This window comes from Lutjanus erythropterus, chromosome 10 (genome assembly GCF_056507025.1).
Source record: "Lutjanus erythropterus isolate fLutEry1 chromosome 10, fLutEry1.hap2, whole genome shotgun sequence".
Classification (NCBI taxonomy): domain Eukaryota; kingdom Metazoa; phylum Chordata; class Actinopteri; order Lutjaniformes; family Lutjanidae; genus Lutjanus; species Lutjanus erythropterus.
This window is the reverse complement of record NC_139326.1, coordinates 34,263,291-34,335,379: the sequence shown is the minus strand read 5'-3', so window position 1 is coordinate 34,335,379 and position 72,089 is coordinate 34,263,291. Positions and strand designations below refer to the sequence as shown.

Here is a 72,089-nt window from a genome sequence, read left to right as displayed (position 1 = left end):
CAAAATAGCATTTAATCATTGTAGTGATATATTACCACCATGCAAAGTCCAGCAGACATGGAGCTGTGTGTCTTTGGCCACCCAACAAATCACTGTGTCTGGTGTTTGGCTAGCAGGTAGCCCAATTTTCTAGCTGAAAAATGTTGCCTGCTACATCAGGGAACAAGGCTGTTGACAACGAACCAAAACCATAAAGTTGCAGGCTGTAAAACTTAACACAACGAGCTAAAAGGCAGTAAAGCTCCGTAACTCAGGGCAGAGGGGAACTGCTGGGTGCCAAATGATAATTCTCCATGGGTCTGATATTAGGAGCAATCCCTCACATTACACACAGTAATTTGAACCTTTGTTAAGAAAATATTGATTAGTGCATCTTCAGTTAAGTAACACTGCATTCTCTGAGGTGAACAGTAGTGGTATCTGATTTATTTTCTGTGCTAGCTGCATGGCTCTCTGGATGCCAGTATTGTTCAGGAACTTGTCCACTAGACAGTCCACTGGGCCTGACTAACATAAATGTTCACCACATCCAGTACTTTGGTTTTTATGACTAAAAACCTGCAAAACTTCAGATGTTCCCACCAGCACTAGCTGCTCGTTGTGTTCAAGGTTACTTATAGTGGCATTCCAACAGGCTAAACTAAAACAAAAACATGCTGTCTGTTTATGTCCCCTAAAATATTGATCTTGACAGATTTGCATGTAGTTTTTCACTAGACAGTGTTTTCACATTCCTCTACTGATGCAGAGTTGATGTCTGTGCACTCCCTAAACTTTAAGATTCAAACATACCCCAGGCAAGATAGATTTGGCATGTAAGTGGAAGCCAGCTGCTATTGTGCAGACAAAGAAACCTGACACCTCCAGCACAGAGCAGACTGTGCAGGAGGTTTCAGTATAGAGAGTGAGAGTTAGCATTAGCTGTCACTAGCAGCCACTGCCAGTTACAAGCTAACAAACAAATGAACAGTGCTGACTTCACTTACCGTTAGGATACCTCTACTAGTCACAGATTTAGGTCTTGGTCTGACTGAGGCTAAAACATGTATGACTGAATGTTTCTGATGTTTCCTGTAACACTAACCATCTTGACACGTTCTGCTTTTTCACCAGTCAACCTAGTTCCTGTTTGAACTGTACCATGAATTACACATCACGCTTGTCAATTTCCAAAGATCATTTTACAAGTCAAGAAAGCCGCCGCTTCTCATAAAACTGTCGAAGTATCAGACTGCGAGGATACACAATTAGAAAGGCAACACAGCAAGCACAGCACTGCAAATCGCATCATGGCTTTATCCCTCCAAAAGCTAACATTAGCCACTGAAGCTATGATGCCTGTGTGTTTTTCATACTGGGAGATCAGTCACATAAGTAACACCTCTTGATTATTCTTTCGCTTTGTGCTTTGCTGAAAACTGAATCAGCAATTGCTGATAAAAAAAAACACTTCAGTTCACCTCAAATATATAATGACATACATCATCATGTAATTCATGGCACAGTTCAAATGTGATCTTGATCCCATGGGGCAGCCTGGAAGGGGAGGGAATTCACCTCTCTATGAGGGAGAAAGAGTAGATGTGCTTCCAGACACATTTTTTCTTACTTTTATGTGGGAAAACTATTTTAAAGAAAATATAACTCATACCAAAGTACATACTTTAAAACATATCTGGAGGGAAACTTTAAACCTGCAATAACATTAATAACATTATTTTGGCCACTTAGGGGCAGCATTCTCTGATGTGAAGAATAGTGATATCAGATTTATTTTTTTTTCCATGCTAGTGGTATGGCTCTCTGGGTGGCAAAAAATATACATTTATCACATGAATGTGATTTAACACCTGTTAAAAATGCTGATGTTCCCATAACCCAAGCAACACTTGGATGCTAACTCGCTAAAGTAAGATGGTTAACATTACATTTCTAAAACATCATTTCATGTTCGCTTGCTGACGTTTACATGTAGCTCAAATCACTGCTGTGTCTATGCACAGCTTCACAGAGCTGTATGGCTGTAAAGTTGTATATAAAGGCTAAAGATGTATCAGCTTAACCCTGCCAGCAATTTTACCATCATGTACAATATCCACTGCTTTCAGGCTTGTTTTTTTTTTTTAATTCATGTTCCTGGCAGGATACTGTGTCATGTGTCTTCAGGAGAAATCAATTCATTTGTTTCTGAAAGGCAGTCACCACTGGTTTTCAGTAATGATATACTGATGTGTTAGTGTGTTAGTATTGTAAATATGTAGTGTAAGATTATTTCATGCATCAACAAGTTAACTTTGATATGTGCTACTTTATTAATTTAAAAATGAAATGAAACCTTTACTCCACATGTGCCACAGTATTTCTACTGTCCACCATTAACATTATTCAGTCGACCCTTGTTCGGAGGGTCTTTTCCTGTAGAGCAGCCACAGATGACGGCAGTTCATATACAGAGACATCCCTCCTGCAGCGAGGACAAACAGACATGTTTGAAGTCTTTAATGTGAACAGTGAGATTAAAGTCTGTTTAGATCTCTCAACTTTCCTCACAGGCACAAACAAATGAGCCAATAATTTATCTTGAGGACCAAACAGAGCTCAAATGGAAACAATCAAATGTCCCACTAGAGGCCGACAGTATTTCAGCTGGTGTAAAATTAGCTCTGTTGTTTTTGACAAAGTCATAGATCCATATACTAGTGAGCCTGAAAATGACTCTTAGGTGGGAGTTTGTTGCTGAGTGGAGAGGAACTGCTGAATGTCTCTCTGCAGTACCTCGTTGCGTCTTTGGGCCTCTTCCTGGCTGCGTTCAGCATTTCTCAGGCAGATCTCCAGCGCGGCCACACGGCGGTGCTCTGCCTCCAGAGCCGACTGGAGCTCTGCCACCAAGGCCCTCAGCTCCTTGTTCTCCTTCTGCAGGCTGCAAGAGACATGAGAGACACAGGAGGTTGAGACAAAGTCCAGACAATGCTTCAGTCTACTCGGTGTCCATCAGTGGTCATCATTGCAAAAACAAATGAATTGAGTCCAGATATCAGATCGATTCTGGAAGTAATATTGAGTCCAAAAATGACATTTCCTTTAAAAACACAAAAAAAATCCCCGTGGAGTGAGATTACAACACCTGTTTTCAATTTAAGTAAGTGATTTCTTTGACTCTAGTCCAGTTTTCTTCCTTACGCTGTCAAGATACTGGCTCTCATTTCTACAATATTCCCAAAACAAGAAATTCTGGACTTGGAACAAACTCATTACCTCACACCAGTGCCATTTTCACATGTGACTTAATGTGAAACAAAACTAGCTGTCAAAACACACACTTTTTTGCGGTGTAAATTTAAAGGTGACACATGCCCTCAGGAAAATGTCATTTTCCTTTAAAATTTAGTGTGTTTTCCTGTAGTCTTGGTTATTTTCACATTTTAATTGAATAACAGTATGCTCACCCTTGGATTGTAAATATTCATATGCATTTGACCTGTCCCAAGTCCCACCCCTTTTGGAACATCAGTCATTTTTCCCCATTTCCTAGCCTCGTCTATGTCGAAACCACCCCAAATCTTAACCAAGATAATGTTAGCAAAATGTTGGCTAACCAGTTACCTAATTTACATCAATTGTTAGTCAGCATTTTGCGAACATTAGCTAATTTAAGATATGACCATATGTTGCTTTTACATGTCTCACAGGTGATACTTATTTTCCAAGATGGTGAAGGCATGACCAGCCTTACTCTGCCACTGATTGGCTTACCATAATAGTCTTACACTAATGCTGACCAATTTCTCTCCACGTTAGAGGGCGACACAGGAGTGGATTTACACTCCTCCCATTCCCACAAAAATACTCCCTGTCCCATCCCTATCCTGAAAGAATGACTCCCGTCCCATCCCGCTCCCGTCATGTCCCGTTTACACACTTTTTTCTATATAAAAAAGTGGCTTATTGTTATTATGATTCCTGTCCCATCCCAGTCCAATGATGAATACTCAAATTGACTCCCATCCCGCAGGATTCTCACAGGAATCCCGTGTCCGGAAAAAATGTCAGACTTTACTAGTCACAACTAAATGAGGGATGTGCGTAATTGGTCTACTATATAATTACACATCAGCACTCTTGCTAGGTAGGTCCAGGATTACTAATATACTAATATTAATACTATACTGATATTTATCAATGTTTTATTCACATACAAAGCCAATTATCTGTTGCCTCTTAAGATGTTATGCAGCCACCCACCACTAGTTGGGGCTGCAGCCCCAGCAGATGGCAGCCCTTCTTTCCTAATCGACAAGAAAATTTGTAGCCAGGAACACCCTTAACCCTGACCTAAACATACCCAACCCAAATGACCCAACCAATGAAGGCAACGAGCATTAGCCAATCAGAGTGAGAGTGGGGTGGGTGCTCTTCTGAGAAAAAAAAATTGTGTACAGGAAAGCAGAAAGGTTCTTCCAGCTACCAGGCTTGTATAGAGTGAAAGGGGGCTTAAAAAGGGTCAGTTACAAAAAAAAAATATTCTTACATACATTCATATATCAAGAATACTAAAATAAAGATAATTTTTGGATTTTTGCACATTGCAGTAACAACTATTTTTTCAACCTAAAAATGTATATCAGAAATTGTGCACCACGTTAATGAGGGTCTGTCTGGTGTGTAGTTAGTTGTGAGGTAGACTCTGTGATTCCTCACCTGTCCACCAGCTGCTTGCTGTCTTTCTGCAGCTCAGAGCTGCTGTTGACCTGTTGAACTGAAGTGCTCACTCTCAGGCTCCCTTCACTCTTCTGATGGGTTAGCACCGGGACAGGCCGCAAGTCACTGTTAGGTTTTTGGGAGGCAGCAGTAGAAGAACCTGTGTTGTCACTTCCTCTGCGGGCTGTCAACCTATCCTCCCCCTCCTTGTTACCCGTCTGAGACCCCCCGAAAAATGAACCTGAACTCCGCAGGTCCAGGATCTTAAAGATATCCTCTGAAAAAGTCCCGCTCTTTTCCTCCACGTTCTCCTGAATGCGACTCCACCGGTTGAGGGCGTCGGCTTTGGCCGCCATTCCGGTGAGGGGGCAGTTGAAGGTGGGCAGGGTTTGGGTGCGTTTGCGGGGATTCCCGAGCCAGTCGTCTGTGGTAGGTGAAAGCGGCTCCTGAAGTGTGTGTTGGGGGCTGCAGTTCCCTCTGTCTGGACCTGGACTGTCATTGTCCTCCTCCTCTTCTGGAGACTCGGACAGAGATGCATCACCCATCTGAGACAAACACATAACTTAAGATCACTTACAGAAGACTAATATATTCAGTACAGTTTATATTACTGGAAAATGATTTAGTAATTCATATTTCAGTGGGTTTTAGGGTGTGAATTTCCTTTGGTTTGATGTAGCCATAAAGCCATTATCCATCCATGCTTTCACCACTTAACCAACAGTGTGTTGGCGAGCAAGTAGCAGAGAAAATGCATCAGAAAACTTTTCAATTAATCCATCAGTAAGACAAAAGATGTGTCTTTCAGAGATGTTGAGACTGAATGAAAATAAATGCAAAAGCACCAAAACACAAGGATTTAACTACAGTATATTCATACAAATCATAATTTCATGTCACTTGGGTCCTATTAGTGTTAATAGGCCTGCCAGCTATCTTGCTGAAAGTTTGCTGCGAAGATCAATGCCACTGTCATGTCTATTTTATATAAAACTATGCAAAGTTAGCATAGCTCATAGCGTAACAATTAAATAAAAATAAAGTGTTACACAGTAGGGATATCAGTTTTAGTTAATTTTGCTTCCAATCACCTGATAGCCATTAACTGGTAACTATGCATGTTTCCACTGCACTAGACAGGTTCTCATCAAGGCTGTTAGACGGAGAGGCTGAACTACCCAGCATCCATTGTGTCCGCGGCTGTCTGTGTGCACATCTGTTTGGAAGTATAGCCGGGCTTTGATGGAGAGAGGCTTTGTGTGAGGAGCACACTGGACTGCATCTCCCAGTCATCCCTGGCTAGCTTGACTTCTGGCTCATCCTTCTTCTCCTCAAAGTGAATTTCTGTGTGTTGAGTCACAGAAGTTCTTGATGGCGTAACATCCTGAGGCTCAGGGTACCAAACTAATGTTAGCTATTTGACTCCTTAACCCTCCACCACACTCATTGGCAGCATAACATGGGAACTAATGCACACTTTTTGGCTTTTGGGTGTGAGCCATCTTTAGACCTGACAGTCAGATGATTGTTCTTAATGTGGTCCAGCATAGTGCAAACACTGATGTGTAGCATCACACAATTTACATTTGACTTTGACATTGTTTAGTCGGCAGATTGTGTCAAAAAATCAACACAGCTGATGGGATTAGCACTGTTTGCCACGACTATCATGTTAGATACTTCTTCCTCCAAACTAATTATGTTGTTCTGATATGTGATCTTCTTTCCATTGGCCGTTACCTCATCCTGTTTCCATGTGTAGCACCAAAACACGCCCTAAAAACATGACTTTTCAAACATGACAGAGGCTTAATGTGTAGTCAGCTGCTCGTACCTCTGCAGACTCCCAGCCCACGAAGCTTCGGGGAGTGTTCTTCTGGCTCTCGGCCTTGTTTGATGGAGGGGAGGGAAGCACGTCTTTGGAGAGAGGAAACAGAGTCTCGTGCTGTCTGATCATCACTGTCATCAGCTTCTGGATCTGAGGAGTCGCTGCGAAGAAAAACAAACACTAATGTGAAAAGATTGTCATCAAAACGTCTTATCTTTTCTTCATGATTCACTTTCCTCAATCTTTTAACTCAATTAAAGTCAGTTTTTCAGATATTTTTTGGTTCTTTTTATGTTATTTGTTATATAATTTTTAGCTGCAGCACTACTGAGATAAACTTTATGGAATCGATGGAAGCAGCACATCTTTTTTGCTGCATCATCTGTACCACAAGGATATTGTGTGGTCTTTTTTTGTAAAAGGCTGTTTTTTTCACTAAATATAGTGTCTAAAAAAGAGAAGGATGTAGTCATGTCGCAGTACTGAGACATCATGTTATCATTTCTTCATAAAAGTGGTAATTACACATCAGTTGAATTCAGGGTGTTTTACAAATGTGAACAACACAGTTTCTGTCAAAGCCATAAGAAAACACAGATGTACCCACATGTTGGTTTGTGACACACCGGTTACGCATCAGCTCTTACCCTTCATGACGGTGATAGGATCTTCTATCTGAGGTTTGAGCAGATTGATCCCCATCACTGTGGCCAAGTTCTCCACGTTCATCTTATTCACCTTTGACTGCAGCTGCACCTCAAACAGAAACCTGATAAACAAAAAAGACGAGACAGATGTTGATATACAGATTGACGATACAGATATACAGATGCATGTCAAACTGAAGTCTGGGTTTTTAACCAGAAGGACATCCGGTAGCTGTACAGTGAAGCATCTTGCTCAAGGACATGTCTGTATCTTTCCAGTGCAGCGGTGTCCTCTGTAACCACAAAGCCATCATGATTTTTCTCTGGAGTATCCCATAATGCTTTGCGCTCCAGCCTCTTACTCACCGGCAGACATAACTCAGAAGGTTGTAGTTGATTCTGGGAAGGAGAGCGATTTGTTTCTCCAGCTTTTCCCAACCCTGAGAGGACACATGAGCGAGAGATTAAAGGACACGTACGCTCAAAATATCAGTATATCAATACAACATGCACTCAGATATGCAGACGGAGTTTAGCCTTTTTTAAATAAAATAAAATGAAGCGTACCTCTGAGCTGCTGGAGTCTAGCAGGTTGGTGCAGTCCAGGAAGTCTTGGTACTGAGTCCAGGGCACCACGGGTTCAGGCAGCTCACGCAGGTACAGCTTGAGGAGTGACGCCACCGTGTGGACATCTGTGTCACTGCAGACAACAAGTGTTAGTTTAATGAGTAGAAAATGTAACCTGCTCACTATATCATAGATGTCCAGTTTGCTTGCTTACATGCTGTACATTAAATTTAATACAATATGTTCATCAAATTCTACACATGCATGCAAACTATCCCTTTAATATCTTCTTTTTTTAGTAACTATGGGCTCTCACTGTTTACTCAAAGTATCCAAGAACTTCAAGTGTCATCATAATTTTTTGTAAATATTTAAATTGACTGGATAAAAAACATTTGTATGGCTGGGTGTAGTATAAACAAGGTTATTTTTTGAAAAAAATCCTGTTCCTGGACATTTTGGGCCTTTTTGTATATTTAAATGGCGCAACTTTGTTGTTTGGACTCTGCCAACAATACAATTCTTCAGAAAAACACTAAAGCTGACATAAAGCATATTTCAATGGCTGCTCCTTGACTGGATTACAGACAAACAAGTCCGATTAAATGGATGTTTTAATCAACAGTGTTCTGTCAGAGGAGCTTGTGATGTTGAGTAATACAGGCTTCCTCCTGATTGCCTGCCAGAACAGGATGTGGTGTCTTGTTCAGCTCTCTGAGGCAGACAGAAATCTATCAGCCGCTCTGTATCTCTCTCATCTCTCCTGGTTTCTCAGAAGAAAAAAAAGAGCTGATGATGCAGGTGATTGATTGAAGTCAGGACTTTTTTCTCCTTATATAGCAGTGACCGCATTCAGCTCATACTTTAAAAAAAAAAAAAAAAAAAGAAAAAAGAAAAGGGCTGATTTCTAAGGATAATTTTGGTAGTTATGATTTATCTTGTACGTCTCTGCTGATGTAATGAATAAATCATGATATAACCACATTGTACTCTGTACTGTATTTCCTGTGTATTTCATTTATCCACAAAAACACTGTATCACATACAATATAAAAGATATACATTGATTTTGCTAAATGTTCACATCTACAAAAAATCCTTAGTAAATTTTTGTAATACTGAGCTTAATTTGGGTTCAATTTAATGACAGTCATTCTACATACTATATTCTTTGTAGATGTCATATATATGCATGGAAGCCCATTTCCACCAAAAGATTAAAAAGTCAAAATAATGAGATTTAAAAAGTCAGAATTATGAGATTTAAAAAGTCAGAATTATGAGATTTAAAAAGTCAGAATTATTCTTATTATATTACGAATGATTATTCATTTCTTAATTTTGACTTTTTATCTCATAATTATAACTTTTTTTCCCATTATTTTGCCTTTTTTTTATCTCATAATTATGACTTACCATGGCGATATCTTCAACATATGTAAGACATGCACATAAAAAACATTTTCATTTTCATTTCAAGTGTTTCACATGTCTCAGTCAATGTTTCACATGATGAGAAAAATACAAAAGTGTCCACTTTCATAAAACATAATTTTACTATTTAATTTACCATTGCCTCCAATTCATTACTGGAGGCAAAGGGAAATTAGTTTTCTCTACCTGCACATACTTGTGTGGAATCAGATCAAAATGTTATTCCAGTTATTCCAGGTAGAGAATATTGAAGTTGAGACATTTTTATTAAATGGTTAACACCAGGATTGGGAATCTCTTGGCACTGCACAAACTGATTTGATTATGATTCAGATGTGATTATAACACAATTATTGATGCATCAAGAGGAATCAGAATATCAAGCTTTTAAGCCACGATGCTCATGTTTACATCCACCACATTTCACCATCTGGTTGGTTGGTAAAAAACGTACAGCCCGAATAACAAAATCGTTACAGGTGATGATAATTCCAATTATTGACTTTTCTGCTTGCAAGAGAGAATCACAATTCAATCACACATGTTTCTATAGCTATAATGTGTAATTTTTACAATGTGTTAAAAGTACAGACATCTGTGAAAGGGAACCATGAATGCATCACCTGGGGAAGGAGGGCCTCTCTCCTGCATCGAAGGCGTCCCTGAACTGTTTGACAGCGTTGTCTTGACCCGGCAGACGGAAGATGCCCTCCTCTTCCAGGCCGTGTTCTTTGATGAACTCCACGCACTTCTGCACCAGGATCGGCACCATGTGAGGCCCAAACCGCTGCTCATATGTTACCGTGTCCATGAGAGCCTTTCCAAACACTGCAGAGAGGCAGAGAGAGGGAAGACATGACAGCTTGGACCAGTCCACACGGTATAATCAGAAATCACTTTTACACACTCAAATGAACACCATTATTGTCATTTTAATATGGTATTTTTAATAGAAATTGTATAGTAATTATTTCTATTTATTTTATAAGACAGTCTGAGAACTTTTTCACACTTTTTCATTGGCTGAAAGTTCAGTGAGAACATTGATATCATTCTTGCTTATACACAAAATTTGAAACTACAGCCAGCAGCTGGTTAGCTTGCAGTAAGTTAACAGACTTGAAAAAGGGAAACTGCAGGCTTGGCTCTGTCAAAACTAGGTAACAAAGCTCACTGATTTAGAAGTTATATCTCTTGTTTAATATGTACAAAAACACATTTTAACAACATGTTGTGGTGAGCTAAGCTAACCAGCAGCTGGCACATGACTTGGACTCGAGTCACAAATGTGATGACCTTAGACTTGACTTGATAAAATAACAGAAAACCTGCAACGCACCAATAACCTATGACTTTGCTTGAGCCTTTGGACTTGAAAATACTTGGTACCTCACCGAGCCCAAAGTTATCAAAAGTGTGCCACCAATCAATTCATTTCCCTTCATTTCCCAAATCAAATGACATTCATGCTGTTGATTCCCAACAAACTGACACTTTATTCCTCAGTTCCGCTTTGTTTTGCACCAGTCCGATGAAGTTGCGGGAGAGAACCATGAAGAACCAACATTATGTTACTGAGCTCCAGGTGAAAAAAAGAAAGGAATCAAATGCAGTTTTGTGCAAAAACTATACAGCAGTCAACAAAAGCCAGATTGCAGCATGTAAAACATGCAGGTCAAAGACAAACAATTTTTAGCTTTTAACAACATTTGAAGTTGTACAAAGAACAGTTAGTTGAGGCTAATATTAAGATAGCTTAACAGCTAAGTAACTTTGTTAATCAGGCTGGAAAAACTTTTATGACTTGTTTAGAACTTGTGACTTGACTTGGAACATATCAGTCTTTATATGTGAGTGAAAAGACCTGAGACTTATTTGTGACTTGTGAAACAATGACTAAAACCTGGTCTCACTTCTGCAATCCTTTAATCTAACTAAACAACAAGAAGAATACATTTACTCCTGAAAATGTCCAATTATTATTTTCATTTCTGCAGTGTCATACAGAACAATATAAGGTTTTACTCAACCTCCACTTGTTGGCACTCCAATGACCCTGCGCAGAGTGCGGACCCACTCCTCCATGTCACTCTGGGAGTTTGCCATGAACACATAGGGACATCGCTCTCTGTCTCCAGTGGAACCTATGAAATGATGGGTGTTGGAGGGAAGATGCGTTTTAGAAAAGCGAAACCTTTAGTAGGACAGAGATGTGTGTCAGAAACTGAAATCTACACAGAGATTTCCAGAGTAGATTCAGATTGCTATCAGTTCTTGGTAGTTTTTTACTTCCCACTTCCCACAAGTGCTGTTTTACACACATGTCAGCCAACTTGGAATAGACCCAAAATTTAAAAACCCTGGCATAGGGAAAATCTTGACACAAAGCAATGAAGGGAGGCCATCAAAGACAGCACTAATAAATCACTGTTGCACACAAAACCATCTTAAATTAAATACGCCACACAACAGCTAAAGTCAGTTTTGCCCTCTTAAAAAGGTTGATTGCGTGCTTACGTGGAATGATCTCAAAGAGGTACTTCCCAGGGTCATCTGAGTTCGGGGGGAGCTCATTAACTTTACTGAAGCGCAGCTGGATGACTCCCTGGAGAGAAAAAATAGGAGCACAAACACAGAAAAATGTACATTAGTGTAATGTTCAAAGTCAAGAACCAAATGCTAATAGTTAGACTGATGTTCACATTCACTCATAGACCAGAATATAGAGATTTTATGAGAAAAAATACTGACTGCTGATCTATCGTCATTTGATTTAGGGTCTGCTCACAGTTTATGTGTTCACAGTTTACATTATCCAGCACATTGTATTTTCAAGTTCACCATGTTTGCAGCCCGCTTCCTCTATGTCCCACCCACTCTACCACTTGTTTATTTCTAATTTAACGGCAAAAGTGAAAGTGACATGACTCCTGAACTTTTAGACCTGGTTGCACTAACAAAGACTGATTTAATCTAAGACTAGTTCTAATCAGAGTTTAGTCAAACTAGGCTTAAAATAAGTAAATCCGGGTTTAAACTAAAGCAAAGCTCTGTTGCACAGTAAAAAAGTCATCTCAGTTTAGTAAATCCAAGTTTAGTGATGTAAACCAAAACTAATATGTTGCTTGCTTAGGCAAATGAAAATAAATAAATTAAATACATCTGAGTGATGCTGAGACTTAAGTGTTCCTTAAAAAGTGTTGCATTGTTGGTTAGTTAGCTAAAAGGAAAAACCATATCATTTACTAGCTAGCTAAAAAGTTAACTAAGGATTATATTGTTTGCTAGCTGGCTAAAAAGTTAGCAAAACCTTGCACTGTTTGCTAGCTATGTAGGCTTAGTTTGCCCACTCATGATGCCTGGTAGAGAAGCTCTAATTTCTCCTCCTTTGAGATAAATTTGTTGGTTGAATTGTCAACTGGAGTGAAAGAAAAAAGAGACACAGCATAAAAATCAACTATGTTGAGTCTGTTCCTTAACGCTTTCTTTGAATAACTTTATTATTTTTGCTTAATCCATCTCAAAAAGGCAGCTATTTTAAAAGTAAAACCTCCTCAAGTGTAAGTTTAAAGTTAATACTAGGTCACAGTTTAAATTGGAGTTTAAAGTTTTGGTGCAACAGAATAATCTTGGTTAAAGCTAAAGTGAGGTTTAAATTTGCTGAGTCAACTTAATTTAAAGTTAAACCATGATTTAATCTAGTTTTTTGTTGGTGCAACTCAGTCTTGGAGTAATTCCTTATGATTCTGGAACTTTTTAAGCCACATGCTTGCCCCTGTTCAGTGTCCCTGAATAGATAATATAGCTATTTCTTTTTCAAATTTTCATGAATGCTCCTCTCCCTTCATGTGTCACTACCACAATTCTAAACAGGAAATAAATAGGAAGGAAGAGAATAAAACAAATACATGTGTGAGAAAGAGACCAACAGAAGCCAAGCGAGTGATCTTATCACATTTCATGACTGAGGAAATAAAGGCCAGAGTTTGTTTTTGATGTTTTACACATTAATTTAAATGCACTTGTAACTTATAATAAAGTGTAATTATAGTCATAAGCACCCATAAAAAATCATAATACTTAATAACAATAATCATAACAAATTATAGAGCATAATGACTTATAAGGTCAAGTATCATCATGCTACAAAATTGTTGGTTGCTCGTCATTTCTTTGACAAGCATCATAGTGTATTATTATCATAGTTGCAATGCATTATAACCATTTTATAATGCATTATAATTACTTTTAAAATGAGTTATAATGTGATCATAAGTACTGCAGTTTAGGTTTACTGAGGTCTATGATGCACATATAACACATTATAAACAAACTTATAATACACTATACTGTGCCTGTATAATAATGGATGCAAGCACTGATGAATATTCATAATGCTTTATAACATTAATCATAGCACATTATAAAGCATTTTTAATGACATGTATGGTCAAGTAACATAATCCTTCATAATTGCTGGTCACTCACTGACGTTTCTGGTTGTATTTTAATGCTCATAGTTATAATACATTATAACCATTTTTATAAAGCATTGGATGCTGTAAGAAGAAGTGAAAAAAGTAAATCCATGCCAAAACATACGACACAAAAAACATTGTAAAATTAATCAATTTGTTTAAAGGACCAGTGTGTAGGATTTAGTGGCATCCAGCTTGCAGATTGCAAACACCTTGTCTCACTCTAAACTTCCAAGCGTGTAGGAGAACCTACGGTGGCTGTGAAAATCATGCATTCTGGGCTACTGTAGAAATATGGCAGACATGGTAGACTCTGTGGAAGATGACCTGCGCCCTCTGTAGATATAAATGGCTCATTCTTAGGTAACAAAAACACATAATTTCAAGTGATAATGAAAACAACAATATGTTCATATTCTGCCAATAAATGCCCCTAAATCTTTACACACTGTGCTTTTAACTGGTCACAACAGAAACTGAGTACTACAATTTGACACAACTATTTGATGATGAGCACCTGAATGATGGACATTCACATTTAACTAATGCAATATCTCTAAAACCAACCAACCAAACAAACAAGCAAACAAAACATAGTTGTAATATGCAATAATTTTATAATGCATTATAATTATTACAACTATGCTGTATACTTGACCATATGCGTCATTACAAAATGCTTTGTAATGTGTTATGATTGTTTTTTTTATAGCATTATTAATTAATTATGAGTATGTTTATAATGCATTATCAAATATGCTGAACATGGGCATCATAGAAAGTTATCATAATGACACTATTGGAATATAATACTATTTTTTGGAGGTTTGCGCACACTCTGCACACTTTGTATTTGTCCTACAGAGACAGAACTACAGCATGGAATCAAATACTAAAGACTCAGCTGGACGTTTGGTCAGTGTTACAGACATGAGCATAAACCAGTGGATTATAAAACAGACATACAGCTGGAACAAAGGGGACTTTCAATGGCAGAAGGTCTCTTTTGTGAGGCGTCAAGCATCATTTGTTTTGTTTACAGGAAGTGTGCAGAGTTAGCCACACAGCAAAGTGTTTGTGGTGTTGATTGGAAATGATAATGGCCACTTTTCTTATTCACCCATCAATCAATCTATGAATACAGAGAACATTTAATACAAAAGATGCTAACTTTAGATTACCGAATGTTGTTGTTACAAGCAAGTTTGCTTCTATTACTCAACATCAGTGACTGTAAAAGAATGTCAACCTATAATCGAGACAATTACATGACAGTCCTTTACTGATATACGTACCTGTATGAACCAAATTTCATTAATCACTGCCTTTTACATAGGAATATTTGATATTTGTCTGAACTACTTTGGAAATAATGTGCACATGTGGTTTATAGCAACAAAAAATAGGACAAAAATGTGTTATAATTAAATAATAGCATTAGTAAGGGTTAAAATAAATTAATTTCAAAGTTTCTCACCTGGACTGTGGTCTCTTTGTCATCTTTGTGATAGGTCAGAGTGCTTCCTCTGAGCACAAAATACCGCTGCTGCCAGTTCTTCACCAGAGACCTCTGCTGTTTCTTGAGCCAGCCGGCCTTCAGCGGCCTCTCCATGGACCTGGAGGAGCGCGGCGAGCCCGGCCCGGGGCCTCCCTCTCCAGGTATCACGCTCTTGGATCGTGCTGCCAAACACCACGAGAAAGCGGCTGGTAAAATTGTCATGAACGACCCCAAAGCTGCTGTGTCACAGCCGGAGCTGCAAAACATTACGAAAAGACCAGCTCTGTACTCAACTGCAGCCGAGCACTTCCTCTTTTTTTATATGAATATGCATCAGCCTATCAGGATGAAGGGACCTGCTCAGTGTAGACTATTTTTGGTGCTCACCTATACAAACAGGAAACCGCTGGCCTGTGCTGACCAGTTTCCTGTGGAAGGTGAATGAATGTAGCTGTGATTGTTCAACACAAATAACACAGTGGTCTGCAGGAGACTGATCAAACAATCAGACAGAAAGGTCAAAGATTGACTTTTATGTAGACTTAAGCTGAACTGAAACTGACACGTTTCTATTTTGAATTTTTTGAAGAATGTCACCCTTGACTGATACTTGTCAGCCTAGAGTTCAGTGCCTGGGAGAGTCCATGGTGGAAATAGTTCAGAATATTGAAAGTGTGGCTGTATGAACCACTTATCCATAGTCAGTGTATAACCTACAGCAGATGGCCATCGACACACTCCCAGAAGCTAATCATTCAGCTATGTTAGCTACTTAAAAAAAGGTCGATATATTTAGATTATTTTCACCCCTTTACTTTGCTGTCAACAGCCTTGTCTGGTGCTATATAAGCCAGATATTGGGTTATATAATGATGGTTTCCTGTCAGAAAGGTCATACTGTTTGACTGCAGAAGCAATGCATCTGCTTTCTTGGGGGGATAATGGGAGTCTTGACTACCCTAATTAACTTAAATTCTGTTTATTTATTCATGTAATTTATTTAGATTAATTTTCAGATTTTTTTTCTTTATTGGATAGCAACAGCTGAAGAGCAGACAGGAAAGAAAGTAGAGTAAGGGATGATATGCAGCAAAGGGCCACAGCGGCTGCTGCAGAGGACTGATAGCATCAGTACACAGGGCGCAAGCAGCTGGTCAACTTTTGAAACCCCCCGTACACACCTAAACTGCTAATGATCTTTTTGTGGACCTTTTGAAGTGGCTGAAATACATTTTGCTTGCCAACCCTGTCCACAGCAGTTCATTGATGGTTCATTGCTTCTCCAAACTGGGGGCGTGACATCCATCCACTGTAGCTAATACACTGGCACTGATTATCCTCATACAACCCCGCTTTAAATAATCCGATCTATCCCTTAAAAACATGACATCATGGCCTCTCACAGATACTGAACTCAAGGGTGACAATAATTAGTCAAGGGTGACATTCTTCAAAGTAGGACGTGTCAGTTTCAGTTCAAATTACACCAACACACACGTTAATCTCTGACCTTTCTGCCACCTTGTTTGATCGCGCTCATGCAGACCAGTGTGTTATTTGTATCAAACCATCAGAAAAGGCTGCCTGACAACATGGTGAAGTGGTGAGAATATTCTAATTAGGACATATTTTTAGCTCTGTACTCAACTGCAGCCGAGCACATTTTTAGGTTGACCTTTTTTAAGTGGCTTAAACACATTTTGCTGCTGACCCTGTCCACAACAGTAAATTACTTAATGTCCATGCTAGTGCTCCTGCTGCTTCTCCAAACTGGAGGCAAGCCCACAGCCATCGACTGTAGGTAATACACTGATTATGGATAAGTACCTCATGCAACCACTTCAAATAATCAGAACTATCCCTTTAATGGAATGATGAAAGAACAGAGGCAGGGGTCTTCGTGGCCCAGGGAAGACAGAGTCAGATGGAGACAGTCTGAGAGACACGCGGGTTGGTGGGACCGCAGAGATAGCTGGATAGCTCGCTCAGTTGTTATTAAATTCACCGTGTCCTGTTAAGCAAGATGATAGAGGAGAAGAGAAGAAGAAGAAGGGCCGCCCTTTGGTAAACAGGAAGCAGCCGCATCAGCGCCAGAGGGCCGGCAACACTTTGAAGGTCTCCACCTAGAGCTTTGACAGTCCTTTGGTCTAATTTTAATAGCGTCACCCTCCCTTGATAAGTTGAAAGTTAAAGTGCTGTTGAGAAACAGTGAGCCCACACACAGAGGCAGATGTCGCACCACACCCTCAGCTGACAAACACACAGCTCCTTTAAACTGGCCTCAGTTCGTCCCACTGCACCACAAAGATGTGTTCAGTGCCCACGATCAGAGGCAGTTTACGTCAAGTGCAACATTTACGTCTTAACTCGTGTCAAGGTGAACAGGAGAGAATGATATTCAGGGTTTCACACTGACCGTGTACTGTTTTTATAGAGTACAGCTGAAGACATTTTTAATTTCAGCATATTTTATGATTAAAGATTTGCCTGAAGTGATTTGATATTGGACATGGAGGGCTTTCCGTGATCATGCAGAATATGAGATGCCTGTCCATTAAACAGGCTATGAAGCAACAGCTGACAGCCACTTAACTTAAAGACATAATTTGGATTATATGAACAAATTGCATGAGGTTCTTATCATTAGGCCTTTTTATCCTCAAACTATTTGCTTTGTTTGTGTTACTTGGTATTTTACTTGATACTTTACTTTTGTGAATCCAAACTAAAAACAACATAGCACACAATAACAAACTAACTACCAGATCAGATCAAGGCAGTGGTTGACCTGGAGCTCCTGAAAAAAATGAATTGTAAAATCAACATACTGAGGTTTTACAGGCTGTTTTTGTGCTGGACTGTATTTTAAAATGTAGTAATTAGCTTTTGAGGTGTTATTTCTTTTTGTCGTTGATCAGGCTACCTCTTCTCTGTTTGCACAATTCAGTGTTTAGCATCCCTTTTAGCTGTACACCCTTTACTTCCTGTAAACGCCACAGTAACATTACTTTTGCCTGCAAACTTAATGATTTAAATTTTACATCACTTTTCACAGTTAGCTTGATATAAATTATTTTTATTCATTGTATTCACCGTTCATGTCATAGATATGAGTGGAGTTTTTGAGCACCTTACTCTCTTACTTAACCGTTAGCAACATTAGCTTGCTAGCCTCATCATCTTCAAACTCGACAGACAAAAAAATAAACTCGCCAAAAACACCTTGGCTCATCTTTCCACTGCCCCAACCATCCAACAGTAAACCTTTAATTCACAGTATGATGTGAATGGGATGTGAAAATATTCTAGCCTTTTCTCCGCTAATATTTTCGTGCCTTAAGTGATGAATTAAGGGTTTATTTGGTGGTGAGTTGGAAAAGAGGGAAGACAAACAAAGACTATAAATGTTGTTTCTGTCAAGTTTGAGTGAAGTCGAGAAGTCGAGAATATTCTTCTGTTTCTTATCTTCATGCTAAGCTAAGCTAACTGGGTGCTTGCTGTGGCTTCATATTTAATAGACATGACACCTCTAATGTTAATGCTAATTAACACATCATACGAAATAGAAAGAAAAAAAAAAAACACAACTTGCCATTTTTACACTGGTTTTGCACAGATTTAACAAACAAAAAGAGTTAATTAGTGAGCTTTGGAGTTGCTACGGAGTCAGGCCTGCTGTAACTCATGGTTTCCTCTTCCTTCTATGCTAAGCTAAGCTAACCAGCTGTTAGATGTAACCTCATTTGAGAGTTTAGAGTTGTATTGATCTTCTCATCTAGACCCAATTCTTAAAAAGAAAGCAGATTAGTATATTTCCCTAAACTAAGAACAACTAGGCCTATTCCTAATCTGTTTATCAAAATATTCCTTTAATCCCACGTCAGTCAGCAGATGGATGGAGTTTAACTGCATCAGGAGGAGTCAGGGTCAGCTGACAGCGTTGTGGTTGTCCTTTTAGATGTTTATGAAAGGACATATGATTCATGACTGTGCACATAGATGCATTGCACAGACGTCATATAGAAACGCACTCATGATGTAGGCTTTATGGGTGCAGTTATATGGAAACACCAGAGCTCTGCAGAAACTGCGCTCTTGCATCAGTTTCCTGCTGAAAGCCTCCCTCACTGCAGTCCCACAGTATGAAGTCTGTCATTTGGCATGATCCTCAGCACATCTCTGGGTAAAAGTATCATGAACTTGTCATCTCATTAGCTTTCAGGAAGTTAGCTTTCATAGGCCAATAAAGAAAGAGCGTGATAATAAAGTTGATATCCAGTCAACATGAAGCAGATATATATAATTGCAATGACAGGCAGCAACTTCCTTTCACAGTGCTGAACATCCAGCACCACTGATTGTAAAACCGATTAGAGCCAAAGAAATGTGATGCATGGTATATAGAACAATAGCATGGCTGTATATTGTGGAAAATCAACCAGTCACAGCTTGTGTGCAAACTTCTTTGACATTAGTGTTGCAACTGTTGTGCCATCCGAGATGAAACCAGGCACATTATTGCACTGATTCCACCCTATGCAAAGCACAGTGGTGAGCACGGAATTAGTAAGTCTAGACCACTGCATATGGTAACTTTAAAATACATGACTGCACATAGCTTTGCATGCACAGACACTGGTTAGTCAATGTCCTGTTGCAACCACTGGGAGTTACTTTTGAGTAACTTAAGAAATGCACTTTAGTCTAGTAATTTATTGTTTAGCTTAGTAAAGTTTTAATTCAGGAGAGTTTTACATGCCAGGATATGTTATAATATAGAAACAGGTCATTCTATCTTAGTGATGACAGTGATTTGTTTGAAAAAAAAGGTTTAAACAACTCTGGTTACCATCAGCACGTAGCAAACAGCCACAAAAATCCCCAAAACCCCAACTTTTAAGCTGCAGAATCAGTCACTAGTTATTATACTAGACATTTTTTTCTACAGTAAAACACACATTTTCATGACACCGATAAGCTGGTATATCAGTTATACTGTACATACCATTAATATGTGTGCAAAAGAATATTGTTGAAGATAAAGAGAAATATGGACACATTTTTTTACTCCATACCATCCCTGGTTGCATTGAAAATATGGAATTGTATCTCTTTGCTGTTAGTTTAAAAGCCTTTATAAGACAACATCAGCTCATTATCCAAACTTTAAAGAGCCTAAAATGTGAATAGTGAAAGCACTGCATCTACACTGCTGTCAGTGAACGCAGCACGGCCACCAGCTTACCTATCCGAGCTGTCTCAGCCTTGAAGGTGCTGAAGTCCCAGTTGCGAGGTAGTTTCAGAGACATAATTGTCCTTAATTCACAGCACAGGTCAGCGTCTCATTTCTCACATTCGCCTCACACACACACACACACACACACACACACATACACACACACACACACACATAAACTGATACACACTCAAATACACACACACAGACTGGTGATATCGCAGATCACACTTCCTACTTCCTGTGTGTTGATCTGTCTTCTTCTTTTTTTAAGCCATTAACAACGCGTCCCCTCATGTTGCCTTCACTTCCATGTTCATACTTGTTCTGAGTGTGAGAGAGTAGAGTGCAGCTGTATAAGTGGCTGATTCCAGGCTGATTCATGCAGAGGTGCACAGCTTCGTGTAGTGGGGAGTTTTCGAATGACTAACGTTGACGGGTGTCTAGAAAAACCACGGGTGTCTTCAGAAAGGAAATGGTTTTCACCTCCTGGTTTGAGCCTGTCAGTGAGCATGCTGCTTCACTGCTGCAGCACACAGTCAGCAACTGAGGTGTTCCTTAAGGTACTACGTGCTGACCATTAAATACAGTAACTGCAATGCTTCCTCATTCTGTAAGAAATAAACTATTGCAAAATCAGGCCATAGTTGTAACACAATCAACTGAAAATCTATTTCAAAATGGGGAAGAAGCCCAAGAGGGAAGAAACCAGGTCACACGCACACAAAACACCACATGATGTTTTTTTTTATACCTTTAATTTTCTTAGAACCAAGGCAAAGCACATTTCAGCATCAAAGAGTACAACTTTTCTCTGGACAAAACTCAACACAAACCATTGCACAGTTTAAGAATAATATACTGAAATCATACAGCTTTAGAAGAGAAATCTATAACCACAAAATAAAATGTCCACAAAAGGGGGAGCCTACAATATGTGGGGACAGTCACAACAACTCCCATAGTACATTCCTTACAGAGGGTCCTGGCTGGGCAGGAGACACCAACGCAAAGTGGCACTGTGTTGATTGAAAAATGGCACAGAGGTGTTTCCTGGGTGCCATGAAACGAGAAAAACAACAACAAAAAACAACCAGCCAGGCTTCTTTTTTAATCGAACACTGTAAAACCTCAGAATTCGAAGTTTTGAGTCAAACTTTTGAAATAAACTAAAACTTTACCGACCTATACTGGACGAGATCAACCCATCTGGGTACTTTGTCAATACAAATTCCGAGGTCTTTTTTTAAACACACAGAATAAGAAAATTGAATCACTTTTGAGATATTAGGGGCCCAAATCTTACGGCCATCCAGGTTAGCAATAAGCTATGTCTTTGCCGATCAGCGAGCTGTGTTGTTACATAGAAAAAATAAATAAAGAAATAGTGGTTGATGCGTTCAAAATGGAGGAGCGCCATTGATGAGTGGCATATCATGACATTTACTGAGCCTCTGGGTCATGTAGTTCATCTGTCACTTTTTTATGACACAATTTTGCTGTTTTAGTAGCCTGTCCACTGTGGTGTTATGCTTAACTAACTTTATCACGAACATTAACATTCAGTGATGCTAGTCGTTTCAATTTTGGCGTTGGCACTTCAACAGTACTTGTTTTCACCGGAAAGGGTGTGTGGTCGAGGGAAGTGACATATAGCTGCTCTCATCCATCTCTTGGTAAGATAATTTACTTTTCTTCTTCAAATAAACCTGCACTTTTGAGTTTTAGAACCCAAAACAATTCTGGAATTCATAAATTGTTCACAGTGAGCTGTGAACCTGGTTTGTCATTATTTGATGCCATTAAGGTTGCAAATTTTGTGCAGTTTCCTTAACTGATAGTTGAAAACACTAGCGATCAATTAATCAATTGATCATTAACAATTCATAAGATGCAAAAATCAGATTGTTTATAATGTTAAATTAAAGTTCAAGTCTCTTTATTTCTTTTTTTTTTTTCTCATTTTCGTTTCCTTATTCAACAAATGGCTCCATCAGAGAAAACAATTGCAAATGAGGGAATATTTACTGCCATTTTTGGACTATCAATTAATTATCATTATAAACATTTTAATCAGGTAAATGTTTAATTAATGACTAGTCATTAACATCCCTAGTTGCAATGGAAAATATATATTAGCCATTTCTCACTTTCATTTTAATGAATTTACTCAATTTCTGAAACAGACTTTTTTTGTTTTCTAAAAATCAAAGATTGAAGTTTATCTTAAGAAGAAAAGAAAGTTGTCTCAACAGAAGATTATAGGTTGGGAAACTTTTTCTTAGTTTTTTTTGTTTGTTTGTTTGTTTTAATTTAAAGTTTGAGTTTAATTCCAAACTCAAAACATAGTTAAAACAGTTGAAATTATGAGTTTTCTTTTTTTTCTTTCTTTTTTTTCTTTTTTTTTTTTTACAGTGTTAATCCCTTGTATTCTGCCCCCCTGTGAGCAAATCTGAACTTCAGGGAAAGTGGAATGTCTCGGACAGCAGTAACAAAGGGTCAGACCTTCCTGCTCAGATGCAGCATCAGTGTTACACTCGACAGGCCGACCACAGGAGCTCCAGCTCGCTCTAGTGGCCGTCTGTAACACCAGACAGAGAAATGGCAGTACTAGAGCTGCTGCGGGGGCTTAAAAGCCTCAAACGTCGAACCACCACAGAGGCAGTGAGGAAATATAAGACTGTCTTCACGTTACGTTCTGGAAACTTCCTGTATACTCGAAGGGAGACGATGCAACGCAGTGCTACGAGTGTCTGCGCTGCTTCAGCTTGCACTGCGACACACATGACAGCTACCGGGGAAGAGCCAAGAAAACACCCAACTGCACTACAGTCACAGCAAGAACAGACAGAGGAAACACTCCTCTGTTACCTCAACAATCTCTCTCCTATATGGCAATAATAATAATAATAATAACACTTTAAATATTCCTCTAACCAAAAATACTAAAGAACACTCAACATGTTTTCTAAATCTTAAATGTACAATATAGTAACTTTGAAAAGATTTGCTTACAGTAAATAAAATAAATACTTTAAGAAAGATACAGTTAAGACAGATTGGGTATCACACAAGTCGAACCAAAGACATGATTGAAATGACATCAATGAAAATATGAATGAGTGACATTCGAACATGGGGTAAACACATGTAAAGTCATGTTGGTTTGTACAGTGGTTCATTCCATCTGAAAACACACCAAAGTCAACTGAATGAAGCCGGAGTGAAGCAAAAACAAATACTAAGTTGAGTCTTTTGCTTAAAAATGTTCATTTTTGAGGACAGATCGATGACATTAAATTTATCTATTTCCAAAATGAGCCTGATTAATAACATGATTATAAGCTGTTTCATGTGATTACCATACAGACACCCAGATACTGACCTTCACATCCCTGCTACACTGACTACTGTATTAATGTTCGTATTGCTTTTTTTGTCAGACAACACTGGGTACAGAAATGCCTGGGTTACACTTACTTAGTGTATATTAACACCTATAGAACTTCAATTCATTTATTTGGCTTCCACCAACAAGGATAAATTAATCGACTTCTCTGATTGGATAGAAACAAAATGATGAATGTGAACAAGCATGGACAGCCTGAGGTGATTGGTTGATTAATGAGTATGGCTGGCAACCTTACACATCCTTTAAACGCAAGTAGATTTGCTGTCCACCAGCTGTATACTGTGAGTTATAAACAGATTAGTCTTGATCTTAAACCAGTGACTCATTCTTAAAATAAAAATATTATCAATAAAAAAAAAAACAAGAGAACAGAACAGACTGTGTTGGCTGGCCAAGCAATTCCATAAACTTGTAAAAGGCAGATTAAAATGATAATCGGCAAAATTGATGCATCATAAGCCGAGATATCCCGACTTCTAGTCTCTAGTATCACTTAAGCCTACGTTTCCCATTATGCATTAGTCACATCTTTCATTAAATCCTTTTTCGTAATGCTGGCTTTTAAGTCTCCATGCTTACGTTCACTCACATCACACTGACAACTGAGTTATTTTCCCAGACTTAGAGCTCCCTCCATTGCCACAGAAGACATTAAACAACTGTTTTCACAAGCTGAGGAGCACTGACTCATCCTCCTGTGTCAAACTGGTGCCCCTTTAATGGGTGGCAACATAACTTACAGAAATAAAGTCAACACTGTCTTCAGCTTTTATATTTTTCCCACCAAATAAAACAAACATTTACCAGTGGCATAAAAATCACAGACTCCTACAGTAAACCCTCCTGAACAATGATGGCTGTGTGCAGCAGATGATTGTGTAGGTGAACTCCAACCTGACCAGTGATTGTTATACATTTTTGGGTTCCTGCTGCGAAGCAGTGAACAGGGCGAGGTTATAACACACAGACACCATCACTGTGTCTCATCCCAACAATGTCTCAAATAGAATCCCCGATCCCATCACCTTATTAACATGTAAAACTGCTAACAGCTCCTTGTTAGAGACTTTGAAAAAAAAAAGTATGAACAGTATAATATTTCTGCTTTTGAAATGAAATAGCAACCAGGTGAGGGCAGACTTTGACTATTATGCTGAAAGAGGTGCTGGTGTGTGTCGCACTGGCCTTCAGAGATATCTTTTGATTCACAGTCAAACACAACTATGTATGAAACGCTGCAAACTGCTCTACAGCACAAAACCGACCAACTCACAGACTGGATTCTTCAATTTATAAAACGCATCAATCCTGACGAACACTTCAGGGTAACTTTTCATCTTGCTGCGTGATAAGACATGATATTATGATGTCAGTGATTTGGCTTTGAAATGATGAATGGCAGTGAAAACACAGGAAAAAGACATAAATGCATGTGGCTGATGGCAAAGGTGAATTCAGTCTGAATAAAACAGACACGACATTAAGATATAATAGAACATAGCAAATATAAAAACCATCTATGTATAAATAGAAACAATCACATTAAAGAAAATTAAAACTTAAATTTGGCGAGGGGGGTGTAGCTGAGGGAACAATACAGTGAGTAACTGGGTTGAGAGCAGTGCATTAAAACAAAAACACAAAAGTACAATAAAATATTAACACACATTAATAGGTATTATAGAGGTTATCCTGTATACAGGTAGAAATGTACAGCTGACCAACGGTTTGTTCAACAGTGTGAATAGATACAATGGAAATGTGTAACAGTACAGTAACTCACTAACTCAACCTGAAAACACTTTCAGAAACATGATTCACACACTGAATGGACACACACACATGCTCCACTCTCACACCCTAAAATGAAACGGAATGACCCAAGGCCGTGGTTTTTTCTTGTTCGTTTTGTTTTTTTTTTTTTCTTCGATGCGTTCTCGCTCACACGAAGCACTGTGACTCTCCCAGAACTCCGTGACTGCGCAGTGCCCTCGCGTGCTCCCCTCCTCTCTCTCTCTCTCTCTCTCTCTCTCTCTCTCTCTCTCTCTCTCTGGTCTCCCTCTCTGTCAGGGCGAGCTGGTATTGGTGGTGGGGGGGGGGGGCTCTAGGCGGCGGCCTCCTCCAGGGCTGGCAGCAGGCCCTTCTCTGTGAGGTGAGCCTTCAGGGAGTTGAAAATGTGGAGCTGCTGATCGGCACGGAGAGCCAGGAGCTGCTGGATCACCTTGGTGGGGTTGGGGCCCCTGAGAGGAGGGAGAAGACGATGAAACAAGCGTAAATCCTTTATCCACAATAAACTCAGAATTGACCTTTTTACTAAATCCTTCTTTGGAGCGGTGACTGTCCAATTATAGCAACCGTAACTAGGCTTATAAGGGATAGATTAAACTGTGCATTTGTCAGCGCTAATGCAGGAGCACAAGGCGTGAATTTAAAATGTATCTGAAATATATTTATTTGATTATAAAATACATCACAGCAATTTCTCATCATGTCATAAACGCTAGAAGGCTTTTAATCTGAAATTAATACAGGAAGAAGGGCTGTGTATTCACATCACAATACGCTGGTACATGGTTATAGAGCATTTTGCCTCAGAATTCAAATGAAACACTTTGACATAATCTGTCAAATCAGACATTAGTATGGCTGAATGACATCTAACTCATGTTTCTAGAGTGCTGGGAATTTGAACAAAGAGGAGTCTTGGTGGACAGGAAGAACCGGTCCAAAGTGTGGGTTCATTTCATGAAGTAAAATGACAACAGTGCCTGTTGTAATGTTTGCAAAATGAATATTTCAAGTAAGGGTGGAAACACCACATGCTTAAACAGCTTTTTACGCAACACAGAATGGCGAGGGTTTGACAGTCTACGCCTGAGTGCGACTGCTTCCCAACAGAGCAGCACGTCTGTTCCTGAGGGTAAATATCATGTTACAATAATATTCGCGCCACTCAGGCAGGCTGAGCAGATTTTTTTCTTTGACTAAGAAAAACTACATGAAAACAAACACTGAACAAATATTCTTTCATTTTAATCCATTTTTTGATGATGTCAGGCTGTTGCTGCAGCTAGCTCATCTAAAACTGATCAGGAATCAGTGATGTGACTGATAATAAATAGCCAAGCAGAATCGATAATGGCATTGTTATCAATAAAATATTTTCAAGTCCCGTACATAATCACATTTTAGTTAGTCCTCGTTGTCTAATCCATTTCTCTTGTGAAGTGAAACATGTTGCTTGTAAATAGAAACAAATAAGGATTATGTAAGAACAAATTAGAGCCTGATTGTACATTTTTCCACTAAATGAAGTACTCCAATACTACGATAAACTATGTAGTTAGCCTGTAATAACTGAGACCTGTAGCTTTCAACCAGCTCATTGGGATAATGGTAATTAGAAAGCTTGCCAGCTACTGCTGATAACATGTGCCACTGACAGCTGCCAAAAACAACAGTTAAGGGGAACGAAAAGAGGCTGCTTTGGTCTGTATGTCTGAAATCAAGGGCCCATTCAAAAAATACCCACTAATTCAACAGTAAAATCTCACACTGTTATTATGGAGACAATACCTGATAATTAATGTAGTCAAGTATCCTTCTATCATGTGTAAATGTGTGTTTACCTGATGAAGCTGGCAATGTAGACATTGACAAATGTAGCCATGAGGTACTGACAGTCGAATCTGTCCATAATGCCACCATGACCCGGGATAGTGTTGGCAAAATCCTGAAAGGACAAAAGACAGAACATGTGTTTGGACCGCTCCTCTAAAGGCTGACAGACACTGACAGATATCAAGTACACAGAATATTCTGTAGGAATCTAAGACTGTCTACAGCTGACAAACACTATGCAGCAGACTGACAGTACAAATGAAGCTGTCCTTCGTCCCTACCTTGATCTTGAAGGCTCTCTTGAAGCCGCTGGCAAAGAAGCCGCCGAACGGTCCCACGATGGAGGCGAAGCTAGAGAGGGCAATGCTGTGGATCTGGAATGGATAGAGACGCACTGTGGACTGTGGAGACAAGAGGAGAAGATCAGAGACGTGTGCTTCATTGGAGGACTGCCTAATAAAAGATTCCACCACATTAATTTTTACCCATTTCCCATTGTTTAGTTCTGCATTTCTTAACTGGATTTGGAAATTTCATCGTCGCTTTATATGAGCTAAAACTACGAACTCATTCACTGTATAAATAAAAATGATTATTTACCAAAAAACTGGCATATTACATTATACTTTCCTACACTTTTACAAAGGTATTGTATTTTATCAGTAGGCATTGTGCCAACATGTTACAGAAGATGCTGCACAAACACAATATACCATGAATATCTTGGATCCAACTAACATTTTGGCACACCGGCACAAAATACTAGCTTTCACATTTAGGGGTGCAACTAACAATTATTTTCATACTTGATTAATCTGTCAATTTTTTTCTCAATATTATATCTCTCAATATTTTTTCATTTAATCTTGTTTGGTCCATTAAATGTCAGAAAATTGTGAAAAATTAAGTTTAAAAACGTTTAAAAACTCAGTTTACTGTTAGAGAGGAGCAAAGAACATATTTAAGAAGCTGGAATCAGAGAATTCCTAAAAATTGACACAAATCCATTAATAAATAAATAGTGGGTATGTAATTCAATAATTGATTATTCAATTAACTTGTTGCAGCTCTGATTTCATTCTTAACATATTCACACTAGTTTGAATGTGACTTGTGGGATCATAAGGCAAAGAGACACAGTGAGGATTGTAGGTGAGTCTTACCCATCCTGTGACAGACTCCAGGATGGAGGGCAGGGCGTAGTCCTGGAGCTGGAAGAGCTCCGATGGCTCACAGTCCACCTGGAAACTGTTGGAATCGTTGTTGAATTCCACAGGACACACAAAGTAGCGGCAGCCCGCCATCACATAGGAGAGCTGCGGGGAGAACAGGTGTCAGTTTACTCTGAGGTCACATCATCTCTTTCCTGTGAGTCTTTTTTAGGGAGCAGAGTACGTTCCCTGTCAAATGATGACAGACTAAAGAGGGAAAAAAGCTGCAACGCTGCTTTAAACTGATAGTGTTTTAGCCCTCGTTTGTTATAGTTCAGAAATCAAATGGATGCTTTATCTATATGTTACACACCTCAACGACCCAGAGGAAAATGAACACATCACAACAACTAAGGAGACAGCTCTGAATGGTAACACAGACTTGTGTTTACATCACAGCATGTTTCTTCATCTTGTTGTAACATTTGTGCAACTGTGGCCAGAATATATGGCTGCACCAACTGGGAACTAACAACAAGTAAGAAACATTTAAAGATGTGTGGCTCCAGATGCAGCTAACTTCTCAGTGTTAAGAGCCGATAAAATCAACTTTCAAAGCCTGATGTTTATTAAAAACTACAGCCCAATGTATTACATTAAGTCTTTCAAACAAATCTTCAGCAAGTCTTAATGAAAATATACAGTCATTAAATGTGCCAAATATTATCAAAACGTGGGAAAATGTAGACAAAATATAGAATTCTTTATAAAGATAATCCCCTCTTACCAAGATGCCAAACACGATGGTGGAGAAGAATCCACCGATGAATCCCTCCCACGTCTTCTTAGGTGACAGCTGCAGAGGACACAGTCAAGATGTGGGTACCAGCTTAAATTGTAATTCCTGTATTTTTAAACCTGGACCTTTTTTTGTAAACACTGTGGTGTCTAAATGAGGTGCGAAAAGTTTTGGAATTGGTCTAGTTGATCAGCTCAGCTGCAAGGTAATCCTTCGGTCAAAAAAAAGAGCTTGTTTTTGCCACTGACAGGCTCAGATTGTTATTCGAAGTGTCTGAGAAAATGAGGGAAAAGATCCCTACAGAGACAGACCTTTTCTGACAGCCCTTTCTGACGGGGAAATGAAGCCTTTGTAAGCTCCTTCAAAGCCACCAGACTCCTGTACTTTTACAAAAGTAGTTAGTTTACATCACAGAACACGGGAGATGATGGTCTACTGCTGCTCAGTTGGTTTGTGTGTTTGTGTGATTGTGACCTTGGTGTTTTACAGGTTGAGTTCAGATCTGAACTAACACTGTAAAATGCCACACATTAAAACATCCAGAAAGGCCGCAGACTCTTTGAAATCCAGCTCATCTGAAATAGACTGACTATGGTTTGATGACAAAGCCAGCATCTGTGATGGTATGGGGCTGTGTTAGTGCCCATGGCATCATGGGTAACTTGCACATCTGTGAAGGCTCCATTAATGCTCAAAGGTACATACAGGTTCTGAAGGAACATATGCTGCCTCCAGACACACGTGTTTTTCAGAGACGGCCCTGCTTATTTCAGCAAGACCATGACAAGACACTTGTTACACCAGTGTGGCTTTGTAGTAAAAGAGTGAAAATGTGTGGTGCATCATGAAAATACCACAACAGAGACCTTGGACTGCTGAGCAACTGAAGTCGTATATCAAGAAAGAATAGTAAAGAATGAAGAAAGAAAGGAATGTTTACTTTCAAAACTTCAATAATTAGTGTCTCAGCTCCCAAACATTTACTGAGTGTGATAAAAGAAAAGGTGATTTATCAAAGTGATAAACATGCCCCAATCTTAATTTTTTGGACCATGTTGTAGGCATTAAATTCAGAATGAGTGTGTATTTGCAAAAAACAATGAAGTTTATCAGTCTGAACATTAAATATTTGGTCTTTGTGTTGTATTCAATTGAATAAAGGTCAAAAAGGATTTTCAAATCACTGCATTGTCTTATTTATTTTCATTTTTTGGAACCAGGGTTGTATGATTGCTATGCAGTACTGACTGACTTACACTAGCATTACAACCAAAACTGGAGAGGAGAATAATCTTCAAACACTGGGTACTAATACATTATAAACACGTGAGAATGACTGATGAGAAACAAACACGGTGCTTGCGTTAATGATTTACAAAGCTAAGATTAACAGTGAGACAACCAACCTTGATGAGAGGGGTGCGGCCGAAGAAGAAACCAAACATGTAGGCCATGATGTCATTACAGATCACACAGGAAATTGGCACAATGAACCTATTCAGACAAACAAAGAGTTTGCACAAGAGTCATATTTCAGACTAAATGAAAAAGTAATTACTAGCTTATCATCTGTACATACTTGAGGCCTACAAATGAACAGAATTAGATTTCAACATAATTAGATTTGATTTGTGGAGGAGAGAAGAAGCCATTTTACAGCTGAATTAGTTTAACTGTATAGCATCAATGTAGATAAAGGACAGCTCACTTACCAGATCATGCCCTCAAACAGGTTGTGAATGATAAGGTGAGACTGAGTCACCACGATCAGCAGAGTCACATGGGTCCAACCGAACTGTGGAGACAATATGACAAGATTAAGCAAGTATGTTTACACTTAAGATAAGTTTACATCAGCTCGCAATTCAAACTTTATTTTACATGATTGTTTCTTTCTTGTAAACAATTCTTAGACTGGACACATACTGTAAAAGCTAAAATGTGAACAAACCAAATATGAATCAATATATGAAGGATATTTAAACAGTCTGTTAATGTGAAACTGACTTGGCAAGGAGACCTTGGGAAGAAATTGTAGGTGATAAATGGTGATAAACAGTGTGAGGTATGAGGATATAAGTGTAACATGTTTTCTCACTATTGTTTTTTTTTTTTTTTTGTCTTTTCTCTCATGGACTTATTTGTTTATTTTTCCTTATGTACTGGAGTCTACCTCCATAATATAAAAATATGCCTTGTGTTCCTGTACCCTGAAAATAACAATATATGTATGTAAGTCTTTCAAAAACTAAAATAAAATTGAATTAAAAAAAGGGTCTATCAATGTGTTGCTACATAAAAGCTAACATATATTACCAAAGACAAGCTAGGAGATTTTGAACATAGAGACAGTCTCATGGAGTTTTTGAAACAAAAGCAATGATCAATAAAGCCAAGGACTGGAGTAGAGCGACTGAAATAAGATTCCTAAGTGTGGGTTAGGGTTCGTACATTGTGAGCACTGTAACAGAGACAGTTCACCCAGAAATCAAAAACACATATTATTTCTCATGGCCTGTAGTGCTTTTTATCCATCTTGATAGTTCTGGTGTGAGTTGCAGAGTTTCAGAGATATGGGCTGTACAGATGTCTGCCTTCTCTCCAATATAACAGGACTAAATAGCTCTCTGCTCGTGGTGCTCAAAGCAAAAATGATCAAAGATAATCTACAGACCTCGTTGTGAGCAGTTTCATGTAGGAACTACTTTCTTTCTACAGTACAATCTACCAGAACTACTTTCTTTTCTACTTGAAATAAAGTAGTTCCTATGTGAAACTGCAGAGTGTGTGGATTATCTTTATAGAAGGCAGACACTCCAGGTGAAAAATATGTATTTTTGATTTTGGGATGAATTGTGCCTTTAATTATGTTTTTTTAAAATGTGTCTATTCATTTGATGGTTTTCTTTGGCATCTGCTGCAAAGACTGACCATTTTATTCATATGTAATGTCTGTACAGAACTGGAGTAAAAACACTGCATGCATACTCAACTGATAGGTGGGAATGTCTGTGTGTATGAAGCTGTAAAACTGTGTATGAACAAAGACACTTTCTCTCTGTCTGGATCTGCTTGACCTTACCCATATAATGGATGTTTTGTTACATGATTGGATGCTCTTTAAGTTACCAAGCAACAGTTTTACTGGACCGAATGACTGTGTGCCAGACATTTCTATTAGAGCAATCCTCTGGCCCACTTCTCCACACACATGCCTCATCAATAACCCAATGGTCTTGAGGCTGGAGGCCAGGAGGAGGCAGGGGGCCACTTACCATGTAGAACTGAAGGCGGTAGTGTTTCTTCACCAAGCTCAGCACAAACATGCAGAAACCTGCAACAAAATGATGACAAACACCGTGAAATACTTAATAGAGGACATAATCAGGAGGACAGAGGTGTTCATGACAGGAGGGAGATGAGTTAAGTCAGAATCCTGGTCATCTTTGGTCTAGCAACTAAATTTAGCTTGACCTATTTCAGACAAAGCCCAGAATTACTGTGCAGGGAGCAGCTCAAGATCCTTTTGTTTCACAGGTGAGGAGAGGATGTTGCAAAGCCAAAAATATGTCAAAAATATGTCAAAAATATGTCAGACTTTTTTTCTGAGAGAAAGGAGCTCAGAACAGACATAATGTAGTGTAGACCTTCAGAGAATGGTCGCTTAAAGGTATTGGATTGATTTTTTTCTCTGTTTCAGGTTAATATGTCATGCTAAAACGCTGCACATTAGAGCTTTTTTTTGCATTTCAAGGTATGAGACCTTTATCAGTTTCACCTTGAATCTAGAAGGCAAAAGGCAGAAGCAGTCAGGGTGCTTCCTTCCTCTTCACATCCTGTTTGGCGCCAGCCAGCAGCTTGAGTAGCAGTGAGATACTAACTGACAACCTGCAGCACAGGAAGTGGGACTCCTCCACTTAATACAGTACCTAAAATAACTAACTGTCTAAGCTAAAAAAGTACACTGACCTATTGTGGATTAGGCCACAAATAGAACTTGGACTCACTTTCTAGTAGAAAATATTCATTCAAAATGACTTAAGTGTTAAGGTTGTTACTGCTTTGTGTTTCCTCACATGTTGTCTGACTCAGCGGATGTAGACTGTGGGTATAAGCCCTCCACTGGCCTATTTCAGGCGGCATTCTACTCTACTTCTGCCATCTGCATGTTACCATTTTCAAAATCTTCTTCACTATCAAGCCCCCAGGAGGTGCACTGAGCTATGAAGTAAATTACATAGTTACCAAACAGTTTATTTATGTCATACACATAAAAAAAAATACTTTTTCTCCATAAGCTTATATTATGAAAGAAGCAGCTGTAAAGTGGTGGATACATTTTTTTGGACTGTCACAACTAACACACAGTGACTTATTTCAGTATCAGGATTTGATCCATTCAGTCTGATAACATCTGTTAAGTCTAGAAGAGCCACAGGATAAAATAATTTTATCCTAGGAATGTTATAATTTCAATATCGACTCTCAATCAAAATGAGCATTCAATTTCAAGATCCATATCGAGAATATGTGACTCTCCTAGCAGTTGTTTTTCTCTCCACCTCCTCATACTTGCGGTATCTGTTGCATGTAAAAAAAAAAAAAAAAAACATTTTTTTTTAATTTTGTTTTTTTTGTTTGTTTGTTTTAACAGGCATAAAATCAATGATCTGTTGATTTTTACAAATCAAGACTCGATAGATAATGGCACAGATAACAGTACCAAAACTGTATAAATCAAAGAATCCTATCAAATCGAATCAAATTAAAACCAAAAGTCACATTAAATAATGTATTTAGAGAATCATTACTCCCCTATTTTATCCCAATTCAAGTTAGCGAAGGGCTAAACCAGAAGTTAGCTGCGGGAAGTGTCTGGTGCACTTGTTCCATGGGCCACATAGTAAGATCCAGGTAATTTTATACCAAGAAAATAAATGGGCTCGCCTACAGCACTGTATCCAGTTCTCCTTAATACATCTATGAGCACTACAGAAAACAACAAGCTTCAAGCTAACAACCTACACACTGAAAATTAGAAAAGTTACCCTAACCTGGTCACTAATGATACAAATGTAAATAACCTAACGGCTATGACCTATTCTTTAGCAGAGATTTAGCCAGGGTTCACCTCCCCACGTGCAAATGTTGAAGAAGAATGATAAAGAAATTCAGTGCGTCAGAGTGTGGAGCCAGACCTTTCCCCACCTCCGAGACACCACTGTGGAGATATAACCCATAAAACTGTTGGTGCAATTGAGTGTACCATACAAGAACAAACTGTGTCTTGACATGTGGCTATACTGCATGACCTGAATCAAGGTTTTTGCGGCCCACTGGCATGATGACATGACACATTTACAAAGCCAAAAGATAAATAGAAAACTCAGTATAGACAGCTGTAACAAGCTGTAACAATTAGTCAACTGAAATAAAAATTAATTGGCAACAATTCTGACAACTAATAAATCATTTTGATCATTTTTCAAGCAAAAATGTTAAACTTTTACTAATTCCAGCTTCTTAAATGTGAGGATTTGCTGCTTTTCTTTGTCATTTATAATAGTAAATGAAGAGTCTTTGGGTTTTGAACTGTTGGTTGGACAAAAGAAACAATGTGAAGATATCACTTAGGGCTCTGGGAAAAAGTTATGAGCATTTTTCACTTTTTTGACATTTTATAGACGACATGAAAAACTGATAAATCACGAAAATTACTGTCAGATAATTGCTAAAGAAAATAAGTTATCCCCACTCTGTTAACCCCCTACATATTGACATGAGGACTTTTAGGTTTTATTCTCAGTGGGCGGCTCAGTGTTTGTACCTGTGAGGTAGAGGGCGAAGGAGATAAAGCGGTGGTATTTGCTGAGAATGCGGAGCGGCTCCTCCCTTTGTACCAGTGTGAAGAAGTAATCTGTCACCGTCTCACCATAGAAGAAGTAGTTCACACACAGCAGGAAGTACCTGTGGGGTGGAGCGGTGGAACAAATGTATATATCTCACAGCTTAATGACAGGATCGGCTAAGGAGACATTCAGTATGCCTGCAGAAAATAAAAAACAGTGAGGCTGAGACATTCAGTCTATCATGAGGACAAATTTTGCTCACAGACTCACTTCTCTACATGAAAAGTGTTGATGACCAGAATTGTTTTGCCAGTTCAAAATGACTGGGTGTACATGGGATACAGCTTGGATTTTGCAGGCTCATGGCATAATGAATGTCAGGACTCTGCTATCTAACACTATAATGTACATCACTACTGCTACAATCAAACAGCACTGACGAGTCACGGAATTTGTTATGGATTGGCTTAATAATCTAAAATCTAATTAAAACCGGTCAGAAAACAAACCTCAGGAAGTCTGCAACAAAATAAAACATGAGACAAAACAATAAGAAAGAAGCAAGCCAGGATATGTGCTGCGTGCATGACATCTCTATAAAATGTGTGATATTGTGTACGTGATTGTGGGGGCGTGTGTGTTTGTGTGTGTGTGTGTGTGTGTGTGTGTGTGTGTGTGTGTGTGTGTGTGTGTGTGTGTGTGTGTGTGTCCTTACCAGCTCAACGTCCTGAACCAGGGCAGGTGGTAAGAGTGGTACACACTGTATCCGATAGTGATAATTTCATGGAAGCACTTGATCTGAACACAGAGGACCTGCAAAGAAACAGTGAGTCACCAGGGACCTAACTACTGGAGCATCACCACTATGTGTGTGTGTGTGTGTGTGTGTGTGTGTGTGGGTGTGTGTGTGTGTGTGTAAGAGAGTGTGTGTAAGAGAGTGTGTGTCAGTGAGAGAGAATATGTCCTGCTGTCCTAGTGACACAAAATGGCTGAAAGGCCTATTTTCAGGGAATTCCCAAGTGAAAGGAGCAGAAATCCTGCCTGTTCTTAGACAGCCTGGATCCCATTAAACCACAAGATGACGTTTTTCATTTGTGTGCTGAAGTTCAACTAAACGTGTGGCAGAGAGCAACTATGAACCTCGATACACACCGTACAACTCACTTTGAAAATGAAACCATATTAATATGCAAATAAGTTCAAACGTTACATTTTTAAAGCACTGTTTTTTTCTCTCTTATGCATCTACATCTATTTACTGGCACAGTATCAAAAGAGCTATTGAGCAAATTTTTTTAATACTAGTATTATACTGAAGTTTACATTTCTGGTATATTGACAACTCTAATTGAGGAGGAAATGTGGTCATTGGTGTTTTATGCCACTGAAGCTAGAAAAAAAACACGTGATTTCACATTTTCTGTAGGATAAAAGGTGTTGTACTCACAATCATCATAAGCACCATGGGGCCCAGGTAGATGATGAAGAAGAAGAAGGAGATCATGGCTAGTGTGAGGATTCCTCGTACCCACCAGTTCTTCCATCTGAGGGAAACACATAGATGTGCTTCAGTTTAAATTCCTTTCACAACAGGAACATACACAGGTTAATAAACATAACCAACCACTTCAGGAAATTAAGTGATATTTAGAGCTGCCAAGGAAAATCAGTGACTTGAATTAACAGTGGAGAAGGCCCAGAGTGGACTCACATTTTGTCCGTCTTCACTTTTTAACAAGGTCACTGTACACAGAGCAATGTAGGAGCTGCCGCAGTGCTAAAACAAAGCGTGTAGATATGGCTATGCGAGACTAATACAGGGGAAACAGCATTGGAGGCTGTAAACATTACAGTGATGTAATGGAGGTGGAGAAAGTTATTGGAAATGGACGGCCTCGTGACGCCAGACAGCGTGAGACAGGGCAGCACTACTCCAGTCTTTTGGCTGCGGCGAGGCTCTCTGCTCTGGTAATGACTGTCAGTGAAGTCAATTAAACCACTTAAGAAGCAGACAGTGGTACAACCTCCTCTACTGCCGTCCACTCTGATTGACTCTTTGGCTGTCAGTAGCCTGCAGAAGATATCCTTCGTGGTGCACTGAGATTACGCTTTTAGTTTCTCTGACTGCATAGAAATCTGCTGTTTTCACATCACAGATGACGAAGAAAGGCATTAAAATATGAGACTAAAACGTGGGACTCATGTAGGCTGATACAGGAGCTTAGTGTGGCGCTAAACTGACAAAAAAAAGAGGAACAAACAGTCAGATCTGCATATTGAACAGCCAAATCTGACAAAGTCCTAAGCCAGGTACAGCCCTCATGACATTCAGTGGCAGGTGTACTTTGATATTTGCATAGCAGGATACCTCAAGCATAGTGTCAGCGCTTCCTCTGCAGAGTTTGTCTTGTTCGTCCTTCAGGACACCTTGATGCGTAGTACTGCTTATATGTGAGGTGATAATTAATAATAATCCATAATTCACAGTGTTAAAACTGTAACTGTGTCTCATCGAGGGGCATCCTGGATTTGATACTAATAATATGCCTGCCTGGGATGCATATTTAACAGTTCAACAGTGATTCATCTCTGGTGTTCAAAGAATGTGTGAAGAGGGATTCCTTTGTATGAATCATGACACCTCCACATGTGTAGCTGTGCCGTAAAGTGCAGGAAAGACAGGGCCTCTTGTTAAGGTTGGTAGCTCTATATACAGAACAGTGTAGTGACTCACAGAACAACTCAGAATAAAGTTACTATTTAAGTTTCCTTAAATAGTAAAAACTTCCAGAATTATTTTTATATTCTCTGCTGGCCATTGTCTTTGTTGGGAAAGAAACTTCAACTTCATGACTATACCATCAAAATTATTAAAGATATACTGGAAAAAGGCCAATGGATTTTAAGTCCTAGAAAACAGTTATTTACCAAATACTTTCATTTAGTAGCTCATAATAATACTCAATCTCATACTGGCTGGAATAGGCCTAACCTACTTGTGTTTTGGATTCTGTCATGACTTTAAGATAGCTCTTTTAGGTTATTTTTCATTATTAAATAAGTGCTTTTTAAAAAACATTATTTTCAAAAAGAATAAATTCAGAACAGGATTAGAACTGAATGTTTTCAGTATAACTAAAGGTTGTTTCTGGAGCAGCAACAGTAATGATTATGACAACAAAGTCTCTATATAAACTGTGAAAACGTAAACATAGATAAAATGTTATATTTCTGACATAAAAATACTGAGAAGTTAATAATGAATGAAGAATGCAGACATGAGTCAGTATCGTAATCCTGTCCTCTGTCCTCCTCTGATGTGACTCACTGCCTGCAGGTACTGCTGGCAGAGAGAGGAGGGGCTGCTCTGTCTCATCCAGCAGCAAGTTTACAAGAATCTGACACATTTTAAGGTTTGTGGCAAACTAAGCTGAACAGTCAGAGAGAGAGAGACAGAGAGAGCTTTCATTGCTGCAGACAAAACTCAGCAGTCTGGTGTTCCCTTCAACAGCGGCGGTACCTTGAGGAGAGTCCGGACAGGGCCTTGTTCAGAACCACGGGGGTGTCATCAGCAGGGACTGGCACCTCTGGGACTCCTGAGTCCACCTTAGACTCGCTGTCTGACACTCCATCTTTTTCCACCTTCAGCTCACCATCTGAACCCTGACAAGCAAACAGACAGGAGACATGAGACACTGACATTTAGCAGAGACAGCTTGCTAACAGGCGATAGGACAACAGGTGCAACCACAGAATGACAAGGTACATAAGCTGCTCTTCAAACTTTGCATTTAAAACATATTTAGATTTTAGCTGATTACATCTTAGATTCTGGGTGAATGTAGCAGTTTCAGAAGAGCTCTTACTCATAATTTACTTTTTTCTTTTTTCAACTATTCAAAAATATGACATATGACTGTATTTACTTTTCTTAAACAAAGAGCCTGTGTAGCTAAAGGAATGTAAACGCAGCACTTTCTTTATGTCGACATGTAAACAATCAAACTAGAATACTATTTACATGAAGACTGCCACAGGGATGTGCTCAAACAAAATCACATGACACGGTATCTAGGTTAGAAGGCTCTCATTATTTTTGCCCTTTACAGCACAAACACATGTTGCGCCATTTCCACCAGCACTTGATTACAAAAACAGTTCCCCACAGAAGAAAGACCAGCTGCCTCGCCTGAGAAATTTCCTCAGAATACATTTCTCATGATTTCACTTAACCTTATTTGGAAACCAACTGTCATCTGACTTTCTGAGCTGGATACACTAATTCATCATAACATCTCTGAGTCAAGCACTGACATGAACTCACTACAGCAGATGAAAATGAATGCAGAGTCAAGCACTCAGCCCTGTAGTTTCTATTGTGATACCACCTGAGTAGCAATATTATCTTATACTGCAATCTTACATTTCATCAGAGCAAATACAATCAAGCTGCAATCATCAGCTTTGCAGATATGGAAGCTGTATAAATGTGGTACTTTATGGATCCAATACAGGTTGAAACACTGTAAAATAAACAGCTTTTTCACAGCAACTTGACGTGAAATAGAGGTATAAACATAGGTGTTACCAATGATAATAATTCTGAGTTTCTATTATTTCTAAAAAGGTCTATTATACTAAAATTAACAGCATTTCTTCTACAAAAAGACTTTGAATAGGACACCAAATTTTTCAAACAATGGATCTCCGGTTTTACATGAGTAAACTAAATCATGTTTCTCTTGTTTGTTTGTTGCCTTTATTGATAGCAGCCCAGAAGAGACAGGAACTGGGGGAGGGGGAGGGGGATGGGATGCAGGAAGGGGTCTCAGGCTAGAAACAAACCAGCGGCTGCTCCTGCAAGGACTTAGTATGTGGGTCACATGCTCTACCAGGTGAGCTACTAGAGCACGCCGGTTTCTCTTGTTTACATCCAACAACCGTCCGATTTGTTGGCTGAAATGGTAAATGTCACTAGCAGATTTTATCAGCTGCGGCTGAAGCTAGCCAGCTGATAAATGAACAAGAACACTGCAAAAGGCTCTCAAGTATGGATTTGTTGCCTGCCTTCATGTTGTACTTGAAGTTAAAGCGTCATGTCCCAGGAAGAAAAGTCACACAACCAGTTGGACTGTTGTTATGTTGAAAGGGAAAGCTACTCAGCCACAATATCACTGGGTGGGGATGCTGGTATAATCTTCCCCAAACTGAGTAAAGAGCAGGGTAGAGCCACTGATACTAGCCGTAACTCCAAGATGCTAATGTTTTGGCTCCCTGATGCTGGTTGTGTCAGGCCTGAACAGGTATTTTTGTAAAGTTTGTAAAGTAACCTGTTAGCTTGGAGTTGGAAATAACAGTTGGTCACTGGTAATTAGTAGCCAGACCTGTTAATGTCTGTAGCTTACATTAAAGCAGATGGGGTTTAGCAAATGGTCAATAAAGTACAGCCTGCATTTTACAGTCTAATTAGGTCTAATTAGCAAAAAGAATTGAAAACATCAGTGTAGGTGGACCATGGATGTGTAATGTTGTTTAAGCCCTGTCAAAATTTAATTAGTCCAGTCCTTTCATGAACACGGTATGTGTTTCACTTCATTCTCAATACACTGTACATTGTGTGTTCTATTATTTGATGTGTGATCAACAAATATTGATACGTCATTGAACAAACAGCAGCAGAGTGATCATATCAGAGTGGACATACAGCATTAAACAAACAGCAGCAGGACTGCCAGTGCAGGGTTGTGTGTGGGAGGCTAAACACTGCGCCAAATCATCTCCATCCATATTGTTGATTTCTCAGAACCATCTGTTTAGTGACGGAGGCCTGTTCAAAACACTGATCTCTGCCTCTCCATGGAAACAACAATAAAAGGATGGGTGCCGTCAGACAGCAGCAGTTACACATGGTTGCAACTCATCTCATGAAAAGAGAGGTTTCTTCAGGTCAGTTCGTCTTTTCACTTTTCCCCCCCCGCTGACCTCGCTGCTGCCGGTGACAAAATTAGGCTCAGGGTTCTCACCTCACATTCACACAGCAGATGGTCGGCTTGCTGTTTTGTGACGCCCACTCAGTCTCACGCCAGTCTTTAGAATCAATCACTACTACATTACTGCAGCTGGATATTCTCCATAGGAATAACATATCCTTTTTGCTTTTTGCCTGAACAGCATGCCAGTTATTTTGTGCCCCTTTCCACACATTTACCTTTACAATGCTGACCGAAAACATATCGCAACAGCTCTGCCATTTATGTTTTTTAAGGTACTATATGAGGGACTTTACATGAAATAATTGCTTTGAATTCCCAGTGTCTGGTCTGATATCTGGTCCACTTGTCCGACCAGGCATGTGAAAAACTATATTAGCGTTGAACCCTGCAAATAGTCCAACGGTTCAGAATATTTTTCAACAACAGCAATGAATTTAGGGATTTCATCATCAAATCAATATTATCATTAAAAGATTCAGAGAATCTGGAGAAATCTCTGCATGTAAGAGCAAAACCTAACACTGAACGTCTTTGATCCTTCAGGCAGCACTACATTAAAACCCAACATGACTATATGAGGGTTCAACTACAAGGGCTCAGGAACTGAAAACTGTTGTCAGTAAAGTTAAGACTATCATGCAAAGAGAAAGCCATATACCGACATCATCCAGAAACTCCCAGACTTCTCTGGGACTGAGCTCATCTGAGGTGGACTGATGTAAGGTGGGGGTGTGCTCTGGCCCAAAAAGTTCATGATTTAGCTTTAGTTTTTTGGACATTTTACACTGTGTCCAAACTTTTATGGAATTGGGGTTGTACGTCATCTATCAACATGATGCCAGTTAATTTTTGTTAAAGTCACAGTACTGTTGTGGCCATGCCTATGATGCCTGCTTACTAAGTATTACAAGATACCAAATTATTATGTTTTAACTAGAAACCAGGGGTATAACAATACATTGATCACAACAAGATCAGCTGATTGTTCAATGATTCAATATGACCGATGCAAAGCAAAAAAATCAATCTATATTGTCATCTTTAAGATATGCTTTTATCTTAAAATTCCAATGGCACATCTGTGTCACAAATGTCTGGAAGAACTTTGTCAGAAATTCAACAAGTCATAAATCATGTGACTGAATGTGTTGAATGTGACTGACTGTAAAATTTACATGATCTTGTCTGATATTAATCGCAAGCTTATGAACTGATTTGAAATCATACTGTGGTGCACTTTATTTTTGTGATACCATCAAATATTGTATCATCCAAAGAACTAACATAATATTGTATCGTGATCAAACTTACACACCTGGAAATTCCTTGCTATAACAAACTAACCCTCAAAAATCAATATATTAATAATGCAAAATATGTAATTAAATGGAAAATAAGTTGTTATAGCACGCAAAGGACCTCACTAAAACAAGAAAACTTTCTTATTATAGCAAAAAGCAGGCAAGTTCACAGCTTAACAGCAGCAACAGTCAGTGTGTGTCCACTTTTGTTATAGTGACCCTGAGCAACTGCCCATCTCTGTTGATCATCTCTGCTACACCAAAACTGTAATTTCAATGATTCTGAAAATTTCATTGACTTTCCCTCAAATTCTATGAAACACACTGTCAATAGCTGTCAAACCCCGCTAACTGAATGCGGGAGCATGCACAGGAGAACACACACAGTCAGACCCATTCTCCGCCTGCTGGTTTCTATGGAGACAGTATCCGTCATTCAGGATGCTGGAGTTAAAAATAGGCGCTCATTTCACACAAACACTCCTCCCCTTTCATGCCTTCTGGAAGACCAGTGGCAACAGAAACAGCTAAAGCTGCAGGTTGTTGAAGGATGAGCACATGTACAGTATGTTGGTCTTTCATGGGACTTTAAAACGAGAGGAGTGTTGCTGCCTTAGAAATAACGCAAAAAGAAAAAGAAGAGGTTTGTGGTTTTCAGCTGTGTTGTGCTATGAGCTCAGCTGCCACAAATATTTTGGAACAACTGTTTGAAAATGTTTGAATAACTGAAGACCAGACACATATTCAGAAGGTCATTTAGAATTAGACTTTCCAACATCGCATCTGAGAACACACTGTCTTCAATTAGCAACATACACAACCGGAGGAGGCACTGCACCGGTGTTTGGAAATGCTGTTGCAGCTGGATTTTGAGACATCTTTACTGTTGATCAAATTAAGTTAAAGCAAAGTGTGACTTATTCAGAAATTTAGAACTGACTAAACAAATGTTCTCTTAATTTCACAAACCAGTGTCATCTTCATTTTCAAGAGATATTCTTATGAAGCTGATCCAGATTAAAAAAGGTCATAGCAGGGTCAAAACAGATTTAGCAATCACCTATGGTTAGTTTGTTATGACCAAAATGATGATCATGATTATTTTGATCAATATTGATAAACTGAGCTCTGCTTTTCTTTCCATGTTGCGCTACATTCCTGCTGATATATAATTCTGTGCATCAAAATGCTGCTTCTTATTCACACTGCATCGACTAGAAACAAAATAAATAAACTCATACCCAAACTTTTCACCCCCCCCCAACAGAAGATTTTCTGATTTTCATTTTGCCAGTCTGCTCTCTGTTGTATATAACTCCTTTACTGTGGACTGCAGCCACAACATCCAGGAAGTTTAGCACAGGCTGCTGCTGAAAGATGAATGGCTTTTAGTGTAGGAAGTGCTTGATTTCATATGCAGTTCATATGGAAAATTCTATGAGAAGAGAGTATTTTAAATGACGATATCACAGCCAATCATGTTCATTCAATTGGGGGAAGCCAAAATTGTGATTGAGATTAATATTCAATTAACTGTGCAGCTGTATAATCACCTTTTTCACAAACTTTTTGCCCATGCTAGGTATGATCACTACATTGCTAAAAGAACAGAACCAGAACAGATTTATGTCCTGCACTGATTAACTTTATCTTGTGGATGATTGTTGTGATACTGCATGTGGGCCTTCCTCACCTTAACCACATGAAAATTTATTATTTGCATGAATTTCCACATCCACGTAGGACACTTATTTTGGGACACAGTAAACATGGTCTCCAATCCTGCATTTACATTTTATCTAGCATATACACTAAATAAATCCTGGTTGTGCGTGGTATTTGTTGTAGGAGGTGGGGTGGGTCAGTGTCAGGCTGCCCTGCTATCCTTTCTAACCAGGTTGTTATCTTTAGCTGGTCAGATTCTGCTTTACACTGGTATTACCTCTACATAAAAAATGCTTTAAATTACCTTACAACTATATAGGGTGGTGCAAACATGGACATTTTTTGCACTTCAGGTTCATTTTCTCACAGTCAATGAGTTATTGGTTAGATACCTGAAATAAGGTCTGTGAGCTTTTCACATTTTGCTCTACAACATAACATAAACAACATAAAATACATCAGTAAGTATCAAACCTGTGCATTCTGAATGTCTAAAAAGCAGTTGCCAAATGAGACTGCAGAGGTTGTCAGGGACATTAAACATCATCATGCCGAGTGCCAGTCATTTACTGGTGGTGACACTGAGGTCATGCAGCTCTGGTGTAGTTGGTTTACCTACAAAAACAGACACTCATACAGTCTAGACATGTAATACCTTAACAGTTTTTACTCCAAAATTAGCATGAAATGCAGATTTTTTAAAAAACATATAGGTAAAATAGCTAAAATTAATCAATTGACCCTTTTCTCAATACCAGAGGACTGGTCTGACTTTATGTGTGTGTGTTTTTTGTTTGGTTCGTTTTGTTTTTTAACACGCATTGGAAAGCCAAGACTCAACTCATGTGAGCAGAAGAGCAGAGAGAAATATGTCTGTAAAAGGCTCTCTGAGTTCAGCTCTCAGTACTTTTGTTCTTTTCTGTGGCTTTAAGTTTAGTTTCTCTCCTGTGTTGCTCTTTGTGCTTTCTTGTATCTGCCTTATTTTACTGTTTCATGTTCACTTTCATCTTGTGTTAAGTTAGTGCTGATAAAAAACACATTTCCTGAGTTTCCTGCTTCATAACAGAAACTTTTAGATAACAAAATAAAGGGGGACATTACAGGAAGTAAAATGCTTCATCCAGCCACTTGACTAAAAATAAGACAGGATGCAAACTCTGCCACTCTGGGCTGATCCACAGAGTCAAACCAAGTCAAGTCAAACAGCATGAAAAGGAGCAAAACAGTTGCAGATGTCACCGATGGAGGTGACAAGTATTCTGCTAAAAAGGGGTGAAAATTAGCATGTCCACTAGTGCTGCAACTAACATTTATTTTTATTGCGAGTTGTTTTCTCGATTAATTGATTAGTTGTTTGGTCCATAAAATGTCAGAAAATGGTTAAAAAAAAAAATGTTGATCAGTGTTTCCCAAACCCCAAGATGATGTCCTCAAAGTCTTGCTTTGTCCATAACCTAAACATATTCAGTTTATTGTTAGAGAGGAGTAGAAAAAAACAGAAAACATTCACATTTAAGAAGCTGAAATCAGAGAATTTTGACCTTTTTTTCCTTAAAAAATTATGCAAACCGATTAATCGATTATCCAAATAGTTGCCAAGTACTTTATTAATAGATTAATAATCTATTATTCAATTAATCGTTGCAGCTTGAGTGTCATGTTATCATCACTGCCAATTGAAGCTGGAGCCAACAAATACCCGGGACTACTACAGTCTTTTGACCCAGGAGTGAACACTGATTAAACCCTTTCCCACTGAAGTAAAAGCCAGATGGGTTTTTTTGTCAAAATGTAAAAGGGGCTGTTGGCTCTGAGGTCTGCATTTTGAGCTTTACTTCACAAACTACTGACAAAACAAGTCCTAACAACAAAAATACTGGATGGGTATCTGTGGGCAGAAAAGATTTCATACACTAGACCAACAAAGAAAAAAATGTTGTTAGTAAGATGTTTGTTTCTTTTGTTTAAATGATGACAGAGAGACATGAGATAGATAAAACACTCAACATCTCCTTAAATTTGCTGGAATGAAACCTTAACAGCATTAAGCCTAATTAAATTAATGGACTGATTGCATAACCTGAAAAGCACTCCACATTGAGGAAGGCCACCTCATCACATACTCTGCTGGGATGCTCTGAAACACATCACGACCAAAACACAAAGTAATAAATGACTCAATAAGGGAAAAAGTCACAGCACTGAACGCGCTTCACTGGTAAACCCTCATTTCCCTAACATGCCCTGTGTGGTTTGTTAGCTAATGTCTTAATCACTTTCCCATCAGCTGTCAGCTGTTTGATAATCACGTCCTGTCGTCCTTGATCGATTCTCACCACGCCCCTTCCTGGCTCCGACTATTCCCTGGAAAGCAACTAATACATCCATGTTGACAACACGGACAGTGCGTCGATTTGCCTTGAATTATAAAACAACCCGGCAGTGGTATCTGTCTAGACAGCAGTATGCCTGAAACAGCTGTTATTGTTGTTATACACGTCAAAGCAACCAGGCTAATGTTTTGACTCTAGCAGGAAAGATGTCAGCCTCGTCGTCTATCGGTAAACAGGCTAAAGTAACAGATGACATTAGCTAACAATGTTGGAAAAACAAATAGCCTGCGTTAGCTAGTTGACAGCGATATAACAGTCCTCACCAGTTATTATAGGAGGTGACATGGAACATTTCTCTTGAGGATATTTAAATGTAGTCCTGATGCAAGACCGCGTATATTGCTAGCGCCAAAACGTTTCACCAAACACCAGTCAAATATATAGAAATTTAATGCTGCTTTGCTTAGCATGAAATAAACACACCGGTTCAAATATAACTTAATATTTCTACCACAGAAGGAGATTTATTCTATACGTCGGCATATACATAATAAAGAAATGAGGGTTCATTTCGATGTAATTTTAACTTTATTTGGTTTGCTTGTTGTGTTCACGACGAAAGCACACCCAGGAAGACCGTAAGTAGCATCAGCCAATCAAGTCTAAAATATGAAGAGTTTGGCGGATGATTTGTATGGCGTATTTCAGTGGCGTTTAAGTTACAGTTGTTCCTTTGCCGGGTAGATTATCTGTACCCAGAAGCAAAAGCAGTGTCAAAAAGCCGGATTCCAATCAGTTCTGACAAGACTTTAGTCACTCAAGATGAACGAGCCCAAGGATAATGCATTAGGACTCTCTAACAGCTAGCTAGCTAACTAGCGTTAGCATCGTTTCCGAATGGTGGGACTGACTGAGCCGTGGCTAACGTTACCTTGTCCTCTGACGGCTGCTGCTGTAACGTCGGCTCGGTGTCTCTGGCCCCACGGTGCCTCAGCTCTGTCATCTTCGCAGCCTAACGACAACAGCAAAGGTCCTGTGGCTTCCAGACACTCGGTGTTTGGACTGACAGGTCTCCTGCTAAGGCTCTAGCTAGATTTTTCTCAGTAACACTTTTCCCTCGAAGGACCAAATCTGTGTCAAGTCAGCAAGAGTAAAAGGTAAATACAACTTCCTGTTTTCAAAATAAAGTCGACATTGATTATTACACAAAGTAAATAAATGGGAAAAACTACAATAGACTCACTTTCTAATAAGTGTTTTATTTTTCTCTAAAAACAAATGAACACTGTAATGGTGGCTGTATATATATAAGTAAACCATGAGCAAAATAAAAGCACTTAAATACGGCACCACACACAATAGACATTTTTCTCAGCAGCCACATGAAACCGTGGCTAAACACAGGTTACTAATGGTGGTGGTAATTATGGTCCTGTTCCATTTAGCAGAGCAGCAGTCTTTCCAGTGAACCAATAGCACATATAGCACAATAGCAGCACCCTGATCTTCACCTGTGTTTACACTATTATTTCATGTGACAATGGCTGCTGTGAAACAGGTCAATATATCTACCTATTATTAAGAAAAAGAGAAGCAACATAGACTAGATAAATGACTAATTCATAATAAATGTGTCTGTCAAAAGTAAGGAGAAGCTTTTATGAAAGGGAACATAAGTTGTGGGATGTTTTTGACTAATTATAGACAGTAACAGGTTTCAAATTGATACTGAAATCAACATGAGAAATGTTCATGTTTTAGTTCCCTAAATTCCACAATCTGCTGTCTTCTGTGTTTTCCGTCACAACAAGGTTTATGCAGGACCATCATAAGACATCTAATATTAGTGCCGTGGTAGTTCAGTTGGTGGAGCATTCGCCCCATGTACTGAGGGTAGCAGCCATGGGTTCAACTCCTGCATGTGGCCCTTTGCTGCATGTTGCTCTCCCACTCTCTCTCCTCCTTTCCTGTCATGTTTTCAGCTGCCCCTAATCCAACATTGAGCCAATAAACACTAATCCTGACTAACTGTCTGTATACTTTTTTTTGCCAATATGGATGTGAAATGGGTCTTAAATTAAATTCACAATGGTCTTAAAAGTCTTAAATTTAACATGTTGAAACCTGCATAAACCCTGTATAAACAGGGTTGGGGAAAATCTAGTTAAACTGTACTCAACAATGAAAAATGGTTGAATTGCATCTTACCTATGCTCAAAAAATATCTTGTTAAAATAAAACAACTTCAAAAAGTAGTTTAACTACATCACTGGAAATGATTACAGTGTCTTGAATCTCATGTTGTTACACAGAGGAACAACTGAGCTGACACTGAATAAAGTGTAAGCAGGTTTGATTTAGGGACGTGCAGGCCAGTCCTCACTCAGGCAGCCCGGAGATGTTTTAACTGAAACGTTGAATTTCTAGGAAAATTCATGGTATTCAGTTGTATCCTAGTTGCAAACCACAGGTGACTTTAATCAAATAGTGGGTGATTGTCATTAAATTTCAACAGTGACCAATGAGCTGTGGTACAGTATATTGCATGGCAACAAATGACAAGATGATAAAGGACTGTTGAATACTGTTTTTTACAGCATGTAGGGTCTGCTGTCCCACTTACAACTTGTCCCACTCTGAATGTCCTGTACCATCATGTGATAACAATATACAACTCACCCTTTCCTGACCATGCATTTATCTGTGTATAAAACATTGACACATTCTCTGTTCTGGGCTCATTCCAGTTCATTCTTTGACTGTGCTGTGAGTCCATCAAAAGATGCTTGAGTGAACCTTACAGAAAGACAAGTTTCTGACTCCGTGCTTTATTCAACAGAAATAGCCACCACATGGTGAAAAATGTCATTTAGTATTTCCCAAAGCCTAATATGATGTCCTCAAATGTCTTGTTCTACTCACAACCCTAAAACATTCAGTTCACTGTCAGAGAGGAGTAAAGAAACCAAAAAATATTCACATTTAAGAGGCTGAAATATAGAATAGAATCATAGAATTTGACTTCTCATTTCTTCAAATGACTCCCACTTATTAATCACTTATTGCAATACTTGGCAATTCATTTAATAATAAATCAATAATCGATTAACTGTTGTAGCTTTAGTTGCATCTCCTGTGTCAAACGTTTTCATAAATTGACCCGCAGTGCACAGTGGATTTTCATTTTTTCTTTACAATTCTGTTTTGTTTTTGTTTTTTTTGTTGGTGTGCTGTATTTTTAAATATGCTTAAACATAAATAACATTTATCATTTTTATCTTTATCGTTATCAGCTGTGCTTGCTTGCCAAGTGACAAATGTGTGCTTTTATTTTGAAGGTATTGTCACCGATGTCACAGATGCATTCTGGCTAACTTGATGTTGCCATCAGAGTCCTCTGATGTCATAGGAGGTGTGGGCTATATTCAAGACAGATACTGGGTAATATGTTTGGAGTGCTACAACTGTAGATAATCCAAAATCAAACCATGTAAGTAATAACTATTTATAGCCTGTTACTTTATTACAATTTATAACAGTAGCTCCTTGGTTAAATCTTCATTAAATGAAGCCTTTTGAAATGTTACTGTTGTTCTTGACACATTTTGTGAAATTCACACTTTAAATATGATGATAGGGTGTTTTTCATTAACCTCACCAACTACAACACAAGTTACACTTTTTTAAGTCTTAAAAAAAAAGCATATTCCTGTTTTTGACAAAAAAAAATGTTGTCTTTGTCCTTTTTATTAAAAGAACGAAAGAAAATGCTTCTTAATATGAGGATGGTTTATTAGAAACATGTATGGCGTTATCACTTTCATGTAGATGGTATAATTGAGGCACCACTGCTTGCAAACTGTATGTAATATGCACCTTTAACACCAAGTGGCAGCAAAACCTCACTGTAATTGTGTGTGTGTGTGTGTGTGTGTGTGTGTGTGTGTGTGTGTGTGTGTGTGTGTGTGTGTGTGTGTGTCAGCTCTGTGGCCTGACAGCAGCCAGCAGTTATAAATACTTAATGGCCTACCACTGTTGCAGCAGAAGTGAAAGGGGGGTGAGCATAGCAGCCCAAATACAACAGTTCAATAGGACCTGACATCAGACTGTAGCGTGTTCATTTTCTCTACAGCCAGTGATGAATGGGACTAACAGAGCTGGAAAACTGAAACAAGCACCAGTGAAAGAGAACACAGAGTCAGGGTGATGAAAGCAATAGTTTTTGGCAATCATCCAGACAATAATCTACCAATCCTGAGACCAATCGTAAGGTTAAATTAGTTAACTGGAAAAACATTTTTTTTATGAGAATACAGCACTGCCCCTCTTTTGCCTGGCTTTCTGTGTTTTCTGCTTACATTTTTTTTTCAAAGCCCATTCCTCATTCTGCCTGTTGTGAACACCGCTGGTACACACTGACTCATGACTCATGCAGCATCTTGGAGAGGAGATGAAATCAACCTGTGTAGGTGATGCTCAATACACTGAGAATTACAAATTACTAACTAAATAAGATGGTAATAAAATCAATAAGGAAAATAATTTCTTATAGCGTTTGTCATGTAAATAAATCTGTCAATATACTCTGCTTCTGCTCAGTTTATCTTTTGCTTCTATCTTAAGTTAATCTTTTTTAAATCATATTAAAGATACAATATGTAAGTATTGGCCACCCATTGAATTCATACTCCAAACAGATAGGGGGCAGCATGAACCAGAGTAAACACTAACTGTAGCTAATGTTAGCTAGTTAGCTCAGTTGGAGCGCTGGTGGAGTGTTCGTGGTGAACCAGGAGCTTTGGACCCAGCAGGGAATGCTAACTAGTTTGCGCGCTAACTCAGTCAATATGTTTGCAGCTTAATACTTAGACATATTTGACATAACATCAAATCTGTTGTTTCTTCTCATTCTGATGATAATTTCAGTTAATTATCTCCGTCAGCCATAAGTGTGGAAGGGATCATGCGATCGCTTGAGTGCGTGCATCATCCACTGACTTGCAGCTTGTCTGTAGCTTATCTTGATTACTACTGGACTGATATACCTGTATCAGTCACAGTTTTTTAAAAACCTTTAAAAAAAAACTTTTTTCATGGTTCCACACCAGCAACAGCTGTGGCCAGATGCATTATATTTTGATCATTGCATTTTTGTGAATGAAATATCTTAAGAATGCCTTGCAAGAATGTATTCAAACTTAGCACTAATGACTAGCTGGACTAAATAATTTAACTAAGGACACTGTGACCTCATATCCGTCCCACTCTTGTGAACGTGACATCTCAGAAACACTTGAGGGGAATTTCTTCAAGCTTGGTGCAAATGTCTACATAAACTCAAAAATTAACTGCTATTTTGGTAGTTAAAAGGTCACAGTTACCTCAGAAAACATTTTTTTGGAAATAATTCAAGAAATCATATGTTAATTGTAACAAAACTTCAGACTAATATCTAACACCTAGATCCTCATACTGTGGTACTTGTGCCGCTGGTGGTATGCGAGGTCCCTCTGTTGGTGCACGGAGGAATTAATGAAATTTGAATTCAACTAATTTAAAAACATATAATGCTATTAAAAAACTACATCAAATATTAGATCACTCAGACACTGAAAATGGATGTTTTAAAAACACTGCAGTCATGGCTCCAAACAGGAACTAATATGAAGAGAAGTTCAAGTCAAATCAGGAGGAAAATATTTGAAGCAGCTGCGCTGAAAATGAGGTGGCTGACCGGGAACATCACACACTTACATTTTGTAATGTTAAATGGCAATTATTATTACTGTTGTTTATTGTTGTTGCTATCAAACGTATTTCGTTAGTATTAGTCTACCATATTTTGGTATTTTTCTGTATTTCTGAATTTTTAATAATTTTGTGAAATGTTTATTTAGGTGGAGGCTTCAAATAAGCCCTCTGGGTTTATTGCCTCTCCCTGCACTGGATATTATTTGTCATCTTCCCCTTGTTTTTTGTGCAAAATAAAACTAAACCAAGCACCAATGCTAGTTGCTACTAAAGATACGAGCACCAAATAGTGCAAAACAGTGGTACATGGAGAGCTCAATATTTTCTAAAGTGGTACATGGTTTAAATAGTTTGAGAAATACTGGCTTAATAGGATACTAGCAGTGCTGGAGAGTAACTACTTATGTGTAATGAAATTACAAAAAAAAATGTAATTGTAATCCATTACAATCACTGAGAAGAGATATATAATTGAATTACACTTACTAATCAAAATAATGGTGATTAGGGAGGGCTTATATCTGAATACTCTTGTCAGGTTGCCTGGTAGAGATCTGCACCCAATCAGTTTAAACTAAAATTCTTACATATTGTACCTTTAAATGTTTTTTTTACTTTGCCTCATGTTTCTTCAGTATCTTGTCTGAATGCCCATTGTATCTTGTGAGGCAGCTTGAATTGCTTCATTGTAAGGAGCTGCACAAACAACCTCGCCTTACCTTGAAAACCAAGCAGATATAAAGAAAAACTCTCATTTCCTTCCAATGGACAGACTGCAGTATCACTTCATTTTTCATTCAGTTTTCTAGCTTCTGTGGCAAGTAGAAGTAAACTCAAATTTACCCATCACTACTGAATAAATGACATTATAGAAATATTAGTCAGTACCAGTGATGTCTCACTTGAGAAACTCCTTTAACCTTTACTTTCCCTACACTGTCCCCATCATTCGATTGCTGTTTCTGTGATTAATTACTTGAAAAACAGTAGTTGTCAGTATTGCTGTCATTTTTATGAGACTAAACCGATGTTGTTGCATATAATTAATCACCACTGAAAACTGATGCTAATGCCTGAAATGCACCATTAATTTGGCTGCCTATTCTATCAGTATTCTATTGTGTAATAAGTAGATTTGCTGTTTTTGTACCAGTTGCGCTCCTGCAGAAGATATGTTTAAATATGTTAATCTGTTGGTGTTTTTCTTCTTCTGTCTGATGGTATTTGACATATCACTTCACCAGTTACCAAGTTATCTGTAATCTGACTGACATCTGAATGGTTAACAATAATTTTCCATTTTACATCAGAAATATATTGGAATAAACGTGCAGCATGTAAAGCTGTTCACTGCTTATTCGCCATCTGTCCTTGAGCTTTTATAACATCTAACGCTACTTAAAACCGAGCCATGACTCAGCAGTTCTTATAAAACAAGAATGTGAGAACACGGGGGAAACGCTTTCAGAAACATTAGCATGACAACAAGAATATCCCACCACCACCCACCCAAAGATTATGACTGCAGTGCTTTAGCCTCTGTTCTGTGGGGGGCACTTCATCCTTGCTGCAGTGTGATGGCTTGGACGTTGCTGCACAACAGACTGCACACGTCCATTGCCGCTGTGCAGTGGACGTGTCATGCTGTACCTGTCCCGTCCCACGGCTCACAGTTAGTGTGTTGTTTCTGCCCGCCTGCCTGAGCTCTGTGTGTTTCAGGCTGCCGAATTTTTTTTTTTTTTTTTTTGGCTGGGTCTCCTCAGCAGCTCCTCCAGAACTGCAGGGCTCTGGGACATCTGCAATGCAGAAGTCTATATATAGCCATGGAGTTAGAGGGAGAGAGGGAGAGGGAGACAGAGAGACACAGACAGACAGAGAGACAGAGGGATGAAGGGAAAGACAAGACGGTGAAACAATGAATGAAAAGAGTGATTCTGTTCTGAAATTGAGCTGGAGAATATTGAGAATACTGAATGCAGCTTTATGAACCGTTCCATGTCAAATACTAACTTTTACAGCTCATTCAAAGTCAATTCAAGCTATGAAACATTCATTTTAAGTCCGAAAAAAACAAAAAACCTTTAAAACAAGTGTCCACTTAAGATGTCAGCACTTGCACTATAAATGGCAAGGTCACAGTGGAGTGTGTTTGCCAGCATCTCTCTGTTTAACTCACTTAAAAGAGGAAATGTAATTACATGCTTGTGGACTCCAGGAACAGGGCAGGGTGGTTGTTAAATGCTGAGGTTGAGTATTTATTGCTTTATCTTGAAGGGTCTCGGGAGGGCAGTGGAAGAGGAGGAAGGCGGTTCAATTATGTATGCACCTCCAACAACAGCAGAATCTGCTGACAGCAGAGCTCATCACGCACACAGCAGCGGCACGGCCGAATCAAGGACGACTCCGCCGCCTGGCCAGGCAGCGGTCCGCGCGCCCGCAGAGCCGTGGGATTGATCGGCCTGTTGAATTTTCGATAAATCTGCCCTCTGACACGATCCCTGTCTGACTCTCCATCACACAGAGGGCCATGCTGACTCATAACTCTCCTGGTGTCACTGGCGAAAGATAGAGCATCAATCATGAGTGCGGCATGGAGGGAGAGGAAGGCTTGAGGAGTAGCAGGGACTTAAAATTATTGAAGAAATGTTAGCTGTATCGATTCACAATTATGGACCAATTAAGAATTCAAATGAAAGATTAATGTAGAATATAACTGTGGGATTTATGAGCATTTCAACATCATAGTTGATACCATAGACACTTATGAACAAAGCTGTGTACAGCTCAATCTTTGAATAACAAGTTTAACATTGATGTGTTCTTGTTTTACTTGCCAATAGTTACAATTGATGAGAAGATCAATACCTCTCTTGTGCCGTGCCATGTAGCAAAAAGACTGGAAACAGTAACCAGCTATCCTGGCTTTGTCCAAAGGTAACAAAATCCACCTACCGGTACCTTGAAATCTCACTAATTATGTTGTATCATGTTTGTTTAATCAATGAATGGATTACTGGAAGGGAGTATGTGCACGTTTGTCAGGGGTCCAAGGTGTCTGGGGGCCTCTGGTCCAGAGCGACTATTTTAAGTAAGCACAAAATGACCACGGTGAAGCACAGGAGTGCCACGAAGTGACAAAACTGTCACAAAGAGATGCAAAAGTCCTGCAAAGAGACAAAAAAACTGCCACAAGGAGACAAAACAATACTGTGAAGAGACACAAAAATACCACAAACAGGCCTAAAAACCCCTACAAAACTGAAAAAAATACATACAACCACCAAAACAGACACAAAACAACTGCAAAGGCACACACAGCTATTACAAAGACATGCAAAATCCGTCCATGGCTAAATCCACTCAAATACCAAACTGTAAAACCATACACTTTGGTTAATCAGGTGGTTGTGTGCTGGATTATTTCTAACCTTCGCCTGGCATATTCATGTTGATGACAAGAGTCCAGGAAATAGTCTGGAAGCCCCTCCAGTTTAAAACCACATTTGTTACATTTGAATGGAGCCAGGCTACCTGTTTTGCCTGTCCTTTCCTTATGCTAAGCTAAGCTAACCAGCTGCAGGCTGTAACTTCATATTTAATGGACACATGAGACTGATAGAGATTTTCAAATCACATCAAACTGTCAGCAAGACCCCAAATAAATATACTTCCTAAAGTCTTAAATTGTTCCTTCAACATCATACTTAATGCTGTATGTGCTCACAAAAAGCACCACCATCTTTTATTTTAATAATATTCTATTTCATTTAGTTATAGGAAATGTAATGTAAAATGACTGGAGTCGTACAGTTTATCACACTTGGAAAGTCACCTAAAACTCTCTGCAGATACAAATGGACTGGTGGGTCCAACTTCTTATTGATTGTCCTGAGCACATCCAGAAAGACATTTGCAGGTATTGTCCTTTACTTTATTGTATCACGTTGCATTTCCTCTACCTGAAACTCACGTGTGCTCCTTTTCATCTAATACTTTAGTCAAACCATTTGTCCTTGCTACTTTCCCCCTGCTTTTCTGACAGTTTTATTGATTGTCTGTTAGTGCAGATAATGTTTTTGCCACTGTGCTGATTCTCCCTCCTACACACATACACACACAGAGGAATAAATGTCGGTGAGCAGGGAAACAAACCGTCTCAGGTTGTGATGAAGCTGTTGCTGCTGACAGCTGTGCTGGTGGGCCAGTGTTGGCAACTGCCATCCATCTTACCCGGCCTCATCTCTCACCTCTGCAGGCAGGCGGAGGCTGAGATGAGCTGATAGTAACACCCAGCAGACGTTATGCAGCTCCGTCCATTGTTGAGAAGGTACTGACTGCAGCCTGAAGGATAAGGAGACTGGCAGGCTCGTGACTGGAGGTGGACAGCTTCTGTCACTTCTGTGTGGGTGAAAGTAAAGTGGACACCAGCTCGAATAACAAATACTGTCGAACCCCTTTGAGCAAGATACGTAACTTTCACCTGTTCTAGCCATTTTTTAATTCAAGTTAAGTTTAGTTTCAGGGTCCTGGAATTGGTCCTGGTCTTACCTTTTAAAGGAGGCCCCAACCCCAGTGATGACTTGACCACAACATGGAACCAGCTTTATTTTGGTTCAAACACCTAATTTTGATTCAGAGCATTGCTGCCAAAAAGAAATTGGTTGGGAACCCGAAAAAGTTGGTGTCCAGTGAAAACCTAAAAATAGTTTTCCTTGGGAACCAAAGTGGGCATGTCACATTCTACAGGTTGCTGTGCGTGTACAGCGTCCTCTGTTGATGACATCCTTGATTATAATGGTTCCGCTCTAAACTGGTGGAAACGTGGGCTGGTTCACTATCTAGCACCAAGGTTCCAAGGATCTTGAACAGACCCATTTCAAGAACCAGAGCTAATTTGGTGGAAAAGGGACCTCTAAGGTGATGCCACCGAGTACAGTGGCCCCACCCAATAGCAGCATGAGGACCCTCCCCAGCAGTCTTCCCTCATGTGGCAGCAACAGGCACTACCCCTTGCACTTCCTCAGTTTTAACCATATGTTAAATTGTGGGCGGAGCTTCCGCACCTGAAAAGTGAAGCTAATGCAGAAGTGCCTTAAACCTTCTTTCTAATGGCCAGCAGGGAGCGATGCCACTGGTTGCAAAAAGAAGTCAGACTGTATGTACCGTTATGGCAAAATGACCCTACTTAATGTGTGACCTCAGTAAACAGTTTCCTAATGAGTTTCTGGCTCAATTGCTAGTTTCAGCTCTTCCTCAATACAGCATGATGTTAAATTGATCAATTATGATCCCTTTTAGAATAAAATAGACCATAAACCATAAATAGACTATAAACAGTAACAAATCATTTCCAGTGAGTCTGTCCAGTGCAGCACACAGGGCTCATGAAACTTGTCAAATTAGACAGTGATGATCAAATGGATCCAGATTCTGTTACTACATGACCTATTTCTTGCTTGGAATGTTTTCAGAAACATGACAGTGTACTATTGAGTTGGAATATGAGAAAGATCCCAACCAGTCAGGCTACCATTATTTTCTGCTGAATCAATGAGCCAAAACCAAGCATCATCCAAGTTGCAGTACATCATCCACAGCTCAACGCTCTCGTTGGTACTGCACATGAGCTGCCTGCAAAAAAGCAAGATGGCAACCTCCATAATGTGGAACACGAGGCTTCAAAGTGGTAGTCCAAGAACTAATAGATGACATCACGGTTTGCTCACATTGGGGTGGCATTAGCACTGGCACTGGCCACACCAGCCTGAGTTCAGTGCTTCCTCTGCCCCCACCTAAATGGCCCTAGTGATTGTACAGCTCTGTCCATTGGGATGTATTCGGCTTTACCCCATCAATGTATATTCAAAAAGTAAGTAAATACCTTATACCTTATATATCTTTAGAATACTAGAATAAAAAGATCTGGTGCCTCTGTATGCATGAGAAACAGTCTGAGGAAGAGCCTGGAGCTCGAAATGTCACACAAATAAATTCCTTGAACAGATCTTCTCTGTTCAGGTTCAGCCCACTGGTCCTATGGATGTGCGTGTCTTTTGAATTTTTTTCATGGGATGTTTTGGTACAACAATAATAGACAACTGCAGGTTATAAAGGAGCCCACATAGTAAACTGGTCTGACCCAGTGGTGGTCCACATAGCCCACTTACTCTCGGCCCAAATACAACAGTGACTTACGGTTCATAGGTGGTCCAGATCTGGTAGCCACATGTGGCCCATGACATAGCCACATCTCAGCCAACTGTACTACCATACCTACAAGATTTGGACTACCTGAGACCTGTAATTCATTGCTGTGTTTGGGTGATGTGTGAGTGGGTTGTGTGTTCTGTCACGGGGCCAGACCAATTTTTCTATGAGGAAAGATGTGACTTCATAATTGAATACAGGATTTCATCATATTTCATCACTTTTAGCAACTGCATCATTTGTTATTGCCTGACATCTGTGCAACAGTGTGCATACAAATAGATTCCACTCCTACAGACATTTTCCTTCCTGTTTATTCATTTAATATACAGACTACCCTAGCTCAACACTACAATGCTATTCTAATTAAATAAATTCATTGCTATATATTCACATTTGTAATATTTTCCCTAATATTTTCATATTTATAATCTCTCTTGTTTAATGTACTATGTATATTATATCAGTAGAATGAAGAATGTAATTTTGTGTTTTTATTTTTTGTTACAGATTTTAGTCCTATTCCATGACATTAAAGACACAGAGGTATGGTGAATGTTTGGTTAATAAATGTCTTTATTTGGCTTTGACAGGAATATCACTGCATGAGATAGCAGCACATACAGTCACAGTTGTATAGCAGAGGTCTGGAAAATGTCAGCACTCCTCAACCTCCCCGGAAACAAGTGGGATGCAGGTGAAAATATGTTTTATTTTAACTTTCAGTCATGGTTAAGGCAAGTTTTTTAATTGAAACACACAACAAGCAAAAATCTATCCCATCCAGCAGATATTCAAGCTCCAAGATTCAGGCCATGCATTCATGCCCGTCGGTTGATTCATTTGTCAAAAAAAAAAAAAAAAAAGGAAAAAGCGCGGGGAATGAAATGATGAACAATGAAATTAAACCATTTAGGGCAAAGTGATAGAAGGGGTTATGGTGAAAATAGCCCTTATATGCGACTCCGTACCATATAGCCATGACCCCTGCGGCATCTGCCCCACCTGCCACTTTCAGTCAGAGCTGAGGGCTGTCAGTGTCATCATCAGCTGCCTGACACAGACAGCCACGCTCACCTGCACTGTTTCCTTTATCCAGCAAAATTAAACAAAAGTACCACTACATTTGTATGAGAAGAAAGAAAAAAGGATTTTGAGTTGCGGATAAATATCAATTAAACAGAGATAGCTGATAAATTCATGACAAATGAATCAATCAAAGGGGGGTAATTCATATTCTCAAAATAATTATATATAGCAACAATTTAAACTCTATATTTTTCATTCCCATATATGCACTTCCTCGATGAGAAGCTGCAGCACTCCTCCTTTAACCACCCACCCTCCCAACACATTTGTATATACATGTTTTCTTATTGCCGTGCTGTGACGCTGCAGTGAATTAAAGAGAGATGGAAAGAGGGCTTTGATGGTGAGTGGTACATTTCATTTTGTCGTGGTGGGTGGGATGAGATGCACAACTAAGTGGGGCGGAAGAAAAGAGGGGGAGTGGAAAAGCATTCACCTGCTGTGGGAAACGTGGGACTGGACTCGCCGTTCAACAAAGCCCACATTAAGGAATGAGCTGGTAGAGCTTCTGGTCTGTGATAAAATCTTTTTGTTACTTACAGTACTCCCCAACTTTTATATGTAAAAATCAAATAGCACCGTAAAAGTTGGACTGGCTGTTACTCATGCTCCAAGATCTGTGCATTTATCTTATGTGCTGACGGTAGGTTTTGATTGCTCTTACTGTGACTATTAATCATCAATGGCACATTTACTGTTGCTGATATGAGAAAAAAATCAACCCTTGTTTCAAACTTAAGAAACGTTGTGACATCATGCTAGCTTTCTGCACGTCTCTCCTCACCTAGAGTATGTAAATGAACTCTTCTTTCTAATCCATCTATTCCCTTCTAAAGCTCCTTGTTCTCCATCTAGTAAAGTTTGTACTAATCACTTCTGAGTTACAGAGCAAACAGAGACAGAAAAACACAGAAGGTGTGTGAGGCATCTGGAGTGTGCAGAGCCATGTGTATGTGTGTGTGTGTGTGACAGTGTGAACATGATCCATATATGTGATTGGTGTGATGAGGAATGTGTTGATTGATAATGACGAAGATGTTGACACAAGCAGTTTAGCTCTTGCTGTTCTTGCCGGTGGGGCTATCCTTCTTCTTCTCCTTCTCCTCCTTCTCTTTCGGCTTCTCCTTCTCCTCCTCCTCTTCCTCTTCCTCCTCTTCCTCCTCTCCCTCTCCCTCACCCTCGCCCTCTTCCTCCTCCTGGTCATCTCCCTCCTCTCCCTCTTCTCCCTCCTCGCCCTCCTCTCCCTCCTCCTCTCCCTCCTCCTCCTCGCCACCCTCCTCCCCAGCCTCCTCTTCCTCCTCCTCGGGCTTGGCTCCGGACTTCCTGTAGGCTCCCAGGGTGTAGCTGCGGGCGGACATGTAGGAGAAGCCGGGGTAGCCGGACTGGACCATGGCTCCGCCGACGGTGCTGAGGCGGCACTCCTCGCCTTCCAGCAGCTTCCTGCACAGACAGACAGAGGACATGAGATGACGTGTCCCCCAGTCTGGTTTGGTTACTATTTTTATCGCAGTGTGTCTCTGCTGAGGGATCTAATTGTCAGTGGAGTATCAGTGACAGCACCTCTGCTGTCTGTTTTGGTAGATTTGCCCAGAACATGATCACAGTTGCTGAGTTAGATTATATCGTATCACTTTCATTCATCTATTTTATTACAGTGAAAAAAAAAACTGATCCATTTACCTGAAAAAGTGGGACGATCAAATTATTCATGCAAGCACATTTCTTATTTCTCCATAACAGGTTGTCAACTCTGGATCTGAGCTGTACCCATTTCACGCTCACTGTACTCTAAGTTACTTTTACTCTCAATTACTAAGGTGTAATGCGGTCTCTTTTTTTTCTCTCTTTTTGGTCAATTATTGACATAATGCAAAAACAAAATTGCAGATCACCAAGCACAAAGGAAAGTCCATTTTTGGAACAAGACCTTGACAGCAGGAATTAGAAAAAAAAATACATAAGAGAGAGAAAGAAAACAGGGATGTCTATACTTAGACAAAAAATGCCAATAAGGGAAAATAGCAGAATAACGATATGAGTGTATTGTGGTATCTTGTTCTGGTGTAATACATCAATTTCATGCTCTGTGTTGGAACTATGTTAAATTGCATTGTACTTATGAAATAAAATTCAAATTAATGCCGTGTAGATAGAGACAGTGGGAAAAAGAGAGCGGTATGACATGACACAGTGGTCCCTGACCACAGTCACACTGGGGACATACGGTGGATCTTAAAAATTAGGCCACCAGACACCACAGAGGAGTTTGATTCTAAAAATGCTTAAAATGAATGTTGGAGTGGAAGTGAAGCTTGTTGAAGTGCTGGCTGTTTCTTCAAAACACTTTGATATTACTTATTATAAAGATCATATCAGCTGAAAAGTTGAGATTCTGCTGAAATTTAAAACTTTAAAACTTCACTTCAAACTCTAAAGAGCAAAGAAAGTTGTTGACCTTATCCAGTGGATTTTAAGGTTTCTGTGGACCAAGATAGTAGAGTTTTGTATGTTAATATCCACTGAGCTTATATATGAGGAGAGAAACAACATGCAAAATACAATAATAACAATTATTTTCTTCATATGAATATTTAAAATAAGAAATAGATGGGACCATGTATTGCACAATATAAAAGCTAACACTTAAATTTGAGGTTAGTTGTAGCCCACCTGTAGGCAGCAATCTCAATGTCCAGAGCCATCTTGACATTCAGCAGGTCTTGGTATTCACGCAGGTGACGGGACATCTCTCCTTTGGTGCTGCGCAGGGCAGCCTCCAGCTGCTGAATGGTGTCCTACACACACACAGACACACACAGAATCATATCATGAAATATTAATAATTTTGTTATGCTGTTTCAAGTAGAGATAGGTTGAAAATCTGCTGATAAACGTCCATGTGGAGACTTTCACTTTTGTGTTGTCACACTGAACGAGGACTGTGTTCATTTTTAATATTAAAGTTATTCATAAAACACACTCCTGTAATTACACATCCCAGGTGGTGTCCTTCATCAGTGTCCACCATGCAGCGTGTCTATGAGACTTAAATTAATGAGTCTGATCTCTCTGGCAGAATTCAAGCCCCATTGTTAATTGTCTCTATAAGGCCCTACTTTTAGCCTCATGAGACACATGGCTGGTATTATTAACTGTTATCAGTATTGTTTCATCTGTTGCTTGTTTTGTTTGTTTGATGTGCAACTTTTGGACAGGTCTCCCTGCCAAAGAGGTTTCCAACCCCAACAACACTTAATTAAATCGTAAAACAAAATAAAGCAATCCAAAATTCTCCCCACCCTATATCATTTACTTACCTGCATCTCTCCGATTTCATTGTTATGGCGGTCCTCCATCTCCGCAATCTGCCTCTCCAGAGCCTCATTGTGGCCCCTGAGGGCCTCGATCTCCAGGGTGCGGGCCTGCACCTGCCTGCGGTACTCGCTCAGCTCCTCCTTCGAGTGCTTGATGGCGTCCTGGTTGCGGGCGGCCGCCTCGGTCACACTGGCGAACTTGGAGCGGTACCACTCCTCGGCCTGGGCCTGGTTCCTGGACGACAGGTTCTCATACTGAGCCCGGATGTCCTTCAGGGCGGCCGTCAGGTCTGGTTTGCTCAGGTCCATCTCCACGGAAACCTGAAAAACAGAAAAACATTTTTTGACTTAGCCGCCAAAGCAGAGAGCCTGGTTCTGCTCAAGGTTTTTGCCTCTTGACAGGAAGTTTTTCCTCACTGTAGCCATAGTGCTTGCTCATGGTGGGACCTGTTGGGTCTCTGTAAATAATATTGTAAAAAGTATGATCTAAATTATAAAACAATCTAATTTTCCAACAAGGGCAATTAAAGTTTAAAATAGGGCTGCAACTAATGATTATTTTCATCTGACGATTATTTTCTTGATTAACTGATTAGTTGTTGGGTCTATAAAATGTTAGAAAATCCCAAACCCAAAAAAGTCCCCATTTGAGAAGCTGAAATCAGAAAATTTGGACACTTCTTCTCAAAAAATGAGTCAAACCATTTAATCAATTATCAAATAGTAGTATTACAAGTAGTAGTATAGTTGGCAATTAATTACATGAATACATGTTGCAGCTCTTGTTTATAGTGTGTCAAGAAATGGAGGGGAAAGTCAGAAAAGCAGGCTGGTGACCAATCCAACTGTATAAAATGATATCATATATAAACTGCCTTTTCTCTTTTTCTGTGCTACAGTTAAACTGTATTCGTCCTGGTGACACATACATATATGTATAAGGTGAGCAGCAGGATGTTGATGAGCTGAGTTGCAGTCCAGTGAGGTGGACCGCTGCTGCAGGACTGATGAATCGACTGCTGACTCAGGCTTCTCGGCTGAAGAAAGCTGTGCTGTCAATAGCTTACATGGCAATAATATTCCCTGCAGGGGAGAGGGGAGACCCTGGAGAAATCTACCCGGCAACCATCACTCCACCTCGTGACTTAACTACTCAATACTACTACTGCATATTCAATGAATTGATTCCTGCTGGAAGTTGCAGTGGAAGTTGCTGCAGCTCATATTGCTTTTCTTGTTTATCGTTTGCTCCATTTGCAACATGATGAGCTCTATTTGCTGTTGATAATCCTCAAGGAGGTCCTATATTTGTAGCCTAAAGGAATCGATATTATTGATGGTTTTGTTAATGAAAACATCTGTTTTTTGCTGTCAGAGCAAGACATAAAACTTTTTTATTAAACTGTATTAGTATCTGCATAGTTGTTCTGCTGTTAGCACAGTATAGCTTGACAAAGTTTTCATGAAAACAATTGCATGTGTACTTCACAGCCTGCTGCTCCTTTGGGATGACCACACCCCTGGATTATGCGCTATTTCTCTGCATTTTCTCCCTCCTCCCTCCCCCCCGTCTTTCCTCACCTCCTTCATGGAGATTAACCTTTAGTAATAATGTAGGATAAATAATAATAAATAATTTCATTCCTACTTGAATAAAAACATCACAATTAACTTTCTTCACAGGAGCCCTGTAACACAAAACAGTAGTGTGAACACAGCTGTTACCAATCATACTAATTAAGTTTTGTTACATTCAAGTCAAATAGAGTCAGGGTGTTGCTATATAAGGTCTTTATCCTCAAAATATTACCTAAAGTTACCTGATGGCATAACCTGCCCTAAAGTAATGACCTTGTTGCACTATTTTTAAGAGTCATCCCTTATATAATACTTTCTCATTATGTTCCAGCGGAGAACACAGTTTAACGCCATACTTCGTTCAAAATGGCGTCGACCATTACTTGCTATTTAAAAAAAAGAAAAAAAGAGAAACACAGCTTAAACGTCTTTAAGTTTGCACGGGGGCGTGTCGAGCGCGCGGGGCGCTGCAGGGACGCTCGAGACCCTTTTGACGGGAGGAGGGAGGGAGAGCGCGTGGTGCTGAAACGGAACTGCAGTGCCATCAATTATCCAGTGCGCAGTCTTAAGAGGACGCAGTATGTCGTGAATACAGAAACAATGCTGAACAAAATACTGCTTTTATAGTTTAGAATGATAAGACTATCGTTGTGGCAGCTTATAGAATGCGAGAAACGTGCCAATAAATAAATAGTAGCCTATAAACAGTTGTAACGGACCTGACTTTTATTATTAATGTAGCATTTTAAGTATTATTACTGTCGCATTGATCATTTGTCACAAGTTATATGTTGGGCTTTCATATGAATGTTAAAGTCTAGTGACGTCATTAAGGAATACAGGGAACGGCTGCCCTTCAAGTTTTCTAAGTTCTCTGCAAAGTCAGTCCAAAACATTAAAGTCATGTTGGTTTCATGTAAAACAAGCGTGGACGTAACATTGAAAAAATGCCACCGGTATTGAGGAATATTAGAGCAGTGGTTCTCAAATAGGGGTCCGGGGACCCCCAGGAGGTCCGTGGCACTCTGCCAGAAGGTCCGTGAAAAGCTTACAGATTCACTCATGTAAATTATCATGATATAAAAATATGTATTTATTTATTTATTTATTTACAAAATGTGTCACCATTAAATTAATAATGATTAGATATAATAAACATACATTTAAAAAAATCTTCTTCCCGCCAGTCAAGCATGCATCACCCACACATCATCTATTGGATGTCTTTCACTTCACTAAATAGAGTGTCAAAAAAAAGTCACATCATATTATTCCAAATGACATTTAAAAAATTATATTTTCTAATTCTTGTTTCTTAGTGTTTGTGTCACTGTGACAAGCGGTGATGAGTGGGGTGTGTACCGTGTCTGTGCGGACCCACAGGTGACCAGTGGGGCGTGTTTCGTACCTGTGTGGCCTGCAGGGACGCCTGCAGCTCCTGCAGCTCCTCCTCGTGGACTTTCCTGAGGAAGGCGATCTCGTCCAGCAGAGACTCCACTTTCTTCTCCAGCTCGAGGCGCGCCAGGGTGGCGTCGTCCACATCCTTCCGGTAGCCCTTCAGGGCGTTCTCCGCCTCCTCGCGCAGCCGGTTCTCCTCCTCCAGCTTCTCCCGCACGCGTTCCAGCGTCTCGTTCATCTGCACGCAGTCCACGTGCATCTGGCTCTTCTCGTGCGTCAGCTCCTCCACGCGCGCCCGCAGCTCGCGGATCTCCTGCTCGTAGAGCTCGTGGAGGCGCGAGGGCTCGTTGTTGCGCTGACGCAGCAGGGTGACCTCCGCCTCCAGCACCTTGTTCTGCTGCTCCAGGTGGTGCACCTTCTCGATGAAGGACACGAAGCGGTCATTGAGGCCCTGCAGCTGCTCCTTCTCGTTGGTGCGGATGATCTTGAGCTCGTTGGTGACCGCGGTGGACTGCGTCAGGTCCATCATGGATTCCGGCATGGAGGAGAAGACGCGGCCGGGCGCCGCCGTCCTGCGGAAGGTGGCGGAGGACACCATGGAGGGGGAGCCGTAGGTACGGTGGCTGCTGCTGCGGTACCCGGCAGAGTGCAGCCGGGACGGGCTGCTGCCCATCCCGACGCGGCCGGAGCGGGGGGCATCTCCGAAGATCTTCCGATAGGAGCTGCTGCTGTAGATGTCGCTGCTGGAGTAACTCATGGTGCCTGTAGCTGGTCCGGTCCCGCTGCTCTGAGTGTGTGTGTGGAGTTTAGGAGTGTGTGAGGAGGGTGAGTGTGTGTGTGAGAGAGAGAGAGAAAGTGAGATGCGAGTGAAGTCTGGCCAGGACAGGTGCTTTTATAGTGAAGGCGCCGGCGCATCATTTGACGCAGGGACAACAGAGGATGAGGGGAAACCTGCAAGCTTTTGCAGAAAGCCTCCACCCTCTAGGGAGACACGAATTCACTCATGCGGCTCCTCAATTTTGCCCTGTAGTTCACACACCAACACACACACACACACTTTACATTAAGATCACGTTCTGGAGCTATAGGGGCTTTAATGTAGCCTGTTGGACCTGAGAGATCAGAGTGATCTTCACTTTTCATGAAGTTATAAACTCACATTTCCCATTCACTTAACGACATGAAAATAATATCATAATAAAATCACACTTCCACAGTACATGTCTTATCCCACTGGACTGTCTCATGTTACCTCAGTCCATACTGTCCACTGTCATTGCAGTTTTTTCTTTGCTGTCCCAGCAGAATGGCTGCATGGGATCGATGCATGGAGCTGTGCGCCAGAGTGTGTTTTGGTGCTGCAGTCTGTATCCAGCCGCCCTCATCATCCCCCCGACCTCCGCAATATCGGAATACGGGATGAGACTCATTATAGTGGCCTGATTCTTGCAGTCCCACATCGTTGCAGTCTCACCTACAATCAATCACTGATGGAAATATAAGTGATGGATTGCGTAAGTGTAAGTTAGGGTCATCATCATATTGTTCCATAACAAAAACACTGAATTATTTAAATAAATTCTGATTTGAAACACTGCAGTCCTCCTTATAAGTCACCACAAACACCAAGAGCCTGTATTTCTGCGTCTTACCCTCCATATAAGCGCCTGTACGTACATATGGCAGCCTTAAAATGTCTTTAAAACTACCAAAGGTGGATGTAAGTTTTGACAGTCCAAATACATAAGATGCACTGTTCAGCTGCTTAAAAAGTCATCTGTCTGTCTGTCTGGCCTGTGTGGTGTTTAAGTGCTTGCGCAGAGGTGTCTGTCTGTCGCTGGCCTTGGTCCTGATCCAGTCTGTAGGCAGGACGGGGACCACGCCCCTGCAAAGGAGAGACAGCAGCCACCCACGGGACTGCAGCCTCACCACCTCCAAACACCACGCAAGGCGCCTCCTGTGCCCCCGTTCGCACCGCCAAGTCTGGCACACGGCCCAAACAGTGCAGCCACTGCCAAGTCATCCTCCTAAATCACCTCAGATCATTTCATGATACTTTTACAAGGGGAAATAAAGTAATGGCTAAATAAACGACATCTCAATATAATGGGCTGTAGTGGAAAAGTGTTTTTTAAAACTGCAAATAACATTGTTTTCTTGAATAATCACCAATTTTATTTGGCCTTAAGTCAACACATATTGTTATTGGTAGAACGTTTTTGCTCAGCAATAATATAGTCATAACAAATCACTCTAATTTTGTTCAAAACTTGTCTTTAAACAAATGATTTATAAAATATTCCCTCATCATGTTTGGGACCGTATATTCACAACTGATAGATAGATAGATAGATAGATAGATAGATAGATAGATAGATAGATAGATAGATAGATAGATAGATAGATAGATAGATAGATGACATTGTCATGTCTTTTAACTTTCACTTACACACGTTAACCACTAGGGGGTGCTAAAGCATAAGTGAAACTATGGTAGATAGGTAGATAGGTAGTACCTTATTTATCTTCGTGGGGAAGTTTCAGTCTCACAGCAGCAGAGATATGTGAGGAAAGGAAACAGTAGTAAATAATGAAGAAAAAATAGGCAATAAAATGCTACAGTACAGTATAATAAAAATAAAGTATATAGATAATAACAATACTGAAACTAGTGCTGGTGTGGGATCAGGTGCATCAACAAGCATAGTAAGTAGAGAGTATGTAGCATGTAGGAAGAGAAAAACTGTAAAAAAGTGCAGATGGTGCAATAGACTGTAAACATCAATAAATTAAAGGGTGTGCAATGTGCAATGTACAAAAATATAATGAGCAGTGCAAACAACCCACATGTGCAGTAATTATTATAAAATTACCAAGAGTGAAATGTATAAAAGAACAGTGCAAACACATGGATGGTTATAAAGTGAGAGAGGTAATATTAAGTAATGCAAAGAGGATCCATGTGAATAGCGATTAAATTTGAGATGTATAAAAAAAAAGTAGTGCAACTAGACAAAGTCAAAATTAATATAATGCATAAAAACTGTGCAAAAATAGTAACCAGTGTCTTACAATATGCAAAACAATAAATTAGTCAGCAATCTGTGATGGGTGACCATCCTGCAGTCCTGAGCTAAACAACAACCACATCCTTCTTGTTATAACTAATTAGCTAAAACTAATAAAGTCTAGTCAGTCCTGCAATAAACCCTGCCTTCATGAAGGTTACTGAAACTTTTTCATTCATTTTTCATTTTAGAGGACGTGCTCTGTGGTGCTGTTGGACTGTATTGCATTACATTGACCAGTGTTTCTAGGACGACCTTTTGTGGTCATGAAAATACACGCAGTACTTCTTTAACTATCAGGGAATGTACAAGAATTAACAGTAAGACAAGCACAATACATTAATTGATGCAACAACATATTTCTGTCATGATGATCTAAGCATTACTTCTTCATGACTGCAACATGTTTGTGACCCTCCAAATAAAGTCAGCCCTTCTCTATCTGTAATGTGTTTGGAAAAAAAAAATACAAATGCCAAGTATTGTAGTTCATCATTTTGGATTACATTTCAGTTATGTAGTTGGGGAAAGACAGTTTGTATATATCATACATTAGTAACAAATGGGCCTGTATGTGATTTAGCAATTATGAAACCATCGGGTCACCACTTTATCTGAAGGGCCACAAATGATGAAGTTATGATTAGTTAATTATGTTTACAGCACTTGAAAGTTTACAGAATACATGAGCACAGCTGTGACTGGTCAGTTTTATGTCCTGTCCCTTTAACTGAAGACCCATGAAGAAGACATGAACACAATTAATAACCCAGAAATCATGATGATTAAAATACACGCATGAGATCCTGTTCATTCTTGTACATTCCTGATAGTTCATGAAGCACTACATAAATGAATTCATATTTTTTCATGCATTAAGTCATGTCTTACAGTTTATAGTATGAGAGTGGCTAAATAACAGGAAAATCTGTCTGTGTAATGTTACACAATTCAACAGCACCACAGACTACATCCTCTAAAATGATCACACAGTTGAACCAAGACCTCTGATACACTTTAAACAAAATCTGACAGTATCAGACTGCATTAGTTTAAGCTAGGTGTTCCTAATAAACTGGCAACTGTGTGCATATGAAGACGGGGAACAATAATAACGGTGCAACTGTAACACATTTCATTTAAAGACACGTGAGAATGATGACACTTACTGTGCACATGTTCATATGATTCTTTCTCTGCCTGCAGAACCTGAGCAGGATCATCTCACGTCTGCAGAGGTTTCCAACAAAAACAGGATTTCCAGAAAAAGAAAGATTACTTTTTGGATGCACAGTATTGTTCCTCTGTTGTCTAAAGATTGGATGATTGTGAATTCAAACTTACAACAATTTAATCTCCAGATTATTGTTTAAGATTTTGTCGTGGCTGAAAGACCGACAGCGAGTCACATGTAAGCACCTTGTTTGTCTGTGTTGAAAATGAACCTATTTCACTACATTTAAATGTAAAATTACTTTAAACTCAATTCAAATAATAAAATTTAATTTACTTACCAAATAGAGTAGCTGCCTAGTCTTCTGCAAAAACAGAAATACACTAGACTATAGACAAAAATATATATATATATATATTATTAGATACCACAGCAGTAATGTGACTGCTTGGAGGTTTGCTTTCTATTTGAGATCCTATGAATTAATATGACTTATTATTTGTCTTAAAATTGCCCCAAATGAAGGAGACATGTAACTCTGACTTCTTGAATTAAATTTAATATTATAGTCTTGTCTAATGAAAATATATCAATTATATTATTAATTAGTGCACATATACATGCTTCTCTTTTCAAAAGATGACTAGTAGTTCAAGTGGTCAGTGAGAGAGGAAGAGAGGCTGTAGTGCTTTACCTTACTTTACCCCGGCCATTTTGACCGTCCTCTGTAACAAAAGGGCCTATTTAAGAGGGAGGATGTCGGTGACTCAGCAGGAAATAACAGGTATTCAGACATCTGATTTCTATCATTACGTGTCCTGTGCAGCCTCCTCGTCCCCCTGCATAGTTACCAAACGTCACCTTAATTTAATTCATTTCTCTGAAAGCCAGTAAAGTGATACATGCCATCAAATCATCACTCACTCAGCCAGCATCCCATCATCTGTAACACAAAACTGCTGCAGCGTCATAAAGTGACTTTCAGTTCTGTGTACAGGTGCAGTGTGAGGCGCTTTGGCACCAACAAACAACTGCCACATTAATACAGAGACACAGTGTAATGGCTGTAAACAAACAGGACCACAGTTGGCAGTCCTGAGCGGTCCTTACATCGCCTTTTGCATACAGATACTGTAGTGCCACTTTCACAGCAATTATCCTGTGATGTTTTATGAAACACAGCAGGGAGAGGGCGCTGTTCTCCCAGCAAAGATGGAGAGGAAGCTTTCAGAGACACTCAGATTCACAGAGTAACAGCAGCAACAGCTTTTTTTCACAGCAGACATTTTGACACGACAGTGTATGAAAAGCACGGGCTAATAATGTTGGCTGCATTCCATTTAGATTAGTCAGATTCAGGGCCATTATTGTGCACAGACTTGACTTGACGAAATCAAAAGAAAAAAAACACCAAAAAAAAACAAAAAACAAAAAACACTTGCAACTCCAGTTGGACTAACATCAATCAATGACTCGTGACTTCACTTGGACTTTTGACTTGGAAATAATGCCTTCCCTCAAGCCTAAAGATGAAAATATATGCTATTTAAAAAGCGTGAATCCACAAATCAGTTAATTTCCCTTCACTTAATTCCCCAGATGCACTTTGTGTGAACCAATCCGACAGCATCCAGTCAAGCTGCAGGAGAGAATCATGAAGGTGAAACATGTTTCAGAGCTCCAGCTGAAAAAACGATAACCTGCTTGTTTGCATACAAAAACCATGTGGTGGTCAAGAAAAAACAAACTGCAGTCTGCAAAATGTGCAGGTCGAAAATTACAGAGGTGAAATAACTTTGTTCAACAAGCTGCACAGTGAACTGTAAGTCAAGGCTAATATTAACATAGATAGTGAGCAAATTAGCAAACATTGCCTTAACAGCTAAGTTACTTTGACTCTGGAAACTCACTGTTACATTATATCTTGTTTACCAGTCCCTCCAGGATTTCATGGGCTTTTTTTGAGATTGTTGCAGCCTAAAATGCCTGATTTCACAAAA

At 39.5% G+C, this 72,089-nt stretch overlaps 3 protein-coding genes across 5 annotated transcripts; all 3 read right to left on the bottom strand.

Annotated features, from left to right (window-relative positions):
- Positions 1–2,648: 2,648 nt before the first annotated feature.
- On the bottom strand, positions 2,649–20,810 carry arhgap25 (Rho GTPase activating protein 25). Of its 3 annotated transcripts, none has more exons than XM_084729125.1 (11): positions 20,396–20,810; positions 15,130–15,356; positions 11,692–11,779; positions 11,205–11,318; positions 9,798–10,002; positions 7,741–7,873; positions 7,540–7,613; positions 7,174–7,295; positions 6,533–6,687; positions 4,699–5,243; positions 2,649–2,920 (listed from the first exon to the last, which is right to left on the bottom strand). In XM_084729125.1, exons 1-11 carry the CDS (start codon positions 20,457–20,459, stop codon positions 2,719–2,721), a joined length of 1,929 nt encoding a protein of 642 aa, XP_084585251.1. In that variant the 5' UTR covers positions 20,460–20,810; the 3' UTR covers positions 2,649–2,718. The 3 variants fall into 3 exon arrangements, with proteins under 3 accessions (XP_084585251.1, XP_084585250.1, XP_084585249.1); XM_084729124.1 differs by having other exon boundaries at positions 15,130–15,332; positions 20,396–20,809; XM_084729123.1 differs by lacking the exon at positions 20,396–20,810 and having other exon boundaries at positions 15,130–15,662.
- A 5,085-nt stretch (positions 20,811–25,895) lies between these two features.
- On the bottom strand, positions 25,896–47,669 carry cds2 (CDP-diacylglycerol synthase (phosphatidate cytidylyltransferase) 2). The gene is made up of 13 exons (XM_084729122.1): positions 47,442–47,669; positions 38,739–38,881; positions 36,666–36,762; positions 35,934–36,031; positions 35,197–35,336; positions 32,645–32,703; positions 31,082–31,164; positions 30,776–30,863; positions 29,358–29,426; positions 28,583–28,735; positions 27,701–27,820; positions 27,428–27,531; positions 25,896–26,038 (listed from the first exon to the last, which is right to left on the bottom strand). The coding sequence occupies exons 1-13, from the start codon at positions 47,511–47,513 to the stop codon at positions 25,903–25,905; spliced, it is 1,362 nt and encodes a 453-aa protein (XP_084585248.1). The 5' UTR covers positions 47,514–47,669; the 3' UTR covers positions 25,896–25,902.
- An 11,984-nt stretch (positions 47,670–59,653) lies between these two features.
- neff1 (neuronal intermediate filament family member 1) lies at positions 59,654–66,660 on the bottom strand. Its single transcript, XM_084729120.1, has 4 exons — positions 65,858–66,660; positions 62,875–63,192; positions 62,228–62,352; positions 59,654–60,997 (listed from the first exon to the last, which is right to left on the bottom strand). Exons 1-4 carry the CDS (start codon positions 66,602–66,604, stop codon positions 60,610–60,612), a joined length of 1,578 nt encoding a protein of 525 aa, XP_084585246.1. The 5' UTR covers positions 66,605–66,660; the 3' UTR covers positions 59,654–60,609.
- Between the last annotated feature and the right edge of the window lie 5,429 nt (positions 66,661–72,089).

What these genes read in the sequence shown, in the direction of transcription:
- arhgap25 (XM_084729125.1), bottom strand. Translation starts at nt 20,459, where the DNA reads ATGTCTCTGAAACTACCTCGCAACTGGGACTTCAGCACCTTCAAGGCT. An exon ending in GGCTGAGACAGCTCGGATAG is followed by an intron (nt 15,357 to 20,395) that starts GTAAGCTGGTGG and finishes CAATTTTACCAG; the next exon opens with CCGCTTTCTCGTGGTGTTTG. An exon ending in ACAAAGAGACCACAGTCCAG is followed by an intron (nt 11,780 to 15,129) that starts GTGAGAAACTTT and finishes TTTTCTCTCCAG; the next exon opens with GGAGTCATCCAGCTGCGCTT.
- cds2 (XM_084729122.1), bottom strand. Translation starts at nt 47,513, where the DNA reads ATGACAGAGCTGAGGCACCGTGGGGCCAGAGACACCGAGCCGACGTTA. An exon ending in ACCGCCTTCAGTTCTACATG is followed by an intron (nt 31,165 to 32,644) that starts GTAAGTGGCCCC and finishes TTGTCTCCACAG; the next exon opens with TTCGGTTGGACCCATGTGAC. An exon ending in GCCGCACCCCTCTCATCAAG is followed by an intron (nt 29,427 to 30,775) that starts GTTGGTTGTCTC and finishes TGTCCTCTGCAG; the next exon opens with CTGTCACCTAAGAAGACGTG.
- neff1 (XM_084729120.1), bottom strand. Translation starts at nt 66,604, where the DNA reads ATGAGTTACTCCAGCAGCGACATCTACAGCAGCAGCTCCTATCGGAAG. An exon ending in ATGAAATCGGAGAGATGCAG is followed by an intron (nt 62,353 to 62,874) that starts GTAAGTAAATGA and finishes GTGTGTGTGTAG; the next exon opens with GACACCATTCAGCAGCTGGA. An exon ending in ATTGAGATTGCTGCCTACAG is followed by an intron (nt 60,998 to 62,227) that starts GTGGGCTACAAC and finishes CTGTCTGTGCAG; the next exon opens with GAAGCTGCTGGAAGGCGAGG.